This window comes from Panulirus ornatus, chromosome 30 (assembly GCF_036320965.1).
Source record: "Panulirus ornatus isolate Po-2019 chromosome 30, ASM3632096v1, whole genome shotgun sequence".
NCBI lineage: Eukaryota > Metazoa > Arthropoda > Malacostraca > Decapoda > Palinuridae > Panulirus > Panulirus ornatus.
Genome location: NC_092253.1, coordinates 10,619,260 through 10,691,348, shown reverse-complemented (window position 1 = coordinate 10,691,348; position 72,089 = coordinate 10,619,260). Strand labels below are relative to the sequence as shown.

Below are 72,089 nucleotides of genomic sequence, written 5' to 3'. Positions count from 1 at the left end.
GGGTGTCATCGGTCAGGTGGAGGATCAGGGCGCGGCAGGTGTGCCGGGCTTCCCCCCACAGTCCTTGAAGGAGGTGGTCCTGTGCTGGCTGGTCCTGGGAAAACAACGACTTCGCCTCCACCACCAAGCTGCCCACAACATTTGGAAATTGCCTGAAAGAAAAACAGAAAAAAAAAAAAGACAGAATTGGAAATTGCCTGAAAGCAAGCAAAAAAAAAAAAGACAGAAACCCAAGCCTTGAGCTCTGTTGTTCTCTAAGCATAACTCCTTTATGATAACCATTAAATCATCTCCTTTAACTGCGAGAATATACCTATACGTTCGTCGATGTGTATATGAGACTTATTTCATTTGGCTGATGAATACGAACTTGTTGTCACTAACATGACTTATTCAGTGGCTCATCGGGAAACCACCTCGTTACGGACAATGCTATTAGATGATATCAGAAGCGACATTACTTGTAACAAAGCCATGTAGAAGCGACATTACTTATCAGTGTAGACTACTTTACCTACTGACGTGTTGTAACAGTGGAGAATAGTGTGTTGTAGTGGCCAACACCAAGTGACACCCAGCCAAGTACCGTTCCACCACCTGGCCGACCACCACTGCCAGCTGGTGAACACCTTCAGCGACATTCCCAACTCTCTGCTCCTCTACATCACTCGCCATGGCAGCGAGAGTCAAAAAGACGAGCGCCGACCATCTCTGCATCCAGGACTAGAAATAAATGGATCTCATTTCATGTGTCAAGCACACAGAGAGGTCTGACAGTATAACAAAAAGGATCAGAGTATGATGGATAAATGTACTCTACTGCAGCATGGGTTTAAAGGGTTGTATTCTACTGCAGCATGGGTTTAAAGGGTTGTATTCTACTGCAGCATGGGTTTAAAGGGTTGTATTCTACTGCAACATTGGTTTAAAGGGTTGTATTGTACTGCAGCATGGGTTTAAAGGGTTGTATTCTACTCTCTCTAGCTGTGCATGTCCCCCTCCCTGGCTGTACATATCCCCTCCCTGGCTGTACACGTCCCCTCCCTGGCTGTACATGTCCCCTGCCTGGCTGTACATGTCCCCCTCCCTGGCTGTGCATGTCCCCCTCCCACTCCTTGGTTATACATGTCCTACTCCCTGGCTGTACATGTCCCCCTCCCTGGCTGTACATGTTCCACTCCATGTTTGTACATGCCTCACTCCCTGGCTGTATATACCTCCTCCCTGGTTGTACATGTCCCCTCCGTGTCTGTACATGTCCCATGCCTGGCTGTACATGTCCCCCTCCCTGGCTGTACACGTCCCCTCCCTGGCTGTACATGTCCCCTGCCTGGCTGTACATGTCCCCTCCCTGGCTGTGCATGTCCCCCTCCCACTCCTTGGTTATACATGTCCTACTCCCTGGCTGTACAGGTCCCCCTCCCTGGCTGTACATGTTCCACTCCATGTTTGTACATGCCCCACTCCCTGGCTGTATATACCTCCTCCCTGGTTGTACATGTCCCCTCCCTGTCTGTACATGTCCCATGCCTGGCTGTACATGTCCCCCTCCCTGGCTGTATATGTCCCCTCCCTGGCTATGCATGTCCCCCTCCCTGGCTGTGCAGGTCCCTCTCCCTGGCTGTATATGTCCCCCTCCATGGCTGTGCATGTCCCCCTCCCACTCCTTGGTTATACATGTCCCCCTCCCTGGCTGTACATGTCCCCCTCCCTGGCTGTATATTTCCCCCCCCCCATGGCTGTGCATGTCCCCCTCCCACTCCTTGGTTATACATGTCCCCCTCCCTGGCTGTACATGTCCCCCTCTCTGGCTGTACATGTTCCACTCCATGTTTGTACATGCCCTACTCCCTGGCTATATATACCTCCTCCCTGGTTGTACATGTCCCATTCCCTGATTGTACATGTCCCCCTCCCTGGCTGTACATGTCCCCCTCCCACTCCTTGGTTATACATGTCCTACTCCCTAGCTGTACATATCCCACTCCATACCTGTACATGCCTCACTACCTGGCTGTACATACTCTCCTCCCAGGTTGCACATATCCATGGTTGGATATGTACCCCTCCGTAGCTAAACATGTCCCACTCCCCTACCTCCCTGGCAGGTACAAATGGAACTTACGAATATTCATGGACGTCACACAAGCTTCGAAGGTTCTTACTCAAACCACGACAGACGTCATCACCGGTGTCAGTAACTCTTTCTTCTGAGGTCTTCATCATTTTGACTATCACTGTAACCTATTATCTGTTGACCAACTGATTGAACCGCAATCTACGTGGTGAAACTGACTGTTTCTTTATGAAATTACGAACTGGTTGAGGGCATTCAAAGACCAGGTTCTTTCCATGCTTAAGTCGTTCTTTCTCATTCTGTCCATATGGAGGGATATCTAATTCACCTGTATCTGTTCTAATGTGCATCTCTGTACTCCCTTTTTGTATACATTTTCAATAATATTCTGCATATTGATACTGTCATGAAGTGTTACCTTCATATGATCTGATCCTTTCTCTTTTCCGATGTTTATTCTGATCTTACAACACTTAGTCAATCAACTGAATTTGTCGGCGAAGCGAAAACCAAATACATTAAGTGTACGACGAACCAAAATATTTTCTTGTTCATATTACACATTGAGGAATCCACAATCAGATTGAGATCTTCATAAAAACTTGTGAAATTTAGCATTCTTTCAAAAAGGACTCAACATTTGTGGCGCATAAAATACTAAGTTGATTAATATATTCATATAACTCCGCGTTGTACAGTCAGGTTCGGTAAAACGCTATCAGCTGGCTATGTGTTCTGTTCGGAAACAACCGATAGACCCCGTTGCTCACCATTGTGAGACGAAGGGTATTCGAGGACTTAGTATTTCGAATAGTTGTTTCCTATTATACAGTCCCTTAGCCTAGCGGTTAGCATGCCTGCCTCTTGCACAAAGGGTCCCAGGTTCGATCCTGGCTGTTGGAGCTTTCTATGTTCTATGAAGGTGCGCGTTCATATACACTTTATTCGTATATATATATACATGTATATATATATATATATATATATATATATATAGAGAGAGAGAGAGAGAGAGAGAGAGAGATAGATAGATAGATAGGTATATATTGGCATTGATATTCGCAAGAATTCGTCATGCATGAACGCAACACTGATATTCTTTTCCTTCTTTGCCTAGACAGACAAGGGATATGATGCTGACCACGACACTGGATAGAATGTCCATTTCAGTACTAGTCTTCCTCCTTCTGAGTGATGGGAATGGACCATTTATGGATAAACATTCTAGTTCCAAAGACTTTGAATTTTACCTTCTGTACATTTTCTGATGTGTAGCGATGAACGCGATATCATACAAGAAAATTTTATACTGGATAGAAGACGAGAGCCACATGCATTGCAGAGGCAGAGGTGGACTTTGCATGAGATAACACAGTGGAACAGAGAATCATGCTGATGAAGACATTGCAAGTGCAGATGATCCTTGCTATGCAAAAGAGGTTGCAATGTCGTGTTGACACGGGTTACCTGAATAAGTGATGGGCAGCGTTGGGGATAATCTCCTTTGACTAAAAGACTGTGTAACTGATGAGTTCTTTAATGTCTACGAAGAACGTTACATCATAAATTACAAGAATTCAAAAGATGAAACATAGCCAATGTTGGTAGAAATGGATATCAAGTACAAGATACACACACAAGAATTACTGAAGAGGGTTTTTGGTTTTTCATGTAAGAATAAATTCGAAGACCATCTCTGTTTATGTCTCTAGTCTTTGACTTGTGGCTGTGATATTATTAGCATTTTGAAGAAGTCCTCAACTTTCTTCCGAGTGGCATGTTACTGCTGGTCACGACTTTGGTCTAATTCGAGTATCTTAAACTTGGTGCCTTTAAGATTACGTCTGTTTTGTTGACATGGTGGGAGAAAGTTTGACAGTCAAATGAGGAGAAAGTAGAACACTCCTCTAGAATTTAGAGCCTTTCATTCAAAATAACGTTTCATAGCACATAAATATCTTTAATAATTCTTATATGTCGGTATAAACACTGAAGTGACAGGACAACTATAGTGAATTCATATATAACCTAAAAGAAAATAATAAAACAGCTAATCATACGTCTGGCAGCATCGTTATGTGGCCCTCACGTTTCCTTGGATACTTTCTAGAGATGGTATAAGCGAAGACTTCTAAATCACTTTTGCGTTTTGGTAATTAGAGAGAAATGTACTCGATCACCACGAGAAAAATGAAAACATTACTTTCATTTTTTTTTTCTCGCTTCTTCCACCCGCACCTACGTAGATGAGTTCCTCACACAGTTTATATCAAAAAGGTAATTCATCCTTTTTCCTCAATAACTACTGAATTTGCCTGTGACTGGCACAGGACAGTTGAACGAGGAATACAATGAAAGCTTGTTTGAACACCCACCTGTCTCCCATAGTCACATAACCAGTGAACCTTATTGAGTACATGTTCATCCTTTTCTAATGGTACGTTTTGATATATTGGCTTAACCTTAATACCAATACCACATATAAAGATTAAGTTTACTATGAGGAAAAATATTAAACAAGTCTGTAGATGCACTTCTGCTACATTTCCATGTCAATCGCACTCAAGCTCCAGAATTAATGTGTTTGTATCTTTTTGTAAGCATTTCACTTCTATTACAGTCCATGTTGAATGAATCTTTTTCATTACAGATACACAAATGTTTTACAGGTGTGATGATGAGAACCATACGTATGTTTATGGTTCTTAACAACTTTCAATAGACTTAATGACACACACGGAAGCACATGTGTAGCTGTAATTCTCATATATTTCAAAGCGAGGCAAAATGTTCTTGATGTATATCTGGATTGGAACAAGACCACTGTTCCATGCTCGACTTGTGTCATATTAAAAGAAGAATTTTGCAGTTATGTTCGTTTTCTCCCGCACGTTGATATATATATATATATATATATATATATATATATATATATATATATATATATATATATATATATATATATATATATATATATATATATATATGTGTGTGTGTGTGTGTGTGTGTGTGTGTGTGTGTGTGTGTGTGTGTACGAGTAGGAAGAGAGGAAAGTGATTGGTTCCCAGTGAATGTCGGTTTGCGGCAGGGGTAAGTGATGTCTCCATGGTTGTGTAATTTGTTTATGGATGGGGTTGTCAGGGACGTGAATGCAAGAGTTTTGGAGAGAGGGGCAAATATGCAGACTGTTGGGGATGAGAGGGCTTGAGAAGTGAGTCAGTTGTTGTTCGCTGATGATACAGCGCTGTTGGCTGATTCGGGTGAGAAACTGCAAAAGTTGGTAACTGAGTTTGGTAAATTATGTGAAAGAAGAAAGCTGAGAGTAAATGCTAATAAGAGCAAGGTTATTAGGTACAGTAGGGTTGAGGGACAAGTCAATTGGGAAGTAAGTTTGAATGGAGAAAAACTGGAGGATATCTGAGAGTGGATTTGGCAGCGGATGGAACCATGGAAGCGGAAGTGAGTCAGAGGGTGGAGGAGGGGGCGAAGGTTCTGGGAGCGTTGAAGAATGTGTGGAGGGTGCGAACGTTATATCGAAAAGGAAAAATGGGTATGTTTGAAGGAATGGTGGTTCCAACAATGTTATATGGTAGTGAGGCATTGGCGATAGGTAGAGTTGCACGGAGGAGGGTGGATGTGTTGGAAATGAGATGCTTGAGGACAATATGTGGTGTGAGGTGGTTTGATCGAGTAAGTAATGAAAGGATAAGAGGGATGTGTGGTAATAAAAAGAGTGTGGTTGAGAGAGCAGAAGAGGGTGTTTTGAAATGGTTTGGTCACATGTGGAGAATGAGTGAGGAAAGATTGACCAAGAGGGTATATGTGTCAGAGGTGGAGAGAACGAGAAGAAGTGGGAAACCAAATTGGAGGTGGAAAGATGGAGTGAAAAAGATTTTAAGCGACCGGGGCCTGAACATACAGGAGGGTGAAAGGCGTGCAAGGAATAGAGTGAATTAGAACGATGTGGTATACCGGGGTCGACGTGCTGTCAGTGTATTGAACCAGGGCATATGAAGTATCTGGGGTAAACCATGAAAAGTTTTGTGGAGCCTGGATGTGGAAAGGGAGCTGTGGTTTCGGTGCATTACACATGATAGCTAGAGTCAGAGTGTGAACGAATGTGGCCTTTGTTGTCCTTTCCTAGCTCTACATTGAGCGCACGCGGGAGGTGGGGGGTGTCATTTCATGTGTGTTGAGTGGCGGCGAGAATGGATGAAGGCATCATGTATGAATATGTGCATGTCTGTATATGTATATGTATGTAAAGGTGAAATTTATAGGTATGTATGTGTGCGTGTGTGAGCCTTTATGTATATACATGTGTATGAGGGTGGGTTGGGCCATTCTTTCGTCTGTTTCCTTGCGCTACCTCGCTAACGCGGGAGAAAGCGACAAAGTATGATGAAATATATATATATATTATTTATATTTATTTTTTTTTTATTATACTTTGTCGCTGTCTCCCGCGTTTGCGAGGTAGCGCAAGGAAACAGACGAAAGAAATGGCCCAACCCCCCCATACACATGTATATACATACGTCCACACACGCAAATATACATACCTACACAGCTTTCCATGGTTTACCCCAGACGCTTCACATGCCCTGATTCAATACCCCGGTATACCACATCGCTCCAATTCACTCTATTCCTTGCCCTCCTTTCACCCTCCTGCATGTTCAGGCCCCGATCACACAAAATCTTTTTCACTCCATCTTTCCACCTCCAATTTGGTCTCCCTCTTCTCCTCGTTCCCTCCACCTCCAACACATATATCCTCTTGGTCAATCTTTCCTCACTCATTCTCTCCATGTGCCCAAATCACTTCAAAACACCCTCTTCTGCTCTCTCAACCACGCTCTTTTTATTTCCACACATCTCTCTTACCCTTACGTTACTCACTCGATCAAACCACCTCACACCACATATTGTCCTCAAACATTTCCAGGGAACACATTCACCCTCCTCCGTACAACCCTATAAATAGCCTATGCCTCGCAACCATATAACATTGCTGGGGCAACTATACCTTCAAGCATATCCACATACCCATTTGTTACATATCTATCTACCTATATATATATTTTTTTTTTTTCAAACTATTCGCCATTTCCCGCGTTAGCGAGGTAGCGTTAAGAACAGAGAACTGGACCACTGAGGGAATATCCTCACCTGGCCCCCTTCTCTGTTCCTTCTTTTGGAAAATTAAAAAAAGAAATTGAGAGGGAAGGATTTCCAGCCCCCCGCTCCCTCCCCTTTTAGTCGCCTTCTACGACACGCAGGGAATACGTGGGAAGTATTCTTTCTCCCCTATCCCCAGGGATACCTATATATATATATATATATATATATATATATATATATATATATATATATATATATATATATATATATATATATACATGAATATAGATAGATATAACTCATGAGTATGCACGTTGTTAAAAAAGATCTCGAGATTAAACAATACGGGCAGGTAATCAATTAACATCCATGGTAACATTTACTCAGGCTTTCATTAACACTGCAATCTATTGTTCCCATTTATTGTTCCCATACGTACATATTCTACTGCACATTAAACAACACTTAAATCTCTTGTTCCTCGACGAATAATTACTTCCTTAAACTTGAAAGTAGCAAATAAAAACAAATACACTACAGGCAATATGTAGGAACCCCATCAATGAAAGAGGAATGGAAATAACATATTTCAAATTCACACATGAACACACGCCAATATTCAATTTCGTGTCTCTGGAGCATAACCAATTTGATATTCATATCACCAGCAGACCTGCCACGCACCGCTTGCTACCTATGTGTACATCATGGTGCTGTCTTGCACTATAACATCACTTACTCTCACCATCTGGTTGCTTATCGTTGTTATGAACGTTTATTCGTCCTCAGGACTACGGTGGAGAGACCTTTATGAGGGTCGGCTGCTGGGTCTAGTAGAGACGGGTTATCAGCGCGAGGATGATACAGAGGATGAGACCTCCGCGTGCAGCGATGAGGTATTTATTGGACTGGCAATCAATATTCGCCACTGGCAATGTGGTGCTTCATTGCGTCTTGCACAGACACCAGCGATTACGTCGTAGGACAGGATTTTCAGTAGAAGAAGATAGGTGGAAGCTAACTGAGGTGGTGTTTTGATCACAAAAGTCTATATGCTCTTTTCTGGTGTGCTGAGATGGCAGATGTCATAAAGTAGATAATGTGATGTATATTATTGAAGGTTGTATAATCCCTCATTCATGTCCGTTTTCTTTGACTATTAGTTTAGATAAAAATCTAAAAATCTATACGTCTTTTTACCTAAATTCTGAGCTCAACTGTCACGAAAACTAGAGGAAACAATTGGTGAGATGAATATTCATGAAAGACTTTATTGTGTAGATTGTCAGGTTAGAGTTAATTATAGGTGTGGCTTGAGCGAGGCTGTATCATCGACAGTTGAGGAAAGAGTCCCTGCTACTGAGTGTAGCGCAGACTTGAAGTTGCATGAGCCACTAGACAGAAGTCCTAAGGTTCTTGAAATATGGTGTAACGGTTAGGAATACTGACCATGAAGCACGCATTGGCCACCCAAGGTCGAGCCTGCATAGGTTCACAACCTGGGCTCGGCAGTCGTTTCACAGTCCAACCAGCTGTTCATCCTCCACTTAGGAGCTTAAAGATAAAATGGGTACCTGGCTTAGGCTAGTGTATATATACATACATACATACATACATATATATATATATATATATATATATTATCCCTGGGGTTAGGGGAGAAAGAATGCTTCCCACGTATTCCCTGCGTGTCGTAGAAGGCGACTAAAAGGGGAGGGAGCGGGTTGCTGGAAATCCTCCCCTCTCGTTTTTTTCAATTTTCCAAAAGAAGGAACAGAGAAGGGGGCCAGGTGAGGATATTCTCTCAAAGGCCCAGTCCTCTGTTCTTAACGCTACCTCGCTATTGCGGGAAATGGCGAATAGTACGAAAGAAATATATATATATATATATATATATATATATATATATATATATATATATATATATATATATATATATATATATATTTTTTTTTTTTTTTTTAAACTATTCGCCATTTCCCGCGTTAGCGAGGTAGCGTTAAGAACAGAGAACTGGGCCACTGGGGGAATATCCTCACCTGGCCCCCCTCTCTGTTCCTTCATATATATATATGTATGTATGTATGTGTGTGTGTGTGTGTGTGTGTATGTGTGTGTGTGTGTGTGTGTGTGTATAGGAACATTAGATTCCCTGTAAAGTCTCTAAACATCTTTATGTCATAATCAGTGTTCACAGTCAGATAATTCAGCTTCTTCCATCATCAATGAGCAGCAATAGCTGTGCGAGACCCGTGTACAATCTAGCAGAATACGCTGTACATACGAAGCAAAAGTTGGATTGTAGAATGAACTTCAGTTTAATAGATATGGTCAAATTTGCAGTATATCTTATTGATTCATTCAGATGTGGAGAATGAGGATATTATATATCATAATGCCTGAGATACAAATATTCTGAGATGTAAATTTGAATAGAAATATATCGGAAGGAAATCAAATGGTATATGATTAGGTTAATGATATATTCCGGAAGTTCTGACAGCAATTATTAATCGACATGTAGATCTACATATCTAGCCTTGTATTTCAAATCACAACAGCTTCCTTCATTAGAAAAAGGAAAAAGGCAGGCTCGAGGGGCCTATAACTTAACTAACTTTTTCAGTAGAAGTTAAGTAAATCAAGACACTTTCTAGAAAACCAATTCAAAATCACAATCCACAGATTCTTGAATTCTAAAGTCACCAGATTGTACAATGAGTCCATTACTCCACGAATAATGAGTAACTGGGAGTTCTTGGGTTTAATTAATCTCGTATACCAGTTTTACATAAGTGACAATTTGGTTTATGGATATGCGTGGAAAGATTACTTTATGCCTCTGAGCTGTAAGCCCTCACAGGCATGCTAATGCACACCTGTACACTATAGATGGACATACGTTCTCTCTTATTTGGTCCTTTATTCCTGTATCTGAATAATCTGAATATTGCTGTACCAGCAATATCAAGCGCGTAAAATGAAAACAGTGAAGAAACCTGTTAATTCGAGTGATATAATGAAATGATAATACTATAAGACAATACACTAAAACAGGCACTGATTAAAACTTTGATAATAAAGGTGTTTATTCGTTATGTGATTCTTGCTATATGGCCTATGTCACATATTCCATTCAAACAAATGAGAGACGGGTAGGTAATATTGGAGTGCTGAGCTGGAGTTCAGCAGGGAAACTGTGGTTGTAGATTTGCACTGTGAGAGCGATCAAATTGTGATGCTGGAACGGGTTTTTTCATTACGAGAAGGAAGTGGCTAGGGGGAAGGTTAGATGCTGTAGCTGATGATGTTCTCCCCAAACAAAGCCGGAAAGGCGAGGCCACAGCCCAGCAGCAGAAGGTAGAAGGCGCCTTGTAGGTGAGCCAGACCCAGGCGCACCTTACGCTCACCTACCTGAAGTCACAGGGGAAATGTCTTGACGGAGGAGAGAAATCTGAATTGACAGTGTTGAAACGTGTATTCATAATTGATGGTGGAAGAATAATGCTCTAAAACTGTCAGAAGTAAAGAGTCTGGAATAAGTGATGATTATCCTAGTCATCTGGATTATATGATGATTATCCTAATCATCTGGATTATATGATGATTATCCTGATTATCTGGATTATATGATGATTACCTTAGTTATTTGGATTATATGATGATTATCCTAATTATCTGGATTATATGATGATTATCCTCATTATCTGGATTATATGATGATTATCCTAATTATCTGGATTATATGATGATTATCCTGATTATCTGGATTATATGATGATTACCTTAATTATCTGGAATAAATGATGATTATCTTAGTAATCTGGAATAAATGATGATTACCTTAGCTATCTGGAATATATGGATTATCCTAATTATCTGGATTATATTATCATTATCTTAATTATCTTGAATACAGTCCATATGACAGTCATCACATCTATGGTATAAGTTAAGGGGTCTCACGCTGGCGCTCGTGTGTGACAACACCTCACTATGACCCAGCCACCGTCCGTGGCTGACCGTGAGCAGGAAAGATCCGCAGGTGATGAGCATCATCCTGGGTGTGTCAATAGCCGGGCGTAGTGTACACACAGTCGCCTCCTCCTGCATTGTATGACCCCTCACCACTTGACCACTGACACGACCCTCCCCTGTCCCCCTTTCTACCCAACCCCTGCACTGCTCTTCCTTACCCCACGTCCCCTACACCCTCTTTAATGACCCCTTACTCCTCTAGTCCCATCCGCTCACTTCCCCATCTTCTCCTCCCATCCCTATCATTCTTGTACTGCCTCCTCACTGCCTCACACTTCCTTTCCTAGTACTCGCCATCCCCCAAGTCTGTTTTCTTCACCGGCTTTCCCTCCCCCGAGATCCGAACCCCTGCAAACCCCCCGCTCCACACACACACACACTTCCGATGCGATCCCCCAATCCTATTAGCATTGCCCTCCCCTTCCCTCTATTCAAGGTCTAAATGAGATATCTAATTTCATAAAAAAGCACAATAACTTTTCTAACTAGAAAGTAAACATGAAGAAAGAGAGAGAGACCTGAAGAGCAAATAACAATAGACATGATCCTGACACAAGATCACATACACACCGTCTCATAAACCACTGGACCCCACACCCCTTAAAGAGGTATATGTGTAAAGAAACGTAATACCGAAGACATTATGAGAGGAAATTCTTGTAATTATTCTAACAGTGTTAATCCCTAGAGTCATTACTCTAACAGTGTTAATCCCTAGAGTCATTACTCTAACAGTGTTAATCCCTAGAGTCATTACTCTAACAGTGTTAATCCCTAGAGTCATTACTCTAACAGTGTTAATCCCTAGAGTCATTACTCTAACAGTGTTAATCCCTCGAGTCATTACTCCTTCATGTCAATTACCTCAAAGATACTGGCGTCGATTTTTGTCTTATGTTCTTCCTTCTCCCTGTCTGTCCTTGCCCTCCTCATATGACTCGAAAAAATGTCCTCTGTCCAGTGATCTATGAGCCCTGCCTCTCTCAGGTGTTGCATCATTGTGCTGATCCGGTGGCGAAATGGGGCGCCTCTCCTGGGAGAACAGAATTATGCATAATGAATGAGAGAGAAGAGATATCAAAGGTAATTAGGAAGCTGTCATATGCCGTCTGTCACAAATGTATGAGAGTAAAGGCGCGGTTAATGATTTAAGCTCATTAAGGAAATAATTGGATTATCAGCTTATGACTATTTTTTCTTTTCTTTCAACTTATATTCCTTTGCATTGACTGATACACTGTTAATATGAACGTATATAAGCATTTTCATTATACAAAAAATCGTTTGGATTACTGTGTTAGCTAAAGAGTATATTCCTGCATCAGTTTTTGAACATATACACAACTTCCCAGTAAATCAATTCCTCATTTGTTGAATATCACAATTCTACACCACAAACTGAAAACACGTTGTTTTTTAAGGTGTAATTACAAATTCTTCCTTAAAGTGTTTTTTTTCCTTAGTGAACATACACTGTTAACTTTAATCATAAAAGCTCAGGCTGGCTATTTGGTAGCAAACCTCCTTTTAAAAACTGACCACCATCATTAAGATTTTCAACTCAACTGGATATTTGAGATTTAATATCTATACACAGATGAATGATAATCTGTTAGGATGATATTCATAATTTTGCCCATCATACAAGTTAATTGACATGTGACAATATGAAAATAAGACACTTGAAGTACTAAGTTCCTTCCCTTGAATATATCGTTATTATACTTGATCGCCGTTTCCCGGGACAGCGAGGGAGAGGAATGAAACAGACGAAGAACGACCCATCTACTCATATACACGTACATATGCATACACACCCATACACGTATATATACATACACATTACACAGATATATATACACATGTACATATTTATACTTGCTTGCCTTCAATCCAATCCCAGCGCCACCCCGCCCCACGGGAAACAGCATATATATACATATATACATATATATATATATATATATATATATATATATATATATATATATATATATATATATATATATATATATATATATTATTTCATTTATCATACTTTGTCGCTGTCTCCAGCGTTAGCGAGGTAACGCAAGGAAACAGAAGAAAGAATGGCCCAACCCACCCACATACGCATGCATATACATACACGTCCACACACGCACATATACATATATATACATACACAGACATATACATATATACACATGTACATAATTGATACTTGCTGCCTTCATTCATTCCCGTCGCCACCCCGCCACACATGAAATAACAACCCCCTCCCCTCGCATGCGCGCGAGGTAGCGCTAGGAAAAGACGATAAAGCCCGCATTCGTTCACACTCACTCTCTAGCTGTCATGAATAACGCACCGAAACCACATCTCCCTCTCCATATCCAGGCCCCACAAAACTTTCCATGGTTTGCTCCAGACGCTTCACATGCCCTGGTTCAATCCATTGACAGCACGTCGACCCAGTTGACTTGTCCCTCAACCCTACTGTTCCTAATAACCTTGCTCTTATTCACATTTACTCTCAACTTTCTTCTTTCACACATTTTGCCAAACTCAGTCACCAGCTGCTGCAGTTTCTCACCCGAATCAGCCACCAGCGCTGTATCATCAGCGAACAGCAACTGACTTGCATTCACCTCCCTAACAACCCCATCCATAAACAAATCAAACATATATGGAGACATCACACACCCCTGCTGCAAACCGACATTCACTGAGAACCAATGACTTTCCTCTCTTCTTACTTGTACACATGCATTAAATCCTCGATAAAAACTTTTCACTGCTTCTAGCAACTTGCCTCCCACACCATATATTCTTAATACCTTCCACAGAGCATCTCTATCAACTGTATCATATGCCTTCTCCAGATCCATAAATGCTACATACAAATCCATTTGCTTTTCTAAGTATTTCTCACATACATTCTTCAAAGCAAACACCTAATCCACATGAATACACTAAAGTAACGTAGTTTCCTCAGTGAAATCTATCACTTTTATAGTTAACAATCATTATGATCTAATGCTAATGTATTGCACATTCAGTCCCATGTGTGAGGCTGGAAGGAAAAATTGAGGTGTTGGTGACGGAAGATGAGGAGATACAGGGAGGAAAACACTCGACTGGCTCCCTCCCACATTATCTCCCTCCACCACAACGCGCGATATAACGAAGTGCCTGGTATGACGTGCAGACCTTCCCTTCTTTCGTCTAAGTTCATTACTTGAGCGACCCATTCTGTATCATGATCACTGTATCATGATCATATTATTATTACTATTATCATTATCACTATCATTATTATTACTATTATGATTATCACTATCATTATTATTACTATTATCATTATCACTATCATTATTATTACTATTATCATTATCACTATCATTATTATTACTATTATCATTATCACTATCATTATTATTACTATTATCATTATCACTATCATTATTATTACTATTATCATTATCACTATCATTATTATTACTATTATCATTATCACTATCATTATTATTACTATTATCATTATCACTATCATTATTATTACTATTATCATTATCACTATCATTATTATTACTATTATCATTATCACTATCATTATTATTACTATTATCATTATCACTATCATTATTATTACTATTATCATTATCACTATCATTATTATTACTATTATCATTATCACTATCATTATTATTACTATTATCATTATCACTATCATTATTATTACTATTATCATTATCACTATCATTATTATTACTATTATCATTATCACTATCATTATTATTACTATTATCATTATCACTATCATTATTATTACTATTATCATTATCACTATCATTATTATTACTATTATCATTATCACTATCATTATTATTACTATTATCATTATCACTATCATTATTATTACTATTATCATTATCACTATCATTATTATTACTATTATCATTATCACTATCATTATTATTACTATTATCATTATCACTATCATTATTATTACTATTATCATTATCACTATCATTATTATTACTATTATCATTATCACTATCATTATTATTACTATTATCATTATCACTATCATTATTATTACTATTATCATTATCACTATCATTATTATTACTATTATCATTATCACTATCATTATTATTACTATTATCATTATCACTATCATTATTATTACTATTATCATTATCACTATCATTATTATTACTATTATCATTATCACTATCATTATTATTACTATTATCATTATCACTATCATTATTATTACTATTATCATTATCACTATCATTATTATTACTATTATCATTATCACTATCATTATTATTACTATTATCATTATCACTATCATTATTATTACTATTATCATTATCACTATCATTATTATTACTATTATCATTATCACTATCATTATTATTACTATTATCATTATCACTATCATTATTATTACTATTATCATTATCACTATCATTATTATTACTATTATCATTATCACTATCATTATTATTACTATTATCATTATCACTATCATTATTATTACTATTATCATTATCACTATCATTATTATTACTATTATCATTATCACTATCATTATTATTACTATTATCATTATCACTATCATTATTATTACTATTATCATTATCACTATCATTATTATTACTATTATCATTATCACTATCATTATTATTACTATTATCATTATCACTATCATTATTATTACTATTATCATTATCACTATCATTATTATTACTATTATCATTATCACTATCATTATTATTACTATTATCATTATCACTATCATTATTATTACTATTATCATTATCACTATCATTATTATTACTATTATCATTATCACTATCATTATTATTACTATTATCATTATCACTATCATTATTATTACTATTATCATTATCACTATCATTATTATTACTATTATCATTATCACTATCATTATTATTACTATTATCATTATCACTATCATTATTATTACTATTATCATTATCACTATCATTATTATTACTATTATCATTATCACTATCATTATTATTACTATTATCATTATCACTATCATTATTATTACTATTATCATTATCACTATCATTATTATTACTATTATCATTATCACTATCATTATTATTACTATTATCATTATCACTATCATTATTATTACTATTATCATTATCACTATCATTATTATTACTATTATCATTATCACTATCATTATTATTACTATTATCATTATCACTATCATTATTATTACTATTATCATTATCACTATCATTATTATTACTATTATCATTATCACTATCATTATTATTACTATTATCATTATCACTATCATTATTATTACTATTATCATTATCACTATCATTATTATTACTATTATCATTATCACTATCATTATTATTACTATTATCATTATCACTATCATTATTATTACTATTATCATTATCACTATCATTATTATTACTATTATCATTATCACTATCATTATTATTACTATTATCATTATCACTATCATTATTATTACTATTATCATTATCACTATCATTATTATTACTATTATCATTATCACTATCATTATTATTACTATTATCATTATCACTATCATCCTATACCGAGGGAGTAAGGGTACACTGTCCTGCTGACGTGGATGGGCGTGTAGCCTCGGCTGTCAGTCATGCTGACGGCCACCACCGCCATGCCAGGGCTCTTGTATGTGATGTGGGAGTAGCTACCCTTCAACACTCTCCGGAACTGCTCGTCCATGTTGGCATACTGTGGATGCAGAAGAATTCATGGTCAGGAGGTGTGATATCCTAACAGGTCAGTATGAGAACATTCTCTTCAATGAACGAGTGCAGGAGTTAGGTATTGGTCTAATATCGATGTGGGAGAGAGGTAATTATCTTAGCTGGCCAGGTGAGACTACATGGATGATGGATGATTGACCAGGTCGAGAAACCTTCTCAGGAATGAGGAGAATCCATGCAAGGCGTGACCTGTGTTACCTGGCGAATACTATGAGCAAAGATATGTGGGATGCACGTTGATGGTTTCCATCCCTTTGGACGATTCTCTCTCTATAAATGTGCAACGTCTTTCATATACAAATGACGATGGTGGTTATAAGGTCCAACAATCACTGACTTTTGAAAATCATATTGACATACGATCCTGTATAACGACTTTACTGCAAATGAAGACATTGCATTAAGTTCTACATCATATCTTGCCTGCATCCCCTCGTAGATTTTCTGTACATCAGACGAGGGATGGTGCTTGTAATACAACATTGTGGCATCGTTCGTGAAGCTTGTCCCCCAGCCCCAGCCGTCACGGGCCAGCAGGTCTTGGAAGCTGTTGATGGCAGGCATCTTGTCCTGAACAGTGAGGTGCGCCACCAGGGAGGAGCGGTAGGTGTTGGTGAGGATCACACAAGCCAACATCCACAGCCCCACTAACACCTGCAGGTAGACCCAGGTGTGCGTCAGGGTCAGGAACGCTAATCGCTACAACGCCACATCAAAGAACCAATTTCAACTTCTTGTCTTCTCGACCTCTGACACATCTATTCTCTTTATCAATCTCTTCTCACTCATTCTCTCCATACGGCCCAGCCATTTCAACACACCGTCTTAAGCTCTCGCAGCCATACTCATCTTGTTACCACACCTTCTTCTTACCCTATCATTACTCAGTCAACTCTCCCAACACCACAGCTTGTCATCAAACATTTCATTTCCAACACATTTACCCTTCTTCTGTATCTATGCCTTGTATGTAAACAACACTATCAGGGCTACTATACCGTTCATTATATCAATTTTCACCTTTCCAGATTATTACCTTTCTTTCCACAATGCTCCTAGAACTTCAACGTTCTCACCCACTTAATAAATGAACTCAATCTCCACATTGCATTTGCTGCCACTTCCTCCACGGTTTCTCCATCCAGTTTTACACCCAAACCAAATTGTTTCTTCGCACTGCTAAACCTAATAATCTTGCTTTATACTTTACCTTGAATCTCAACTTTCTCCTTTCATTACCAGCGCCGTGTCATCAGCAAACAACAGCTGCCTCACCTTTCTAAGACCATTGCATCATAAACTCTGCCGCATAAACACCTTCACCTGGAACCATTCACTCTCCTCTCCGCTTCCTCGCACAACCTCCCTACTCTCTTTAAGAACTCACCACTGCTTCTGATACCATTTAGCCCAAATATATATTCGTAACACCTTCCACAAAGCATCTCTATCAACCTTATCATATCCTTTTTCCAGATCCGCTATGGCCACATAAATCCTTCTGCTTCTCTAAGTATTTCTCACCCATATCCTTCAAAGCAAACATCTGATCGTCTACCGCTCATGAAACCACATTTTTCCTCCTCAGTCTTGCTGCGTGCATGCCACTACCCTCACTGTCACTACTGTATCTATAGAGACGAATCTTTAGGACATAGGACAAAATCGCTTGGTGACTTGTGTCCGTATATATATATTTATATATATATATATATATATATATATATATATATATATATATATATATATATATATATATATATATATATATATATATATATCGCTTGGGATAGGGGAGACAGAATACTTCCCACGTATTCCTTGCATGTCGTAGAAGGCGACTGAAAGGGGAGAGAGTGGGGGCTGAAAATCCTCCTCTCTTGTTTCTAATTTTCTACAAGAAGAAACAGACAAGGGGGCCAAGTGAGGATATTGCCTTGAAAGCTCAGTCCTCTAATCTTAATGCTACCTCGCTGATGTAAGAAATGGCGAATACGTATGAAAAAAAAAGAAAAAAATCTCTCTCTCTCTCTCTCTCTCTCTCTCTCTCTCTATATATATATATATATATATATATATATATATATATATATATATATATATATATATATATATATATATATATATATATACACATCACAAGAACACGAAAAGACGTTACTATATACATCGCTTACCCGGCCAAAAGGATAAACAGTTGGGGTGGAGGAGAATTCCTCCATCAAGACACTCCAGCCGTAGAGGAAGACATAACTGACTTCGGTCTTCTGACCACCAGTCATCAACGACCAAACCCTCTGCATCAGCCACAGTGCGACGCACCACACAAGGAAACTGACGAACAGGATCAACCAGACCTCTCCTGGGAAATGTCACCAGAGAAGGTTAATCAAAGAGGATGTCCCTAAAATGAAAATGATTGGCTAGTTTGTCATATAATTTAACTTTAAAAACAATTATCAAATCTTTAATTTGCAGTCCAATTAGATATTTCCGAGAATGTCTTAGTGATAATTGAAGAAATGATACGGTCAATAATGTTAAGGGAGCACAGAATTGACTGTCTCCATTGACCTGGACGTACAATGAGTAATTATGTTATTCTTAAGACACAGTGACGTATCCGAGATCCATACTCTAAGACAGTGGTTCTGTTTGTTTGTTTATCTCCTCACACACTAAGGAAGTTGCCAGACGTATGATCCCCCCCCCCCCCTTCCCGGGTGCGTGGTTGTGGGTACTTAGAGAAAGTTTCTTGAAGCGTGCTAAGCAAACCCCTATACACCGTTGCTGATAATCCACACAATATCTTGGACAGGATCGTAATTGGTGGTTGCCAGGGCGATATATTTTCATGAAAACATTTCGTTGGGTAGGCTGTTTAGCCCTGGAGTAGGGAAGTATGAACAAGGAAAATGAGGTTTCAGGCCATGCAGGAGATGGGGCTCTAAGACGTGGAGGGGTGAGCAGTGGTTGGGGTGTTTGGAGGAGGAGAGGGTAATCGAAGCAGCGGAGGGCAGACCTGGGAAGGGTGTGGGTTCATGGGAGCAGAGAGCCACTGTAGGAATTGAAGGTCTTGTGAGGAGAAGGTCGTGTAGAGATGTGGGGTGGTTGGGTGTGTGCTAGGAGAGGTGGATGGCAGTGCTAGGAGTGAGGGCTGTTGGGGAGGCGAGGCTCTGAGGTGGTTGGGTGTCTAGGCAGAGGAGGTGCTGTGCAGGAGGTAGGGGCCTCGGTGGAGTGGAGGCCCGGACAGAGGGTTCAGGTCTAACATGGAGGAAGTGTCTGTATGGATTATGACCCGGTACTGAAGCACCCAGAATGATCGAAGCTTCGAAGTCCGAGAGATCGAAGCTTCGAAGCCCGAGAGATCGAAGCTTCGAAGCTTGGTTCCAGGCTGGTTGAAGACGCTGGTATATCTAACATTCACCGATTAAGTTCAGATCTTATTCAAATTAGAAGTAGTTCTCGTGCTGTAGGATGGTTGTATCTTCAATGCTTCTGTCTTACAATTAGTGCTGACTTGACCCATTAAATCCCTGTACTTACCACTAAATCTTTTTTTGTAGGGATTTACTTCCATTTTCTTTGAAACCTTGAAATCCCCGTTGTCAAAAGTGGTATCATACAACACGTTTACTTATGACCTGTTTGCGGTGTGCAGTTTACTCAGCTGTTCATCTTCCCTTCGGAAATAGGTAGAAAGCATTGATACCTGGCTTAGGCTAACATATGTATATATATATATATATATATATATAGAGAGAGAGAGAGAGAGAGAGAGAGAGAGAGAGAGAGAGAGAGAGAGAGAGAGAGAGAGAGAGAGAGAGAGAGAGAGAGAGAGAAAGAGAGAGCATGAATAGTATGGCCATGATTAAGGCATCCAGGTACCCGTGCCATCTCAGCTAACATAAAGAAAAATTGAAATATCTTCTTTCCTACAAACAAGTTCCGGTTTGGCCTATACATTCTTAGACCTTTTCATTCGGAGAAGACTAGACAAGACTCTCAAAAGAGGCAGAACATTAGTACAGGGGATCCCAGGAATATATGATGAAGTATTCTCACCCACATATGTTTACAGTCGGATATTTTTATATATGACAAACATTGCCCCTTGAGGTTCTTGTTATTCAAGGTGTTCTTAACTGCACGAAACATTACCAAGGTAAATAGATCAAGGATTAGTGTATCAAATAGTGTCCTTAGACGTCGTTCAGAATTACTTAGTGACGAATATGTGCTGTTTAATGTTGGGAGAGAGAGAGAGAGAGACACAGGATTGCTGGATAAAATTCCAAGTTAGATAACTGTCATTCTCTCTCTCTCTCTCTCTCTCTCTCTCTCTCTCTCTCTCTCTCTCTCTCTCTCTCTCTCTCTCTCTCTCTCTCTCTCTCTCTCTCTCTCTCTCTCTCTCCGAGGACCTAATCATGCAGCAGCGTTGCCACTGACATCGATCAGAGAGCCACAGAGTACAAGTGGGTAACATTGACCTATGAATGGCCTGAAGATCGCCAGGTACTGTGGTTGAAGACCTGGCTTCAGGGAGAACAGAGCCAGGCCATCCTGGGTGTACAGGATGGAGTAATCCACGACGTGTATCCTGGTCGAGGTGAGGTCGATATTGAGGCTGAAGTCTGCCTGCTGGTGTTGGAGGGTGCCTATAATGCCCGTCCAGTTGCCGTTGGGCAGGTCCACACCCCACTGACCATCCCATGGCTCCCGCACCTCGTACCTGTGGAAAGATGCGACCATGTTACGCGCTCTGGGATATATTAGATCACATACACACACACACACACACACACACACACACACACATATATATATATATATATACATATATATATATATATATATATATATATATATATATATATATATATATATATATATATATATATATATATATATATATATATATATATATATATATATATATTCATAAAACCTATGAATTGGAGCTTTTGAATTTCCATTGGCTAGTTGTATGCAAGAGAGGTGAATGAGTGGGCACTGGCATGCACAGATTAGGGAGGAACACTGTGGTTTCTCTCGGGCTCGGTAGAGGATGTGTGGACTTAGTGTTTGCTTTGAAGACTGTGGGTGAAACGTAGAGAAACATAGGGACTTGAATGTGGCCTTTATAGAACCAGAGAAAGCATATGGTAAGGCTCGTAAAGATGCTTCTTGTGAAATAAGCGACAAAAATATGGTGTAGGAGGAGAGCTATTAGAAGTAGTGAGTAGATTTTGTGGAGAGAGGTAGGCGAATATGCGAGAGCAGGTAGAGAGGAGAGGGATTGGTTTCAGGACAATGTGGGTCTTCGGTAAGGGTGTGTGATGTCACCAGGGCTGTTTGATTTGTTTATGGATGGGATGGTACCTGAGGGAGGTAAACGGAAGAGTTATTCAGAGAGGAGCAAGTAGGCGCTCTTGTGAGGGTGGAGAAGTCTGGGAGGTGAGTCAATTGCTGTTTTGCTAATGACTTGGCGCATGTGCCAGATCTGAGTGAGAAACTGCGGAAATTGATGTCTGAGTTTGGGGAGTACGTGAAAGGAGGAAGTTTAGGCTAAATGGGAATAAAAGCAAGATCAATTGGTTTAGCAGTGCAAACAGACAGTTTAGTTGGGGGTGTGATCTTAAAAAAAGACTTGGATGAAGTGAAGTGTTTTTGATACCTGAGAGTGGTCCAACGTTGAGTCACAGCGTAGTTAAGAGGGACGAAAGTTCTGGGACCATTAACTAATGTGTGGAAAGATACATTACTATCTGGAAGGCCGGTAATGGATATGTTGGAAGGTCAAATAGTCTCGACGGTGTTGCATATATGCAAAATTTCATGAGCTGTAGGTGGACATATACGAAAGTGGGTGAGTTTGTTGGAATTGAAATGTTTGAGGACAAAAGATGCTGTAAGGAGAGTTGATCAAGTAAGTAATGAGAAGGTAAGAGAGAATTGAAGAGGGTGTGTTGAAATGGTTTGGATATATAGCGAGAATGAATGAGGGGAAGTTTAAAAAAGGATCTATGAGTCAGAAGAGGAGGGGACAACTAGAAGGGGGAGACCAAATTGGATCTGAAAGGATGAAGTACATAAGATTATGAGTGTTCGCAGTCTGATGATGCTGGAAGGGGAGAAAAAGATCCGAACGGGAGAAAGTGAATTAAAGCGATGTTGTGCACAGGGGACGACATGTTGTCAGTGGTCTAAGCCAGGGTGTATGAAGATACCGGGAGAAAGTATATGGGATATGGGTCCTGGTTATGCATAAGGGAGCGAAGTTTGGTGCATTACACACGACAGCCAGAGAATAGATATTAGCGAATATGGCCTTTCCTTCGTCTGATCTGGCGCTACCTCGCTCATCCATGAGGGAAACGGTACACGAGCAAGGAAGAAAGGGAAAAAAGAAAAGATATATATATATATATATATATATATATATATATATATATATATATATATATATATATATATATATATATATATATATATATATATATATATCACTCCTGGGGATAGGGAAGGAAGAATACTTCGCACGTTTTCTCTGCGTGTCGTAAAAGGCGACTAAAGGGAGAGAGTGGGGGATCCCGTCTGTATTAATTCATAAGAGAGCAGAGAAGGGCCAAGTGAGGATATTCCTCTAGGTCTGTCTCTGTCTTACGCACCTCGCTAACGGGAAATGGCGAATATGTACAAAGAAAAAAAATATATATATAATATAAGAGAGAGAGGAGAGAGAGAGGAGAGAGAGAGAGAGAGAGAGAGAGAGAGAGAGAGAGAGAGAGAGAGAGATAGTCCATACAGAAGTTACCGGGCTCCTCCTTCGTCAGGTTACACCTCTAGGTGAAATCATCTTCACTGAGGGAAAAGTACAGTCACGTTGAGAAAACTCTTTCCCTTCAGTAATATACCATTTCCCCGATACTAATTGCACTGCAGCCTGTATGGGTATATCTTACGTGAAGTTGGCCTGGCCCTTGAAGCTGTTCATCATTCTAATGTCCACGGAGTCCAGCAGTGTGTATGTCGTCCCCAGGTCCTCACTGTTCCGTGTGAAGCTCGAGAGCGGGAAGAAGGGCATGGCTACGACATCGAACTGATGTCCCATGAAGTCCTCTCGTTGTCCTGAAACCCTTTATTTCGTCTTAAAGTCTTTCTTCGGTTAGAGCAGTGTGTTGATGGATGCCTGAAACTTGCGATACACATGAAGCAACACTCGCACTTCGATGAGAGTCATGAAAAGGGGAATGATACTTTCATTCTATGCTATGAGAGATTTATTTGTGTTTGTTTTGAACACACTGTCAAACACACTCATTGTCCCGTTCGAACGTATGGCTTTGGATTAAGCGGGGCTGGGTTTGTTTTTAATGTTCATTTGGAGTTGTTGCTATGATTTAGTGACATTGGTGAGTTTTGTTTTTAAATGAATGATCTATCTGTCTATTCATCTATTTATCTATCTATCTATCTATTTATCTGTCTAATCTATCTATTTATCTATCTATCTATCCATCTATCTATCTATTGTAACCAGTTCCCACACAAATGGTAAGGGGTTCGAATCTCTGCTGTTGAAAGGCATAATGTGATTTTTATACATTAATCATTTCATTTCATCTTGCAGTATTCTTCCTTGTGTTTCTCTCCCCCTCACCATGCAACTCGTATTCCTGGTAATTTCCCATAAGTTACCCTATGTCTTGTCTTCTTAACCCTCATCCCATTTCTACAATATTCCGTTTTCTACGGTTATATCTCATTAGTAATTTCTCTAACGATCCAGTAATTTCTGCCATCGGCAAATCTTTATGTTCTAATCTTTATATTTCCGCGTTTGTGTTCGACTGAATGTACGAATGTTTAGTATGTATACGTAGCTTTACAATCTACAACGGAGATGATATTATAGATGCGGTACCACAGTTCTTCACATACCTAGGAAGATGTTGTCTGTGATGTGACCACCAGCTATTGGGCGCCACTGACGAATTTCCCGGACGTCCGCCTTACCCTTGCTACAGTAGAGACACCGTCCGTACACTCGCACCTCTTCATTCCACGCTGAAGAATAGCAACACATGGTTTTGAATATCAACGACACACACACACACACACACACACACACACACACACACACACACACACACACACACAAACGTACATTATATATATATCAAACTTATTCACCGCTTCCAGCGTTAGCAAGCTAACACCAGGAGCAGACACAGAAAGGCCGTGTTTCCATATATTCGTTCTCTAGATGTCATATGTTCTGCGTCAAAAACACAGCCACCTATCCACAACTAGGCCCCATATACTTCATTTGCCCTGGTTCAGTCCGCTGTTAGCATATCGAGCCCTGTATACCACTTCGTTCGATATCAATCTATCCGTGCACGTCTTTCACCCTCCTGCATGTTCAGGCCCCGATCGCTCAAAGCATTTTTCACTCCATCCTTCCACCTCCAATTTGTCTCTCTTCTTTTCCTCTCCACGTCTGGCACATATGTATTTTTGTCAACCTTTACTCACTCATTCTCTCCATGTGACCAAACCATTTCAACACACCCTCTTCTGCTCTCTCAACCACACTCTTTCTATTGCCACACATCTCTCTAACCCTTTCATTATTTACTTGATCAAACTACCTCACACCACATATTGTCCTCAAACATTTCATTTCCAACACATCCACCCTCCTCCGCACAACCCTATCTATATCCTATACATCGCATACATACAAGATCGTTGGGACTACTAAAACTTGAAAGATACCCTAACGAACTCTTTCCCCACATTCCCCATTGCTTCCGGAACCTTTGCCCCCTTAACCACCCTATGACTCACTTTGGTTTCCCTTTCCATTTACTGCTATGCCCACTTCCATGTATTTGACACAACATATCACTTGTTCCAGATTTTTGTTATTCAAAATCATATCCCAACTAACCTTTCCCTCTCCCTGGTCAAGACTTGATAATCTTACTTTTATTCACATTTACTCTCAATTTCCTTCTTTTATATACTCTCCTAAACTTAGCCACCAACTTTTGCAGTTTCTCACTCGAATATATCCTCAACTGCTGTATCATCAGCAAATAACAGTTGACTCACTTCCCATACACTCACACTCTAAGAACTGCATACTCGTCCCTCTCTCCAAGCAACCTGCATTTACGTCCCTCATCACCGCATCCATGAACAAACTCAACAGCCATGGAGACATCGTATACCCCTACTGCAGACCAACTTTCGCCTGCACCACTCACTCACTTCTCTTCCTACTCGTATTCTTTATTGAAACTTTTGACATGTTTCCACTAGCTTTCCTTCCATTAGGCTTGACTATCAATCCCATTGTAGGTTTTCTCCATAACCATATGTGCCACGTACAAATCCTTCAATACCAGTCAGCCGCGTTGCAACGTATCATCTTCATAAGGCTTTCACCACCTCGTCTCCTCTCACGAAGCCATTCTCCTTGACTTTCTCACCCTGCATACAACCCTGACCCCAAACATCTCAATGTTCCTCTCTATCATCAAATATGGTCAACAATCTTTCAAAATACTTACTCCATCTCCTCCTCACTTCATCGCTAATTGTCACTACTTCTCTATTGCCCCTTTCACCAATGTTCCCATTTGTTCTCTCGTTTTTGGCACCCTAGTAATTTCCTTCTAAAACTTATTATTCTTTCTGAAGTTTGCTTATACTCACCCACCCCAACTCTCATTTGCCTTCTTTTTTCATTCCTGCACCCTTCTCTTGACCTCCTACCGCTTTCTCTTATACATCTCCCAATCATTTGCACTCCTTCACTGTAAGTATCGTCCCTCTATTTCTGTTTTGTCTTTCATTAGCAGATTTGATTCATTTCACTACCCATTATCCTTTTCAATTTGCCCACTTCCCACCTCCCGCGTGCCATAGACATCTCTCGCACATGCCCCTAATCCATGCATTCCTCACCCACTCCTTTAGCCTCTTTTATTTTCACTTTTTACCATTTTACACTCAATCACTACCGATATTTCACCACACGGGACTCTTTTCCGAGTTCATTTAGTCTCCCTACATTCTTCTTACCCACGATCTTTCCTCTATTCAGAAATCTTTACAAATCTTCACCGTAACGTCCACAAGGTATGATCAGACATTCCACCAGCTTTTCCTTTCAGCACATTCACATCCAAAAGTTTCCCTTCTGCACGCCTATCTATTAGTACGAGATTCAATAGTGCCCGCTGACCATCTCTCCTACTCACATATGTATGCTTGTGTGTGTGTGTCCATCTTTAACCAGGTGTTCCCAATCACTGGTCATTTTTCCTCACACAGCTCAAAAAGCTGTGCAATGTTTATATTCATCATGACTCATCTAAATTCTCATGACTGAGTATATGACATCAATTTTCACCCATTTCTCGCAATTCACTTTCATTTTTGCCCACGTCAGTCTAGAGCTGACTTACTCACACTCTTTCACACACGCCCATAACTCCTGCTTCAGCAGTAGTGCTACTCGTTCCTTAGCTCTTGCCCTCTCCCTAGCCCCTGACTTTACTCCCAAGACATTTCCAAATCATTCTTCTCCTTTATCCTTGAGCTTCGTTTCACTTAGAGGTAATATCTAGGTTTTCCCTCAAACTCACTACATATCTCTCTCCTTTCTTCTCATTTTGGTTACATCTACACACTTTTAAAATCCCAATCTGAGTCTTCGATGATGAGTACTCCCACCTTGGCTCCTTCTGTTCCATCTTTTAGAAATAAAAATACAAGGAGGGAGGGATTTAGTTTCCAACCCCCACTCTAGCCGCCTTTAGAAGCCTTCTACGACACGCAAGGAATACTTTCTCCCCTAACCCAGGGATGAAATATAAGACAATAACAACACATTGAAAATACAGCCCATGAGGGCAAAACTTTTCAGTCCTAACTACATCATAATGAACACCTACATACTGTACCTCCCCGTGACACATGTTTCTCCAGATAAGCTCCCCACCTGTAGAACCTGACAAGGTTACCCTAACATCCATCTCTGTGGAGATTTCACTTCTCACAACACCACTAGGCTCAGCAGCTACAACTTAAGCAGTGATCTAAACTCCCTCCACATGTATCAATGAAAGATAGTATACAGTGCCCTTAACCTGTTCCTATAAATGATTACTTACTTTACAATGTAGTTGTTGATTTGGCAACATATGATGGGAAGCAACGGTTGGAAATAAGAGACTATGTCAACAGTAGCAATACCTTCGTACGAGTGACCGACCACATGCACAAATGTATCGTTGCTGGACAGACACTAACCTTTCGTGAATGGTTTCCTCCTTAGCGTCTCGTTCCTCAAGTGTTCCTTGTGTAGATGAGGAGCAATGTACAGGATGTGTTTGGTGTTGCGCAGACTAGGATGTTGTAGAAAAGCCTCCATCTCTTGTCTCCCTCCCAGTACTATAATGTGTGTGTCTGGCCATAGCCATAGTTCAGACGTCTCAAAAAGCCTGTGTGGTAATAGATTGGGTCAGTTGAACCGTCAGTACAGACCCAACTCATATCCCTCTGTCAACTTTAATTCTTTTAAGATATTTTACGTGATGTTTTCTTATCTGGCAAATTATCATGAAGTTCTAAGTAACTTATCGAAGTTATTTCTTACTATTTTCCTAAAGTATGATATACCAACATTAAACAAAGGCTTAGAATACAAAGACGATAAGCCCAAGAAAAGGAATATTTATTCCAATCTTTCACAAGTTTGACTTTCCTGTTAATTCCTCCCTGATTCTTGCAAAAAAAGAGTGTTCTTTGGATTGTCATGAGTTAGTATCCACTCCTCCCTAAAGTGTGTAAGTAAGAATTATTCGTAAGAATCTGAAATCTATCTAAGCATACCCTGTATGAGGACACTATGTGACCCTTTGATTCATATTGATCATTCCTAGGAAATCATAATTGTCAGGAACCTTTTTGCTTATAGAAATTGTGTCGATACAACCATTCAAAATCCTTTTTGCTTATAGAAATTGTGTCGATACAACCATTCAAAATCCTTTTTGCTTATAGAAATTGTGTCGATACAACCATTCAAAATCCTTTTTGCTTATAGAAATTGTGTCGATACAACCATTCAGAATCCTTTTTGCTTATAGAAATTGTGTCGATACAACCATTCAAAATCCAGTTCACAAGGTATAGCTTGGGAGTATGTGGGTATATGCAATATATTCTATGCTTTTATTAATGTAGATCATATCCAGATCATTTGTGACATGCTAATAAACAATACAATGAGAAATACTAAAACATGAGAACAAAGAACTGTATCAAAAACACTACGATGGGTTTTGTGGCTTGAATAATAGCACTAACATGTTAGTAATAGTGATAGATAATAATAGTAATAGTAATAGTGATGAAAGGAAACCTGAAAAGACAGACTTTATATAAAAAGATATAAAGCTATTGTCCAGTGTCTTTCTTGAACAGTTTCCATTGTGAACACCAGGAACCATGAAGTGCCGAGGTCTTACACACCTCCATAGGTTATGGTGATCGTATTCGTTTTGATCTACAGTTTGCTGTGCAGGTGAATCATGAACGTAAAGTTGAATATCATCCCAGTGGCCCGTCCACGAATATCTGGATCTTCATGAATACGTGTGTGTGTGTGTGTGTGTGTGTGTGTGTGTGTGTGTGTCACATCACCTGGTGGCCAGGGTGAGTGTGTGTGTGTGTGTGTGTGTGTGTGAGTGTCACATCACCTGGTGGCCAGGGTGTGTGTGTGTGTGTGTGTCACATCACCTGGTGGCCAGGGTGAGTGTGTGTGTGTGTGTGTGTGTGTGTGTGTGTGTGTGTGTGTGTGTGTGTGTGTGTGTGTGTGTGAGTGTCACATCACCTGGTGGCCAGGGTGTGTGTGTGTGTGTGTGTGTGTGTGTCACATCACCTGGTGGCCATGGTGTGTGTGTGTGTGTGTGTGTGTGTGTGTCACATCACCTGGTGGCCAGGGTGTCATCGGTCAGGTGGAGGATCAGGGCGCGGCAGGTGTGCCGGGCTTCCCCCCACAGTCCTTGAAGGAGGTGGTCCTGTGCTGGCTGGTCCTGGGTAAACAACGACTCCGCCTCCACCACCAAGCTGCCCACGTCATCATCACATAACTGCCTGGGGGGAAACATGAAACACAACCTGACGTTCTGTCTTCTGTTACTCCCTCATTTCACATGAGCTCTGTTCTGTTACTCCCTTATTTCACATGAGCTCTGTTCTGTTACTCCCTTATTTCACATGAGCTCTGTTCTGTTACTCCCTTATTTCACATGAGCTCTGTTCTGTTACTCCATCATTTCACATGAGCTCTGTTCTGTTACTCCCTCATTTCACATGAGCTCTGTTCTGTTACTCCCTTATTTCACATGAGCTCTGTTCTGTTACTCCATCATTTCACATGAGCTCCATTACTATAATCACTCATTGAAGAAGTAAGGAAGGAAATCAGTATAGAATATTTCTAAATCTAAATCAAAAAAAGGATCTAGTCAATGATCATTAAGGTGGAAGTTAGTTTGCAATGATGTTCTCGTTCCACTGGAGTCATCAAGATCCAGTAACACACAAGGAACTGGGTATTATCACACTAGTTTACCTGCTGATGTGTTGTAACAGCTGGGAATGTTGTGTTGTGGCAGCCAACACCAAGTGACACTCAGCCAAGTACTGCTCCACCACCTGGCCCACCACCACAGCCAGGTGGTGAGCACCTTCAGTAACAGTACCAGCTGTCTGTGCCGCTGTGTCACTCGCCGTGCAAGCAAGTAATGAGAGAACCAAGGCTGAACATCGCTGCATCGTGAACTGGAAATGAATCAAACTCTTGCCTTACTTCCGGGACGTATTGAGATGTCTGACTGTGTGGTAAGGGACTTGGAAGGTGTAGGACAGACGTGTATTGGAGAAGACTGCAATGCCAGGGTTGACTGCAAGATTCTTGTAGGAACAAGGTATAAGATATTCATAGGCTGAACACACACACACACACACACACACACACACACTCACACATACACACACTTATATATATATATATATATATATATATATATATATATATATATATATATATATATATATATATATATATATATATATATATATATATATATATATATTTTTTTTTTTTTTTTTTTTTTTTTTTTGCTTTGTCGCTGTCTCCCGCGTTTGCGAGGTAGCGCAAGGAAACAGACGAAAGAAATGGCCCAACCCCCTCCCATACACATGTACATACACGTCCACACACGCAAATATACATACCTACACAGCTTTCCATGGTTTACCCCAGACGCTTCACATGCCTTGATTCAATCCACTGACAGCACGTCAACCCCTGTATACCACATCGCTCCAATTCACTCTATTCCTTGCCCTCCTTTCACCCTCCTGCATGTTCAGGCCCCGATCACACAAAATCTTTTTCACTCCATCTTTCCACCTCCAATTTGGTCTCCCTCTTCTCCTCGTTCCCTCCACCTCCGACACATATATCCTCTTGGTCAATCTTTCCTCACTCATTCTCTCCATGTGCCCAAACCATTTCAAAACACCCTCTTCTGCTCTCTCAACCACGCTCTTTTTATTTCCACACATCTCTCTTACCCTTACGTTACTTACTCGATATATATATCTATATATATATATATATATATATATATATATATATATATATATATATATATACATATATTCATACTTGATCGCTGCTTCTCGTATGAGCGAGGTAGCTCCAGAAACAGACGAAGAAAAGCCACATCCATCAAACTCATTCTCTAGCAGTTATTTGCAATGCCACTGCCCCGCAGACCTTTTCATGGTTTACCACAGACGTTTTACATGCCCTGGTTCAGTCCATTGACAGCAAATTGATCTCAGTATATCACATCGTTCCAATTCGCTCTCTTCCGTGCACGCCTTTCGCTCTCTTGCATGTTCAGGCCCCGACCGCTCAAAATCCTTTTTACTCCACCCTTTCATCTCTTGATCTCCCGCTTCTCCTTACTCCCTGCACCTCTGACATATATATCCTCTTTTTCAACCTTTTTTCGCTCATTTTCTCCATATTCTCAAAACCATTTCAACGCACCTTCTCTGCTTTCTCAACCACACTTTTTTATTACCACACATCTCTACTTCCCTACATTACTCCTATACAGACTATCATATCCCTTTTCCTAAAACATTTCATTTCATCACAATCCCCACCATACAAATTAAACAACCATGACTATTCACACACTCCTGCACAAATATATTCATGGAACAATCCACTTTCTCTTTCCATACACGTACCATTGCCTTATCCCGAAAATGACTTCATCCCTTCCGCAACCTTATTCTCATGGTTACCACGACGTTTCATCTGTTCATCCATGAGCAATTGGCTCCATGTATTCCATTCGTTCCAAGTCTTTCCTTACGCCTTTTCCTCTCTTGCAATGTACAGCCCGCATAATTACCTGCTGACAACTCTGCTAACTCAATAACGTATCTTATGTATTATCTCCTCTTTTTAAACCCTCAGTATTCCCAACTTCCAGTCTTTTCAGCATGACATCTGCCACTAACGCTGTTCATCACAGTTTTCCACTCACACTCCCAGTAGACTTCTAACTGTCCACTTACTTCCAAGCTCTTCGCATTTAATCACCCATCATCTACCCATCCATAATTAATCAAAACTGTGATCACACTCCAACACCAACCTTCCATAAACCTTCTTTCTTCTAAAGTCACTTTAAATTTTCATTATATAGCTTTCACTGCTTCTAGAGTATCCTTTCAGATATATTCTTAAGATCTTCCCAATGCACTTATCACTCTATTTATACTTTTCCAGATTCTAGCGCCACATATTTAATAATCGATTTTCTAAGTATTTCGACATATCATCTTCAAAGAACACTTGATCACATATCACTACTATCTCTGAAACACTATCTCTTCCTCAATTATGTTCTGTACATGCCTTTACCTCTAGTAATATCGCATATAATTCTCCGATCAGGAATTTACTCAACAAAGCTTTTTCATTAAATTTCGTCAGTCCACCTTTTCCCCGTTTGACTTGTTCATGGCACTAGTCTAAGCACTCGCCAATCATCTACACTTCCCAACCAATAACATTAGTCACCCATTTAAAAATCCCACATGGCAAACCATCCATTTGTGCCGCGCCTGCTTCTCATCCTGTGAATTTTTCCACCTGTTCATGAAAAGTACAAACAAAAAACAATTTCTAACTATATTCGCGCCCAACATCCCACCAAAATCACTTATCCCAAAATCTACACTTATTTTTTTAAAAGCAAGATAAAGATAATACCCCTTCAAGCACACCACTCCTCGTAATCTCACCTCTCGTCCTGTTAGCATGGCCCCCTGACCCCTTCACTGAGTTCCATTTGGCCGACTTACGCAAGTTATTATCCATCCTTCCACTGTTATAATGGGTACCTAAAAGAAGGATGGTGTATACACACACCAACTCATGAAATTGCCATTTATTGTTTCAACCCTTGTACAATCTCTTGAACTCCCCAAATTCTCTATCACACCACTACACACACCCCCCCAATACCCCAAAACCCTCACTATCCGCACAACAACACTACTTCACACCACACACACCACCTAATCGCCAAACATCCCACAAATACCAAGCAGCCATCACCATCCTCTTGCATGTCAATCATGACATTGAAATACTTACCATTCCTTAGATTTCCCTTACATAATTCTTCACTTTTGATTGTAACACTAAACTCTGTGATAAATTCCTACGAGATGGTCACTTTTCCAGGGTCTCACGTACTTCACCATCTTTTTCACTCAATTGTTAATGAGGATTCTATAATTTTAGCTTTGGACTCCACAAGTTACGTCAGAACCGAACAGCTGACCCTCTAGCTTGAAACAGGTTACATTACATAAAAAGTGAACTCTTTTAAAAAATGCGAAGCAATAAGCTTAGGGATCAAGTAATGGCCGAGAACTCCTGCCTCCTACTTAAGTGGATATTTTTTTAAACGAACTGAGGTATTCAATAGAATTCCTCCTTTTCAGCAACAATCCACACAGAGTAATTCAATTTCCACTCAAACTAGTCATTACTTGTAAATGTATTATTAAGTTTGGCATTTAAATTCACCCACACAAATCCCCACCTGAGATCATTTTCAATAAAACACTGAAGTACCACAATACTAAAACAGCCTCCAAGCACTTTCAAGTTCTTATTTTGTTCCTAATTCTCGTATGCAAATTATATGTTTGACATACGATGTTTTTAACAAGTGCTGGAGGATGGTTTTATAAGTCTTTAAAAATTATTCACCAAAAGCCATTTTGCTATCGTTATGGGAAAAAAATAAGAGACAAATGTTAACAACTTGCTAATGAAGAAATACCAGAGAAGAGCAGAATTTTGGGGGATTAAAAAGGAATGGATAAATCTGTTATGAACAGAAAGACATTAACAGAAACTATTTTATTTAGCAGCCTTCTAACACTGTACGTCTTCCGTAATGCACTTCACGGTTGCAAATTCTTGATCGATAGAAAACATATCACGTGGGGCCAAAGCAACCTGTCAAGGTGTAGTTGGGGAGCCACACAACACACCACACAAGGGCGTTTGGTTCACCATTTCTTGTTCGTAAACTTTCAGTCGCTGGAGTATCCATTCAGTATCCGTATTCAAGGAACAAAGGATTCCAATGTTCATGGAAAGAAAAATCAAAAACGAAGGAATGAGATTATAAATATATATTTCCCGGGACATTTTAACGCACGAATATTACAATTTCTACTTAATATTTGCAAATCCAAAATCTTTCTAATATCGCCACTCGTACGGTGGCCTTTATAATAGTCCTAAATAAAACGAGATGGTTCCCTCATACGCCACAAAACAAAGGATAATCCTGGTGTAATTTTGGTTCAGGGGCTATACTGCCTTGAGTTGAGAGGGCGGCCGAGGCGACACGCATGGGTGTTCGAACTCCTGTGTCGGCAATTCCACAACCTGCCCCAAGAAATTCTCCATCCTCCAGTGATTCACAACAAAAATGGTTACCCGGAAAGAGCTCCTGGAGAGAGTTGGTGGATGATGAACATACAACAACATAGAAAAATAAACAAGATCACATTAAACCAAGATAAGCGGATGGTAGCAAATGGGACTGTACAAAATCATCCCCTATGATAGCACAAATTTGGTAATCCCACACAGACCACATCCAAACACAAACACGCAAGAACAACAATTACAAAAGATACCTTCAACATATCCTGAATGGAAAATTCAATGGGAAAGTAAAGGTAGAATAAACGTGACCTTTGTCAATATCATCTCAAAATAATCCCTTTTACGTTTTGTTAGAAACGTAACCAGTGTAATTAACCACTAAGTGGAAATAGTTCTGCGCAATCTCACAACTTAAGATTTTTTCCGAAACAACAAATTCGCCTAATTTGAATTTCCAATAGACAGTTGAATCTTGTTGTAAACCATCCTTTCTGAACTATATCATCTCTCAAAGAAATCTTGAGAATTATATACGAATCAAACGTAACTTCCAACTATATCAGATGGATTCAATGAACACTCTGCCAAAACAACAATACACAACATATCAATGATTGAAATAAGCACAATCCGCGCTCCATTCCGAAGTACTGAAGCTTTAATGGATGAGATTTTAGTATCCCAATAAAGATTAACGAAAAAGATACTTGAAAGAGTATTAACAACTGAAAGAGATATGTCCCACGTATCCAAAAATTCCAGAGTAAAATTCAATTTTTCAAGAAACATTAGATTACAGTGTGGGTTAAAAGATTTTTTTCCCTAGATTCCAGCTAGCGAAAGTCACAACTCAAAATCTAAGTCCCTTCGGTTGCAGTCACCTAACCATACACATAACAACATCCCCAAACCAAATAACACATGTCCAACAAGCAGAACAACCGTTAAGGTTGAAGTCTTACCCCGTTGATATCTCTATCTCCTAGGGTTTACAACCACGTTTAACCCCACTTATATGAATGCTCCATTTATTAAAGGTACAAGTGCTCTGACGGGAAAAACCATTGCATCTAGTCTTCATAAGAAGGCCGTTAAATTACACTCCCAACACAATCATCTTTCCAAAACATTATTCCCCGTTACAAAGTGGAAAGAAGGAATACTAGAACGCATAAAGATAACAACTCAAATTAAAACTACCTCAGTCGGGTCAAAAGAAATATGAAAAGATGTCCACACAAACAAAGTTGTAACATTTCCCAAGCTGACAATCCATTAGAAACACACAAACCAACAGAAAAGAGACCCTTCTAAATTCATAATGGACTCGATAAACATTTAAACTTCTCCTCTAAATGACTGCTATGAGGTCGAACTTCCAGTCAGAATAAAATTCATTCGACATGATAACTATCTGAAGGGTCGATTCAAACAAAACTATGTTCAAAGTTGTAACAAATGCAATATGGGTTGGGGGTCACACTAAACAAACACACAGGGTCGGGTGGGATAGTCCTTTCTTGAAATACGGTAAGCACTTTTCAAAATTGATAATACTAATATTCTATAAAGATATATCCAAAGATTACATTCAATCTAAGGAAAGGCCAACTCCCGATCAGAATTCATATCCGGGATAATGAAACACGAAATCAAGCAGTGTAAAAACATCATAGGGGGGAAAACAAGATGGAATAAAAGTCAAGTATATACATCGAAGAGACGAAGCTAGGACGCCATTTGGCGTCCTAGTTATATCATCTGTATGAGTCAGCCAATCAGAGATCGTCCAGGTATGTTGGAATGGGTCAGCTAAATAATGCATCGACACGTTCAGGCATACAGTCAAGTACGTGGGGGACACTTTGAATATTTGTCGTCCTTTATTATCATATGGTGATAAAGCAGTACCGTGGTATAAACCCCATACGTGTTTCACTTCCCTTTCCAAAAGATATGTTTGCATTGCCATTATGTGACAACGACGGTGTTATCGAAGTTTGATCATGGAGTAACAATGTCTTAATATAACCTCAAGAATTCAACCTGATATATTCAAAGGACCTTGACGAATCACCCTGGATCTATCATACCTCTTTATACTCTCGTATATTAAAGTTCTTATCTATCACAAATAGAATCCAACTTTGTCCCAATTGCTAGTAGATAAACTTTGAATGTTTTCACTTTTTTGAGCTAATATGGGTTGATGAGTATGCACCTCATTAAGAAATTCATGAGATGATCACTATGCCCAAGTAATGTATCAAGATCTATAATGATAATATTCCTAGACTTCTGAATAATCTAGTTTTGGTATCTTCCTATTCTTGATCCAGATCCTCCAAGTACAACGGTGCAACACGTACGAACACACGTTATTCAGCATCACCAAGGATATAATGTGAGTGATTCGGTGTTGCAACATAAGACCGAACAAGGATGCAACAATAAGAGGGATGTATGCTCTCGTACCGATACTCACAATGGTGTTTGCAGAGGATGACACATTCAGAATTTGTTTCATTACCAAACCAGCCATCCGTCGCATGGTACGAAGACGGACATTATAAAGCGCTTCTCTTTCACGAAAGCTTATTGTTATATTATCTGTATAATGAATGTTATGTGCCTTCAAGACTAGAATGAATAGGGTTTCATGTCTTACATTTAGCGTGAAGCAAGACTAGAGTGAATAGAGTTTCATGTCTTACATTTAGCGTGAAGCAAGACTAGAGTGAATAAAGTTTCATGTCTTACATTTAGCGTGAAGCAAGACTAGAGTGAATAGAGTTTCATGTCTTACATTTAGCGTGAAGCAAGACTAGAGTGAATAGGGTTTCATGTCTTACATTTAGCGTGAAGCAAGACTAGAGTGAATAGAGTTTCATGTCTTACATTTAGCGTGAAGCAAGACTAGAGTGAATAAAGTTTCATGTCTTACATTTAGCGTGAGGCAAGACTAGAGTGAATAGGGTTTCATGTCTTACATTTAGCGTGAAGCAAGACTAGAGTGAATAGAGTTTCATGTCTTACATTTAGCGTGAGGCAAGACTAGAGTGAATAGAGTTTCATGTCTTACATTTAGCGTGAAGCAAGACTAGAGTGAATAGAGTTTCATGTCTTACATTTAGCGTGAGGGTAGACTAGAGTGAATAAAGTTTCATGTCTTACATTTAGCGTGAGGGTAGATACCAGGTTCTGGGACAGACAGGTTCACGGTGTGAGGTGCAACAAAGGAATGAGCCACGCGCCTTTCGTGCTGTGGTATATATTGGCGGGACAGCCAAAACTGGCAACTGAATGTGAGGTTTCGTTAGTCATCTGTATAACTACCAACGTCTAACTAATAAGTTATGATCTCCAAGAGATACGGTCAGCTGGAAGCTGTACTGCTGAATGAGCCACAAAAATCTATCCACATTTTTCTGTCGTGTTAACAGATGTTTATGGATGTTTTGATATGTCATTAAGAATCTTGTAGCCACGGGTCAGATTGGATTTCTGAGTAGGTATATACATTTGTCATTACACCATCGACATGTTCATAACATCTATCGAAGCCTCGATAGATCACCGTCCATACTACCCCACTAAGATGAAGTTGGGGTCCACGTATAAACACTAGATTTCTGATTTGTGTGTCTTTTAATCTCCGTTTGCCCAAAACGCCCTACCCAGGGTTCGAATCCAACCAGTAGCGTTTGCTTTTTCTTCTTTAAGTTAGTTTAGGAGGCACGAGCTGCTGAGGTCTTAATCAAGGCCATCTCATTAATGCTATATAGATATATATACCCTAGCCTGAATCAGCTACCCATTTCATCGACCAACCCCTGAGGGTGGATGAACAGCTACTTTGACTGTGGACCCACTGCCGTAACCAGGATTCGAACCTATGCGTTCGACCTTGGGTGGCCCGCGAATGCGTCGCGGTCAGGAACGCTGATATAAACATTGATGGATTGATACCTAATTGTAACGAACTACAATTTATAGATCGTATGAGGAGAAAAAAATAGATATTGCTAGTGTCGTGAGAGCTGAGCTTACTGAAAAGACCTCACTTGCTCCACCCAGAGGGGTGCATTGTGCTGGTGGAGGTAAGGGAGAGGTACAGGGGGAGAAGAGATGACCATCGTAATGAGGGAAAACCATAGGTTAAGAAAATAATGGAAGAAACTCCATTCAGACAACACATAATGGGAGGAAAATAACTGCAGAAAAGAAAAACAGTTAGTTAATTGTGTTAGTGTTATCCTCCACTGAGCGTTAACGATCCAAAACAAACATACGATGATAACAATGAAGGAATAAACAGAATGGTATACTGTGCTCTGGGTGTTTCGCTACCTCATACCACGCCTCACTCGCTCCGCGTGGCAACATCGCACAGCTTGAGTAACAAGGTGGGTGATTGTTAGAGTGGTTAATGCTTGTTTCGATCCGTACTGATATGCGAAGGCATAATCCTCAGTATGAATACTACAGGTGTTGGACTTTCTGTAATGGCTAAAGATATCTGGGAAAAAATAAATTAATGAGTTTCTGAAGAAAGAATGTGAGAGAAGGGGAAGAAAGAGAGAAAGAGAAGTTGTTCAACGCATCTTGCCATCTGTTGTTAGAATTACTGACACAATCCTGCCTCACTATCTTACTTGTATGGGTTGCAGGCCTTATGACCTTCCTCATAGATTGCTGGCCATTAAACCTAACCTAACCTAACCTATCCTAACCTAATCTAAACTAACCTATCCTAACCTAATCTAAACCTAACCTAACCTAATCTAACTTAACCTAAACTAACCTAGCCTTACCTAACCTAACCTATCCTAACCTAATCTAAACCTAACCTAACCTAACCTAACTTAACCTAAACTAACCTAGCCTTACCTAACCTAACCTAACCTAACCTAACCTAACCAAACCTAACCTAACTTAACCTTACTCGCACAACACCTTACCAGGTAAATCACAAAGAATGTCGTTAACAAATGGCATTGCGGGCAAGAACTGTTGCCTTGAGAGAGTCTGGCCAGGCTGAGTGAGGCCATAGCAAACTGTACCAGGCATATCGAACCCTACAGTGCGACGCTGGTCGGAAAACTTCCTGATCAACTTAGATGTGGCAGACGGAGAAAGACTAACCCAAACTGATGATCAAAGACTCGAGGGTGAGGCGCCACGAACTCCACTTACAAACACGACATACATCCTCTTGAATTGTGAGGAGACGGACTCACGAGGTCGAGATGCACCACACAACGCCAGCTATCAAAGGGAAGGTAGATGATCACCATGGTAATGCCAGCCTCCAGTTCTCTCATCAAGTATGCAAGTGAAGCTTTAGAATTTCGGAGGGAGGTAATCTTATGTTGGTGGCCTAACACTAGATCTGCCAGTGGGAATGTCTTCGACCTGGCCATGTCATATGCAACGTCTTGGGGACGTATTCACCTACACGTCGTGGGTGAACTAGTGACATACTAAAGAGAGATTCAACGCCGAAATAGTATATAGAGATTTTAAAGGTGGTGGACCCTACTTTAGAGGTGTTGGACCCTACTTTAGAAGTGTTGGACTCTACTTTAGAAGTGGCGGACCCTACTTTAGAAGTGGCGGACCCTACTTTAGAAGTGGTGGACCCTACTTTAGAAGTGGTGGAACCTACTGTGAGTGGCTATACTCCTCCATATTCCCAGCACATAATATCTATACAGGTATAGATAATGTTATACAATTAAGCATGAGATATAGCTCCATATGAAGATGTACAGTGAACTGTTATGTCTGTATTCATTCATGACAGTCACATAATCCTATCAAAACACCACACAATAAGAGTAGAATCACTTTATAGAAGCATAATTACTTCAATCAATTATTTCCTGATTATCTTTTTACACTGCTATCATAATTCCCCGATCCACATGTCAGACGGTGGCGTGATGAACAGCCCCACATACCACTTCTGGAGTGGCCTGGTGACGGGTTCGACGTCGTCGTCGACCCTAGGCAGAACGTGTGGGGGAACCATCGTGTGAGACGGACGAATACCCCAACACCACAGCCGATCCTCCATCACACAAGACAACAACACATTATGTACACCACTGTAACCTCTCGTCCAGAGAGACTGCTAGAGGCAATGAGACAAGAAAGAAACACATTCTGTATACCACTGTAACCTCCCGTCCAGACAGACTGCTCGAGGCAATGATAGAAGAAAGAAATAACAGTCAGCTGATATACAATGAAGAGACGTAGTTAGGACGCCATTTGGTAAACATGTGATTGTCCAAGACAGACAACGAACGTATCATAAACTTATTATTTGGACAAGAAGGGGAATTGCTTACAAATCTTATCAAATAATGATGATAGGATCAAGTATCAAGGCAGCAAGTGACTGTACACCTCTCACTACACCCATCACCTGAGCTGCTTAATAGAAGTAGTAAATTTTCTTTGATCCTCAATAAAGTATTACAGACAAATCATGATAGTGTTATCCTTTTCAATATGGTTCATATATTTTAAAGACTGTCACTGAAACATATATATTTTTTTTTGTTTCTCATAAACGTATATCCAGCAATCATTCTCGTATCATCTTATACAATTCATAATCATGTTCAACTCTCTCTCTCTCTCTCTCTCTCTCTCTCTCTCTCTCTCTCTCTCTCTCTCTCTCTCTCTCTCTCTCTCTCTCTCTCTCTCTCTCTCTCTCTCTCTCTCGTGCCTCCAAAATGCCTTCGGTAAAGTCCCCCCCTAGAATGAAATGACGCTTGAAGTCAGACACTTTGAAATCACTGGTTGGTGTCATAGGGAAAGGGTGGACAGGAGCTTGGGGACGTGACGTAACGAGAAGCAAAGAGTCGTAACGAGAAGTAAACCATCACTGTGGTCACCCGTTACTAACATGACCCCCCAATTCCAGGACACAGTCCTGAGACCTGTGCTTTTCATCATTAATATCAGCGACTTTGATGTAACGCTGAAGAGCTTCGCGTCCAAATTTGCAGATGACACAAAAGTAGATGATGTTGTATATTAGCTAAGATGATGGGCTGATAAGACAAGAGGATCTAGCTAAAATGGTTCAATGGTCTAGAAAATGGCAGATGCCATTTAACGTCAATAGATATGTCAGTTGTTTCAAGTGGTAAACCTGGACAAGACAGTCGATCATGAACTGATGGGCCGAAAGATGAGGGAACTCCGCTTGTGTGTGAGAGATCTGGAAGTCACTGTCTCTAAGAACTTCACCTTCCTAGTATTGCAATGAAGCTGACAGTAAAAAAAAGAAATCATTTGAGGATTTATCAATAGAAACTTGAGCATGCAAGAGCAATCGCGAGACTTTAACATTTTCCCCATTCTTTTTTTCTCTCTTCATGTCATTCCTTATCTCTTCCGTACTTCCATTATCAACAATGTCTAAATACATCGTTTCTGTGGCTTTTTTTTTGGGCCAACTCTTTAGCCACGTCTTTGGAAGGAATCCCCACATGTGAAGTCCATGCAAATTACATATTGTACTTGATTCCCTACAATGCTATTACCACCAGTTTGCTTGTGTGAACAACACGAAATATCGCCTGGATTTTTACTCTGCAAGGACTCCAGTGCACTTGTGCTGTCAACAAAGATATAAACATCTTAACAATTCTCTGCCAGCAACCTGAAGACCTTCACAAACTGCATGTAGTTCAGCCATCGTGAATGAGGTGTTGTCACTCATTCTTTTATTTATCATCTTCACTACCTGTATCATCTGCCAAACTCTCGTTACTTACATAATCCCTCATGAAAACCCACCCCGGCCCTCACTGACCACTAAATCCGTCACACGTATGTACAGACCATCTGTATACTCTAGAAAAACATTTCTAGAGAATAATAGTCAATTTCTATGCTTTTTAGTCATAATCAATTAGAAAATAATACTTTTTTCCCAGGAACAAAATAGAAAGAACAAATTTTTTACACAGTGTAACTGGATGCCAGTCATCGTTTTTCAACTCAAGCTGTTCAAAGATCTGCAATGCGTCCCTTCCTGCCACAAATTTAAACCTTAGATAAGTTTGTAATGAAATCGTGTTTATCAGCCTCCACTCTCCAGCATAATACAGCATGATGCCCTTCCTTTAAACTTACCATTACACGAGTCAGTCTATATATCTTCACCTCTCCTAATGGATTTTAGAGTAGCACATACAGCAAGATCCAATATTTTATGTCCAGCACTTGGTACATTTCACTCCATTTTCATGAATTCAATTTTATTCTTTCATGGGCAGCCTAGATCAGTTTCATGACTTCATTTTGCATGACCAAGTATTGTGATACCCTCCTCACTGTACAGTATGAGAACAGGTGGTGTATTGTCCATGGATGAACATATCGTGTTAATATACACTATTCTTAAGATAGAAATACCTGAGCTAGAGCCATTTCCTCTCCATGCCAAAGCCCGTAGTGATCTGAGACGACCTTAACATGCATTCTCCAGATAATGCACCTCACTTCCTCTGCAGCTGGAAGGACGTATATCCAGTGTGCATTCCAAGATACTTATACATATCAACTTTTTCTAACCTAAATTCATTTAGAGATCCATTTTTGAACATTTCTGACCTGATATCTAGGTCTTTCCTCACTAACTACAAAATCTATCCTACCACAAAGTACACTCAGGACATTAACGGTTTACTAAAGTTTTCTTTTAGAATCTTATTTTCGTCCAGTAGTTTTTATTTATCATCTTTTTTCCCCTCCAGCCACTTCTGGTTATAGTTATCTGAAGTTTGCTCCAAAATCTTGTTTCCTCCTTAGAACTCTTGAATAATTATACCTGAATTTCTTTAGATTCTTGTTTTTCTGGCGCATTTTCTGTTTAATGTTGTCTAAAGTTTCCCTTAGAATCTAATTTTCCTCCTCCAATTTCCTTTCAGTGTTATCTCAACTTTCCTTTAATTCTTCCTTTCCTCCCACAATGTAGGTTTAGTATTATATAAAAATTCCAGTAGAATTTTGCTTCCCTCCTGATAATTCCTATACAATCTTGTTTTCCCTCTAGAATTTCCTATGCAGTATTGTTTCCCTCCTAAAATGCCTCTTGAGTGTTATCTAAAGTTTTCTTTTAGAATCTGCTTTCCCTTCTGAAATTTCTTTCGCACAATATCTGTTTAGTTTTACCAAAAATGTTTCGTTTAAAATCTTTATCCCTCTCTTATGTCAAAGTAACTCCTCCTCACGTAAGAAATAATTAAGTAATTATTTATACATAATGTTGATCAATAAAGACGCCGTTGAGGTAGCGCAAAATGTTCATAACTCACAGGAAATAACAAAAGAACATCTCAAGCTTTTGTCCATTTTCCAAGAGCTCTTCAGGGAGCTGATGTCTTGGACAGTGAGTGCTATCTAATGCCGTGATCCCCAAGAGCGAGGTAACTCTTGGAGCAGGTGAAGAAATAGCCTCATTCGCTCACATTCGCTCCTTAGCTGCCATGTGTAATGTGCCGAAACCAACAGCAGCTTCTCTACAGACAGGATCCACGGACCTTTCCATGGTTTCCCACGATAAACTCATATGCCTCGATTCTGTTCATAGACAGCAAGTCGACCCTTGTGTACTATATGGCTTTGATTCACTCTATCCCGCGTACGCCCTGCACTCTTGTGCATGTTCAGGCCACAAGCACGCAAAACCTTTTTTTTCAATCTATCCTTCTATCTTTATTTCAGTTTCTTTCTACTCCTTCTCTCCTCCTGTTCTTACCTACATATACTGTTTGCTCAACCTTTCCTCACTGGTTTTTCCCATACATGCAAGCAATTTCAGGACACCGTCTTCAACTTTCCTCATTCATACTCATTGTATCACCATTCCTTTCCCTATCACCACACATCTCTCCATATCACCACACCTCTCCCTTACCTTATCATTTCCAAATCATATGTCCTCACATCGTATATTGTCCTCAAGCAAGTCCAGCACATTCACCCTCTCTACCCTATATCGTCATGTAGAACTCACACCTCAGATTCATACAACTCACTGTCGGTGACGACTATGCGTCCAGACTTGCTGATCTTCGACCTCCTCGATAGTGACCGTTCTTTCCACACGTTTCTCACTGTACTCAGGACCTTCAACCCGTCACCCATCCTATGACTCACTTCACCTCCCATGTGCCATAGCTGGAATATCCACCCCCACGTATCTATAACACTTCAGTTCTTCTAAATATTCTCCATTCAGACTCATATTTCAATCAACCTGTCTCTCTTTGTACACCTAATAACCTTGTTTTGATTTACATTTACACCCAATTTTCTCCCGGAAGCCAAAAGTGATTTCTGTAGTTTCATGGGCGAAATTGCCACCATCACCGTGTTATCAGCAAACAATAGAGGACTCGTTTCTCATGTCGTCCATCCCTAATAGACTGCAGATTATAAGACGATTGCATTCACCTCCCTCACCATCTCACTCATAAACAGATTAGATATCCACACACACACACACACACACACACACACACACACCTGCTAGACACCTACCTTCACATGGAACTACTCAGCTCCTCTCTTCCTTTTTAAACATTCGCTTGATGAGAAATCCTCACCGCTTCTAGCAGCTTCCCTCTCCCGTGTCATATTTTTGTGATACCATCCACGAAGCATCTCAATCAAACACAAACCACATTTTCTCCAGAACTATAAATGGTATGTTCAAATCCTTCTTTTCCTCTAAGTTTTCCTCTTCCATATACTTCAAAGAGATCACCTGATCCACATCACCTACACGGTTCCGAAAGCCACTTTAACCTTCCTCAGTTTGAAACTCTGTGGATATTACCACCCTCTCAATCACTACTCTCCCGTACAGCTGACCAGGCACACTCTATATGAGCACTCACTTTCGACCACTATAAATTGATATCATTCTACAGTACAGGTGTTCTACCAATTCTCACTTACCTCATTATGAGTCATACATACATTCAAAATCATACTTAATCAATTGACAACACAGTCACCTCCTACCTTGAGAAATATATCGTCAATGCCATCCACTTATGCTGCCTTGCCACACTTCAGCTAACGCAAAAGTTTCACCACCTCCCCTCTTTTCAACATTACACTTACCAAGACTACCTCATATCGCATACCTCCCTAACCCACACACATTACATCTGCCACCCTATCACCGAACATATTCAACAAGCCTTCAAGTTGTTCTCTTCTGTCTTCTCTTTCCTTCATCTCTTTCTCTTACCGCTTTCATATTTGCCCTCTTCACAGATGTACCTATTTCTTTTCTTGTTTTTCATGTGCCATTAAATTCCTTCCAAACATTTTCTAATTTATCTTAAAGTTTGCTGCTACTCGCTCACTCCATCTCTCATATACCTCTTTCTTAGCCCTTGCACCTTCGTTTTGACCTCCTTCCGCTTTAATCTGTAAGTATCCCAATCACTGAAACTCATTGCATCCAGTTAACGGTCATACACTTCCACATTGTGTTTCAGTAACAATGTAACTTCATCGGTCAGATTCCCACTACTATCGCACACACCCACCTCCGACCTTCCGCATGCTATCTTCCTCCAACCTTCCGCATGCTACCTTCCTCCAACCTTCCACATGCTACCTTCCTCCAATCTTCCACATGCTACCTTCCTCCAACCTTCCGCATGCTACCTTCCTCCAATCTTCCACATGCTATCTTCCTCCAATCTTCCACATGCTACTTTCCTCCAACTTTCCGCATGCTACCTTCCTCCAATCTTCCACATGCTATCTTCCTCCAATCTTCCACATGCTACCTTCCTCCAACCTTCCACATGCTACCTTCCTCCAACTTCCGCATGCTACTTTCCTCCAACTTTCCGCATGCTACTTTCCTCCAACCTTCCACATGCTACCTTCCTCCAACCTTCCGCATGCCACACACTTCCCTAAGTTCCTCTTTCTTTTTGACCAGTCCTTGTTCAGCACGCAGCTCCACAAGGTGTTAACCATATTCAGTCATATGTGCGGTTACCCCACGTCTTCTCATTATGCCCTTAGCTCATACATTACCTACTCTCTTATGCAAATCACCCACCACTAATACCAGATCCTTCGCATCGAAGACTTGCTGACACACTCACTTAACTCCTCCTAAGACGTTCTCCTTCTCTTCCTCTCTCTCCTCTCGCTTCCTGGTGAATAAGCACTGATGATCCCCCGCCTCTGGTAATCCATTCTCATTTTTATCCAATGAGTTCTGAGGATCACTTCTTTCCACTGCCTCACACATTCGCAGAAGTGTGTTAGCTACGACCTTCCATTGCTCTCGCCTTCATACTAACTCATGACTTTACCCTCAAGATATTTCTAAAGAATTCTTTCCTCTTCCTCTTGAATTTTGTTTCATTTACTTCATTCATCAATGTATAAAAACTTCAGTAATTCCTTAGCTGGAAAGAACATAACCATTTCATCACGTAGATCTGACACAAATTCTGGTGTATATAAACTGAAAATCCAGTGGAAGGATCGTATTGAACTCATGGTAAGATGAATACGTTCGTAAACGCTGGAGAAGATTTCTCCAGCGAATATAAAAGTGGCGTTTATCCCACAGAGAGAAAATGTATTATAACGTCTCCAACAACCAGGTTATGGCTGCTGGGCTTTATATACGTGGTTCGATTGCCATCATCACCCTGTTTGATATTTGCATAACAGGTGATATTTGCATAATACAGGAATTCTTATTCAACTTTATTCATCTTATATTTTCTTCAGGGACCAGACAATTTTCACTCTGAGGTACCCTGGTGTCTCTACACAGAGAGGAAAAAACCTAAGGCGATTTGGCGGTATTGTTGACTCTTACTATCTGTTTATGTTAAGTGTATGTTAGTGACCCTTAGAGTCTCGGTGTGAGGAGACCCGTGGGTAAACCAAGATTCTGCTGAGCGTTTCGAGAATTAGAGTGAGAAAGGCGATCATATGTCCCACTGCTAGGACGACAAACATTCCCTGGAAGATAGGGATGATATTAATGATGGAAACAGGAGGTGGAAAATAGATATATGACTTCCATATTTGTCAAGTGGTGCCTCAGTGTCTCAAGGAACACTGCTTGTGTGGATGACGGACATTTATTACCCATAGATTTTTCAGAGAGAGATAAGTGTTCATGGAAGTCTTCTTTGGGGTCTGAAGACACGTTGTCGTGTTAGGGACGGATTTCGACATCCATCGCTCGAACAAGCCCGCCTCTACTAAAGTCATAACCCTGTGAAGCAAATAGATCATCGGATGTAATGTGGAAAAAGTGCGCGCACGCACACACACACACACACACACACACACACACACACACACAAACACATACGAATATAATGCATATGAACGCACTTTCACAGAATACATAATACCCTCTAATAGCCAGGACTCGAACCCAGGACCTTTTGCGTGGTATTCGAGAAGGCTAACAGCTAAGCGATAATCGCCCCTAATAGGGAGATGACTACAATTTGTCTCATATCCAAGAGCAACGGAATCTACACCGGTCAAATCCCATCAAGCTTACATTACCAGTAGTTGGCATTTTACAGAACGCAACTGTACAAACACGGAGGTATTTGAACAAGAACATAGTGCATATGAACGTGCACTTTCCTAGACCACATTATACCCTCCAACAGCCAGGATTCGAACCCAAGATCTTTTGTGTTGGATTCGGTAAGGCGAACAGTTGGGCCATGATAGCGTTTGTACACTTAGGTTCTGTAAAAGGTTAACTGCTGGTAATGTGAGCCTGATGGGAATTGACTGGTGTAGACCCCGTTGCTCATTGATGTAACACGAAGGGTATTCGATTACTTAGTGATCCAATAGTCATTTCCCCATTCAAGGGCGATCATAGCCTAGTTGTTAGCCTTCCAGTATAACATGCAAAAGGTCCAAGCTGTTGAAGGGTATTACGTGATATATATATTATTTGATTCATTTATTATACTTTGTCGATGTCTCCCGCGTTAGCGAGGTAGCGCAAGGTAGCAGGCGAAAGAATGGCCCAACCCACCCACATACACATGTATATACATACACGTCCACACACGCACATATACATACCTATACATCTCAACGTATACATACATATACATACACAGACATATACATATATACACAGGTACTTAATTCATACTTGCTGCCTTTATTCATTCCCTTCGCCACCCCGCCACACATGACACCCCCATCCCCCCGCACACGCGCGAGGTAGCGCCAGGAAAAGACAACAAAGGCCACATTCGTTCACACACACACTCTAGTAATCATGTATAATGCATCGAAACCACAGCTATATATATATATATATATATATATATATATATATATATATATATATATATATATATATATATATATATATATATATATATATATATATATATATTATCCCTGGGGATAGGGGATTAAGAATACTTCCCACGTATTCCCTGCGTGTCGTAGAAGGCGACTAAAAGGGGAGGGAGCGGGTGGCTGGAAATCCTCCCCTCTCGTTTCTTTTTAATTTTCCAAAAGAAGGAACAGAGAAGGGGGCCAGGTGAGGATTTTCCCTCTAAGGCCCAGACCTCTGTTCTTAACGCTACCTCGCTAACGCGGGAAATGGCGAATAGTTTAAAAGAAAAGAAAGAATATATATATATATATATATATATATATATATATATATATATATATATATATATATATATATATATATATATATATATATATATATATATATATATATATGGGTGTGTGTGTGTGAGTGTGTGTGTGTATAAAGAGACGGAGAGATGTGGTGCACGAGTCAAGAATACCTCATATCAGTACCAGTTATTGATGATGGGAGTGAGTGGGCTGTGCTTTCGCAGTGCTATAGCCAGTGGTTCGCTCAGGTACCTCTCTCTAGAAAGGTAGAAGTCACACCGACCTGCAAATACAGAATTCTGTTGATAGTCATACTAGGTCCATATAGTCATACCAGGTCCCTATAGTCATACCAGGTCCATATAGTCATACCAGGTCCATATAGTCATACCAGGTCCATATAGTCATACCAGGTCCATATAGTCATACTAGGTCCATATAGTCATACCAGGTCCATATAGTCATACCAGGTCCATATAGTCATACCAGGTCCATATAGTCATACTAGGTCCACATAGTCATACCAGGTCCATATAGTCATACCAGGTGCATATAGTCATACCAGGTCCATATAGTCATACCAGGTCCACATAGTCATACTAGGTCCATATAGTCATACCAGGTCCATATAGTCATACCAGGTCCATATAGTCATACCAGGTCCATATAGTCATACCAGGTCCATATAGTCATACCAGGTCCATATAGTCATACCAGGTCCATATAGTCATACCAGGTCCATATAGTCATACCAGGTCCATATAGTCATACCAGGTCCATATAGTCATACCAGGTCCATATAGTCATACCAGGTCCATATAGTCATACCAGGTCCATATAGTCATACCAGGTCCATATAGTCATACCAGGTCCATATAGTCATACCAGGTCCATATAGTCATACCAGGTCCCTACGTAAGAGTCTTCCTAGAGATAACATACGTAAGTACAGGTTCAACATTTTCCCCAACTTATCCATTCTAAATAAACAGAAATAATACTCAAAAAAAATCTCCTGAGTGTACGGGATTTATGAATTATCAAAAAGGATTTCTCTTTCTTTTTCTTCCTCTTTTTTCTTTTTCTTTCTCTTTCTCTTAACTTTTCTTTTTCTTTTTTCTTCTTTTACTTATCTTACCTGTGCGAGAGAAGTCTCGAGCCAGTAGATTTCGCACGACCATTTCCAGTTCGACGAGGACGTGGTCGCCCGACCTCACCAGTGTGTCCAGGACGGTGGGGAACTCAGGGTAGAGTTTGTATATCAGGCGGCCAGCACTCTCCAGGCCGATCACGTCACGGAATAAGGCAGAATCCACAGACTTAGAAAATAAAGAATCGATGATGATGTTTTTGAAGACTTCAATGTAAAGTAGTGAATGATATGATTTGCCATTGTCATTCATTCATGCATTCATTAGTGTGCGTGCTTTTTGTGTTTCTATGCATATTGTTTCTGGATGGTCTTCGTATCTTAGACAATACTACGTTCATACAACATTTTATATACCAGTACACTGTATTCACAACGGCAGAAACCACACAAGAAACACAGCGACACATGAAATATATCTAGTGCAACCCAGATGCCAACAATGTACAAGACAGAGTTACATGTAATACAAGACTTCATCTCTAGGAATAAGATCGCAAAGTTAAGCTCGTCATTTACTAGAGAAACAGAAACAAAAAATTACAAGCACCCTCATATGAGCAACGAGCTGTACAAAAAAAAACAAAGACACATAACAAGAATCCAACGTAGTTTATGAATTCAAATGTCAGCAAGGAGACTGTGAGCTGCTTATCAACATGACTTATATATATATATATATATATATATATATATATATATATATATATATATATATATATATATATATATATATATATATATATATATATATATATTATGTCTAAGGTATCAGATATATCTTGTTCTTATATTTCAAGATAGCCCCTTCAGTTAATCACCAAATCTATTACGTATATTATTAATGTGAATTATACTGTACACATATCTATGAATAAAGTATCCAAAAAAACAATGTATTTCCTTTTGAAAATGGAATGAAATAAGTGAAAAAGAGAAAGAAAAAACAGTATAATAGAATAGCCAGGAATATGTGGAGTAGCGGAGTAAACATTTATATTCAGTTTGTGTCTGTGAATGTTTACACACCTCGCTCATGTGTGACGCGTCTGGCAAACATTTGTCGCAAGACAATATCAAATCTGGGTTAAACCGACCGAGTGAAACTATATCTTTGTAGGTCAGGTGTTCAGTGAGAGTCAGACTTGTGCTCTCAGACCACAGCTCCCTAATGTAACCAAGTTGTTAGTTGAAGTGGTTCATTCTCAAATCTCGATGGGCTTTCGTTGGACAACGAGCCCTCAACCATTTGGAACTCATCCAGGCTGTAGATCACTGTTCTAGTTATATTTACGTAGGTTTAATGACTGTACCGTCATCATCATCCCAAATAGGAAGGTTTTAAGTGTATTTTTCATGGGATTAGCTTTACTGCTGCTATATGTAATGGTCATACACAAATGATGAGTAGCGACGACGGACTGGGATCCTATGTTTGCGTGTATAAACGCCAAAATTGTTTTGGGAGAGAGTGATTTTGTTTTTACCTTTGCGTTTGACTGAGTTACTACAGGTTGGGAGAGAGTGATTTTGTTTTTACCTTCGTGTTTGACTGAGTTACTACAGGTTGGGAGAGAGTGATTTTGTTTCTTCCTTTGCGTTTGAGTGAGTTACAGGTTGGGAGAGAGTGATCTTGTTTTTACCTTCGTGTTTGACTGAGTTACTACAGGTTGGTTGGTTTTGTCGGCTAGGTTCAACGACCTATCAACTGTTAGGTCGTTAGGGCCATTATCGCCAAGCTTACGGCCACCAACAGGGATAATCTTGAACACCTTCTCCAAGTGTCATGGACAATCGAAGACCACTTACACCCCTCGCTAGGCACGTAACACCATGCCTGAGTCGTGGTTCGTCTTTGACCACAATGTCGTTGAATCTTTTCTGTGTAAACAAGGAATGTTGTCTGGGTCTCTGACATACTCTTTATCTTACAAAAATGTTATTCCGTCTTTTACGAGTATATTGACTGTATTGTACCTGTCTTATACAAAAAGAAAAGATTGAGAAAATGGGCTTACGATGCCGAAAATGCCTACTTGACTGGAAAAATATTTCAAAATTCCAATTTTTCATTCTTTCTTTCTTTCAAACTATTCGCCATATCCCGCATCAGCGAGGTAGCGTTAAGAACAGAGGACTGGGCTTTTACCTGACCCAATTCTCTGTTCCTTGTTTTGGAAAATTAAAAAAAACGAGAGGGGAGGATTTCCAGCCCCCCGCTCCCTCCCCTTTTATTTTTTTTTTCCAATTTTTCATATAGATACATAAAGATCTTATTTACTTAATTACGAATAGATTGAACTGTGATATACAAAGAGAAAATAATAGAGAAATTAAGCTTTTAATGCCTATAATTCATAGCCTACCAGACTGGAAAAATATTTCAAAATTCCTTTTTCTTATATAGAAACGTTATTTACAATGAATACATTGACTGTGATGTGCACAGAGAAAGAGAATAGAGAGAGATCAGGATGGAGGATCAATTTCAAGATTCTTCTTGGACTACCATGACATCTAAACAGATTCTCACCCATCACTTGGATGTTCATAAGTTATCATGTATGAACAGATTCTCGCCCATCACCAGGATGTTCATATGTTATCATGTATGTACAGTTCTCGCCCATCACCAGGATGTTCATATGTTATCATGTATGTACAGTTCTCGCCCATCACCGGGATGTTCATATGTTATCATGTATGAACAGATTCTCGCCCATCACCAGGATGTTCATATGTTATCATGTATGTACAGTTCTCGCCCATCACCAGGATGTTCATATGTTATCATGTATGTACAGTTCTCGCCCATCACCGGGATGTTCATATGTTATCATGTATGAACAGATTCTCGCCCATCACCAGGATGTTCATATGTTATCATGTATGTACAGTTCTCGCCCATCACCAGGATGTTCATATGTTATCATGTATGAACAGTTCTTGCCCATCACCAGGATGTTCATAGGGTATCATGTATGAACAGATTCTCGCCCATCACCGGGATGTTCATAGATTTTCATGCATGAACGGATTCTTCTCCACCATGAGTGAATCAACAGAGAAATTTCTAATCAAGTTGTTTGTTTTGCTTATATTGTGTGATATTCACATATACGTCATCACTGAATCTCCTTCAATGTGAAAAAGCAAATGACTAGTATGCTATCAGAACTGGTCTACTGTGAACCTCACTATTCATTTCCCCTCCTGTTATTTTTTTCTGGTGACAAATAACACTTCGAGAACAAGGATTCTAACACTGACCAGACAAAAGGATGTTAATGACCTGGTCACAATATCTTTATGTTTATACAATTAAGTTCGTGTAGATATGTTAATGACCTGGTCACAATATCTTTATGTTTATACAATTAAATTCGTGTAGATATGTTAATGACTTGGTCATAATATCTTAATATTTATACAATTGAATTCGTGTAGATATGTTAATGACCTGGTCATAATATCTTAATATTTATACAATTAAGTTCGTGTAGATATGTTAATGCCCTGGTCACAATATCTTTATGTTTATACAATTAAATTCGTGTAGATATGTTAATGACTTGGTCATAATATCTTAATATTTATACAATTGAATTCGTGTAGATATGTTAATGACCTGGTCATAATATCTTAATATTTATACAATTAAATTCGTGTAGATATGTTAATGACTTGGTCATAATATCTTAATATTTATACAATTAAATTCGTGTAGATATGTTAATGACTTTGTCATAATATCTTAATATTTATACAATCAAATTCGTGTAGATATGTTAATGACTTGGTCATAATATCTTAATATTTATACAATTAAATTCATGTAGATATGTTAATGACCTGGTCACAATATCTTAATATTTATACAATTAAATTCGTGTAGATATGTTAATGACTTGGTCACAATATCTTAATATTTATACAATTAAATTCGTGTAGATATGTTAATGACCTGGTCACAAAATCTTAATATTTATACAACTAAATTCTTGTAGATATGTTAATGACCTGGTCATAATATCTTAATATTTATACAATTAAATTCATGTAGATATGTTAATGACTTGGTCATAGAATCTTAATATTTATACAATTAAATTCGTGTAGATATGTTAATGACTTGGTCATAATATCTTAATATTTATACAATTAAATTCGTGTAGACATCTATGGACAGAATCATCCCCAGTGTTTCTTCAACCAAAACGAAATACTTAAGACATACGCGAATTCCTTGTACGCTGGCAGAATTCTCCTGCCACACCATGATGACGGACGGGTGTTCCAGGATGCTCTGGAAGCTCTGGAAAGGTTGAGCGATGTACCTCACGGCCAGGAGGGACATGAGCGTACCGGCGTAGCTGCGTATCAGTATCTGCGTCATCATCATCCACACTGCCATCATCATCCGCTCCCACCACCAGTGTGATGGTACCTCGACATCTGTGCCGGGTATGATGGTACTGTACGCTTGGCAACACACACACACACACACACACACACACACACACACACAGACACACACACACACACATACAGACACACATACACACACACACACACACATACATAGAGACACATATGAAAAAGAATAAAGAAAACTCACTGTAAAGAAAACTCAGAGTAAAGAAAACTCACTGTTATGACTGAAAGTATGTAAGTAGGAAGACACTGTAACAGTGATGATAACTAGAGGATATGACAGTGAAAGATGGTTGTATAGAACCTGCATACACGTGCCCTACTGTGATCTTTTTGCACCTAATCCTAAACCAACGTTAAGTGTTTGGATCTCGCTGAACTTTAGCGTAGCATCAGTAATTCTACTTCCTCGTCTTCAATGAGTATGATTTCTACACATCATTTGGGTTTGATATGCAGCGTTTATCTCAAAAGCCATTGGACAGATAGGAGTACAGCCTCCTCGTTGATATTCTCGCCCAAAAGGAGTCCATCATTTCCCTGCTCCTGCGCGGAGCGCGGCTTAGAAGCTTCAGAAGCCCCCAGAAATGGAGCCCTTGATTCTATGATGCTAGCATTAACTTGCTATGTAGATGTCTTGATCTTGTAATGCATTTTTGAAGGTTTAGTAACAAGGGTGCATAAATGTGCTTTTTCTTACTATGTTTTTTCTTTATTTATCAATGTTAATGCATAATGTATGATATAGGTGAATAGTTTGTCAGAAATAATGAATGTTATTAACCCATTATTCAAGACACGTCAACCAACATATAGTAATACCATTGGTGTCCAAAGTTTGGTAAACGGGAAGGTGACAGCGCAGATGGATGTCCTGGAGTGTCATTGTTTTCATGTTCACTACAAACTCCTCTACAGCCTTACCTTGTTGTAAGAGAACACGGATGAACCCAAATGCCTCCTGCGGCATGGTTGACCCATCAACCACCTGGGCTAAGACGCAGAAGACGCGAAGAACACCAGCACCATCGCCGCCAGCAGCGCCATCAGGATGGACAGCCACACTAGAGGGTCGAGGGGCAGCAGGAAGCCCCAGGGGTCCACCTCTGGCCGCCCTTGCCGACCCAAGATCCGGCAGCTGATTATCGACAGTGGTGACGTAAAGTCCACCACCTCAGCTCGAGCAGCGGTGGCGACAATAGGCCCAAGACCGATGGCAGCCTCCTGTGTGGGTCCGAGAGAAAGGGATCCATTGTAGAAGAGTATTGGATCCTTCTCGTGACGGGGAAACAATTGAGAAATGAAGGAAATGCAAAGAACAGTATGATTCTAAGGACTTATACTTACTATATGGTTCAGGAATAGTTGTCTGTCGAATAGAAAGTACGAAATGTCCTGTATCTTCAATAGTAAATGAATCTTATATATCTTGATCGAGTACACATGTTTTGCTACTTCACTTATATTGTTGTCAGTGCATGACACACTTTGCTTGCTGTGCAACCTCACTGACTGCCTTGCTCACCCTACTCATCATACTGGGCGATGAGATGCTGGAGTATAGCGTGTCCGACAGCATTGTCCTACCTCGTCTTTGCCTCTAAGACTGAGATCTGTGATCCACACGAGTATTTCACTGCTTGTCATCATATCCTCCTTGCTGATCCAAGAGCCATTATACTAATTGCAGTTTACACACTCACCGCATTCATCAGAACCTGGGGTTCTCTGACCCTTGAGCCACTGAGGGTATGTGTCCGACCACCATACCCAGTGTGTTCCACCAGGAGGCAGGTAATGTGCTGAACGCTCAGGTTCCACCTACCTTTCTGCCCATCATACACACTGTGCCTGACAAGGATCATCTGCCCCACTAGCCATCCAAATAGACTTCATCTCTTTCTCATCTTCACCACTTTGGTGTGGTAGACAACGCATTTTATTTGACATTCCACCGTAGCTTAGTCTTTTCTCCTAATCTACCATTCAGTCCTCGGACCAGTCGTCTAGTCTGGTGGCGAGCCACGTCCACCATGTACCTACATGGTCACCATAATTAGTTATATCCTACCATGAGCCTTTCTCTTGCTTGGTTCTCCAACTCACTCACCTCCCTGCTCACCAGACCCACCATGCCAGACCAAGATCCGTCTTCCTTCTTGATGCCCCACTCCCTGTCAGGAGACCTGACGTAGGTGTACCTGGTGAGGGAAAAGGTCAATTACTTTTTTCATTTACACTTAAGGCAATTTCTTTTCAGTGCTTATGGAATGAAAGCAATGGTGCTTACACTTCCCTTTCTCATCTAGAACTTGCCAGTTAGTTGGTGTTGCCATCCAAGATTGGATGTATGATATCATATATATATATATATATATATATATATATATATATATATATATATATATATATATATATATATATATATATATATATATATATATATATATATATATATATATATATATATATATATATATATATATATATATATATATATATATATATATATATATATATATATATCTGAAGATGAAATCGCAGTTCAGTAAGGAGTTCAGACAATCTTAACTAACATGTAGTCTTTCCGTACATGCAGCGCAACGTATTTCACGGAGACAGTCCACCTCATCAAGTGTAAACAATTCATGAATTTTTTACATCCTAACACCACCACACAGATTCCGTCTTCTTAGTGCCTTGCCAAATAATACACCGGCCTGACTAGTAAAAGAAGAGTAGGGTTTTCCGTGTGGTTAAGGGGGTTTGTGTAGGGGAGGTTAGCTTGGGTAACAAGATGTGTGTTCAACTATTTTCTGATGTCATCGTTTCTTGATAATTCTCTCGTAATGATTTGGTTGACTGTAGGATGTGCTTTACAGTTACCTATGGACAAATTAAAGTTCTTAGTATTAGTGATTAAGACATTCAATGACGTTTCGAGTACCATAATCAGGTGAGGGTACAATGTGACTGGGTTATTAAAGTCTATAGGGTGATCGTTTTCATGACAGTTTTTAGCGATCGCATTTCGGTGGTCATCCCTGCGTACTTAATGACGGTACCTGTAGCATCTCTCAGTTGCTGTTTTACCTTCCTGTCCAATGTATACATTTTTACATGCCTTACATATGACGGAACAAACACTCCAAAATTTCGGATAATTTGGCCTAGAAAACATTTTCTCTTTCCACTTATTCTTCAGCGCTCCCAGAACCTCCGCCCCCTCCCCCACCCTATGACAAACTTCTGCTTCCATGGTTCCATTCGCTACCACGTCCACATCCAGATTTCTAAAACACTTTGCATCCTCCATTTTTTTTCCATTCAGATTTACACCCCAACAGACTTGTCCCTCAACCCTGTTGAACCTAATAACCTTGCTTTTACTTGCCCTGGCCCTCAACTTTCTCCTTTTACAAATTCTTCCAGACTTAGTCACCAACTTCTGCAGTTTCTCAATCGAATCTTCCGCCATTACTGTATGATCAGCAAACAACAACTGACTCACTTCCCAGGCACTCTCATCCCCCCACAGACTGCATACTCGCCCCTCACTCCAAGACACATTTATCTTCCTCCCCACCCCATCCATAAACATATTAAACAACCAGTGTGACTACACACACTCCTGCTTCAGGCCAATCTTCACTTAGAGCCATTCACTCTCCTTTCTTCCTACTCGTACACATGCCTTACACCCTTGATAAAAGCTTTCCTCCCACAACGTATATTCTTAAGACCTTCCACAAAGCATCTCTGTCAACCCTATCAAATGTCTTTTCCAGATCCATAAACCCCATATATAAGTCCATGTTACATATTCTTTAAGGTAAACGCCTAATCCGCACATCCTCTGCCACTTCTGAAGCCATTCTGCTCCTCCCCAATCCAATGCTTTGTACATGCTTTCACCCTCTTAAACAATACCTTCCCATACAACTTACCAGGTGTACTCAACAAACTTATGACTCTGTAGCTTGAACACTCACCTTTATCCCCTTTGCCTTTGTGCAATGGCACTATGCACGCATTACACCAATCTCCAGACACTTCACCATAATTCATGCGTATAGTGAATATCTTTATCTGCCAGTCAACAACACCGTCACCCCTTTTCTTTATATATTCAACAGCAATATGATTGTACTTTAGCAGTTATTAAACAGGCTTAATCAATCAATAATTTCCATAGAACGTATTAGCAAAAGTGGCTACGTATTTCCCATTATTTTTGGAATCCAAATCTATGACTCATCTTTACATAGAATACTATATCTCTTTTTACACAATGGGGATCGTCTGTTCACTGGCATTTACCTTCGTCAACTTCCTCATGAACACGTCATGAGATGGACCTAAAGTCTCTCATCAAACACTTACGTGAAGTTCATCCTCCTGGCGAAGAAGTCGGCCACGTTGGCCATCGGCCCTATGAAGCTGAGCCTCTTTCCTCCTGGTGCCTCGGAGTCGTCCACCATCACAGCTCTCTGAGTCGGAAATACTTCCGTTGTCAGTCGCAGGGACGGGCGGTGAGGGAACCTGCAGATCCACAGCATTTTCATAGGACGTATTGATATCATATGATCTTCAAGTGACTTCACGCCTAAGTATGGACAGATATACACCATCCATATGGATATTTCCATGCAAATTAATTGACATCATCAGGGAGGCATAATTTCTGTATCCTAAAGATATGAATTTTAAGTATTCCAAAAGTGCTCAGATCTTCATGTTTCATTTTCCTTGTGGCTACTAGTGCATATATCCATACAACACAGAAAAGAAAGAAAGACTCAGACAGACACGAAATTAAATAGGTCATATAGACTTGCTTGAGGAGGTTCAAAGGAATGCAACCAGACTGGTGCATGGACTGAGCAGAATACGTTGTGATGAGAAGATCAAAGCCAGTGAGACAGGAGAGGGAGACACCGTTATCAATCGTGAATTCTTACGAGGCCACAGTAATATGGACGTAGAACAGATCCTTGTAGGCGGAGGAACATCGAAAGCAAGAGGACATAAGAGATAGATAGGCAAGGAGAGGGTTAATGATGTATGTTATTATGTATTTCTTCCTCTACTGAGCAGTGAACGTGTGGGACAAGCTTAACGAAGATGAAATGAGTGTGAAATGATAATCATAAGTTCACAAACTGGGATGACAGAAATGGGAGGTTGAGAGATGTTGATTTTCTCCCATCTTGGGCTAGTGAGCAACAGTTTTGTATATCAATTGTGCCTCATCTCTCTCTCTCTCTCTCTCTCTCTCTCTCTCTCTCTCTCTCTCTCTCTCTCTCTCTCTCTCTCTCTCTCTCTCTCTCTCTCTCTCTCTCTCTCTCTCCCGTAATATGTTTCCTATATAATGCAGAGCTGTGAAAGGATTATCGAATAATTCCTTAGCTGCGTTCTTCTTGCATGGCTTATGAGTCTACATAGAATTATCAACACAGGAGGCCTTCATCAGCATACTGGTGGTTAGGTTTTTGTAGAATCTAGGTGAGGTTAGGTTGTGTAAAGTGAGCATATTCTCCAGAAAGAGTATCAATAAGTTTAGTCTGTCTTTTTTTCTTACGTTTGAAAATAAATTTTATCAAGAAATATCAACGTACCAAGTGTTTCAACATTTTCTATGTAGTGTTTTCATATTGATGAAAAGTTTCGCTTCCTCTGAATACAAACCTTCTTTACTTACTCCATTCACGTGTCTTCATTCAAGATATTTCTATTTGAAAGCTAATGTTTAGAAACAAGGAAAGAAGTCCTTGCCTACAACAAGGGAAATCCTTACCTACAACAAGGGAAGTCCTTACCTACAACGAGGGAAGTCCTTAGCTACAACAAGGGAAGTCCTTACCTACAACAAGGGAAGTCCTTACCTACAACAAGGGAAGTCCTTACCTACAACAAGGGAAGTCCTTACCTCCAACAAGGGATGTCCTTACCTCCAACAAGGGATGTCCTTACCAACAACAAGGGAAGTCCTTACCTCCAACAAGGAAAATCCTAACCTCCAACAAGGGAAGTCCTTACCCACAACAAGGGAAGTCCTTACCTCCAACAAGGAAAATCCTTACCTCCAACAAGGGAAGTCCTTACCTACAACAAGGGAAGTCCTTACCTACAACAAGGGAAGTCCTTACCTACAACAAGGGAAGTCCTTACCTACAACAAGGGAAGTCCTTACCTACAACAAGGAAAATCCTTACCTCCAACAAGGGAAGTCCTTACCTACAACAAGGGAAGTCCTTACCTACAACAAGGGAAGTCCTTACCTCCAACAAGGAAAATCCTTACCTCCAACAAGGGAAGTCCTTACCTACAACAAGGGAAGTCCTTACCTACAACAAGGGAAGTCCTTACCTACAACAAGGGAAGTCCTTACCTACAACAAGGGAAGTCGCTCCCCAGATAGTCTCAGAACCCACTTCAGACGCCACATCGTTGTATAACATTGCATTTTGGTCTGTCAGACGCAGGGCGCCTCACTGAACGAAGACGTTGTCTTCTTATATCGAGACTTTACTGGCTTGTCCTTTGAATCAATGTGTGAGAACACGGCGCTAAAGGTGAGCCTCTCATGTTATGGTAAAGTTCCGTGCACAGACACTTACCGTGAGAACTTGTCATGGAAGAGTGGAAGGTGGGTGGTGAAGACGAGGCCCAGGTGGGGCGTCCACCAGGCAATCCGTAGCTCCTGGGAATCTCTTCGGCTGTACGGCAGGTGCATGAAGACCCCACACCTGTGTCGAAGGAGAATCTCTACACATGTCTGCTTGTTCTAAGATAACTTGCAATCCCTCTCATACTAGTCAGGATTATGTGATTATGTGATTATGTGATTATGTGATTATGTGATTACATGATCCTTTTCCTCAGTGAGACTGTGTTTAGGTACTACATTACTTCGTGGGCTCAGATGTGTCGTCCACAATGAGCAGCAGGGCGTTCATCATCGAGAAAGTCGCACGGAGGTCCTGAAGATCTCGTAAGGGTAGGTGGGTGATGGCCAGGAGCTTCGCCAATCTCACCATGAGACCGCTGTATGACGCCCACTCGGCGAAGGAGGTGAGGAAGGCTGGGTCGTCGCTCACCACCACCACCGTCACGCACCACGACACCTGTCGCAGCTGTAACCATCACCATGATAGGATGGAGAGTAGATCAACTCAGCATTAGTATGAGTAACCTACTCGTGTCAACATGATTGGTGGGAGTTGCCAACGGGGCTGGAGGACCCAAGTGCTTCAACCTAGTCAGACATGAGGTGATGACTGACCAGTCACATGTAAACTGACCATCAGTTGTCACAGTAATGGTCACTAAATCCCGTTTTCTGCCATGATGATCAACTTTCCATCATTGAGGGTAAAATGATCCTGACCTTCACCCCAGCCTAAGCAGGGGTGTGAGTGACCTACCAAGTGGAAGGAGAACTCGCCACCCGCCTCAAATCACAATATACGAATTACGTATCGTTTTTTAATCAGCAATACGTGAGGGACCATATCCATCTCACTCGTAATGGTAGAGTATTTCATATCCCTCAGCAACAGTTGGAGAGTAAGCTACCTACCTCAGCAGTAATGTAAGAATGACGCACCTATTGAATGGGCATATAACAAACTACAATGAAAAAATACAAAAGGAACACAGACAGCAACAGACTAATTGGTCCTTTCGAAGCTGTTTATGATGCAAAAAGGAAAAAAAAATACGGTCAGAAACAGAGGGACACAATAACCCACTGACCTCACCAGAGCCATGAGACATGGCCGCTTATCTCTCAGTCTGAACCACAACCCAAGGATGACCTTACCCTTCGAACTTCGTCAGCCGCCTGGGAGAACTCTACCTCCGTCACGTTAACCACGCCACCGTCCGCTACCAGGTCGAACACACCCACACCCCACGGAGCCAGACGCAGAACCATCTAAGAGAGAGGGAGGAAACCCGTGTATGTGTGTGTGTCATTAAACTCAAGCGTCACTCACTGAGGAAGACGACACAGGTGAACACATTCGAGAGGTCTTACCTCAGGCACGGAGGTGGCTAACGTATAGCCATTCGTGATGAGGAAGACGGAGCAGCGGGGCTGTGCGACGTGCTCCAGAACTGCCTCCAACGCCCCGCTGGCCACTGTTGACGTGGCTTGATCAACAGACGGGAAATAATCAAGTTAGAATTAGTTAGAAGATGTGTGCGTGTGTGTGTGTGTGTGGGTGTGTGTGTGTGTGTGTAAATACAGAAAGGATTACTAAATTCAGGCAACATTTCGGCTCAAACTGCGCAATTAAAGCATTACAATCATAACATAACAGGATAGTCATGGTTTATGGAATTCAAACAGCCATTCAGATATTACAGAACTGGAAAGTTGTAATAGCAATTTGCCATCTAATCATATCAGAACTTATGATTAAGATGGAGCTAAATATATCTATGATGAGGACAAGCACATGATTGACGTACATCTATATGGTCAAAGTAGCAGATGTACACTAATGAGCAGTAAGCGCTATCCCTATGATAACACTAATGAGCAGTATGCGCTATCCCTATAATAATACAAATGAGCAGTAAGCGCTATCCCTATGATTACACTAATGAGCAGTAAGTTCTATCTCTATGATAACACTAATGAGCAGTAAGCATTGAAGGCAAAAGAATTGTTGTTGATAGTGATGAAGATGGAGTCGTCTGCATACTTCCAGCTGTGGTTTGTGTCCCTCAAACACTCACATTCTACTGGACGCTTCGCAGTGACCTTATAATGTTCTTCTTGTGAGGTAACCAGACTAATACAGTATATTCCAACTTAGGTTAGGTTAGGTTAGGTTAGGTTAGGTTAGGTTAGGTTCTTCTTGTGAGGTAACCAGACTAATACAGTATATTTCAACTTAGGTTGAATGTATGTTAGTATATTTTCCTGGGCATCTCAGTCCCTGTGTACCTGAGGACAATTTTGACGATGAACAAAATGTTGTTTGCCTCCTTTATGATCCTTTGTACATAACATATTGATGACCAGTTCAGATTAATGTCAGCTCCAGGGTCATTATCCTTGTACAACTCTTATAACTTCCTTCACCTAGTAAAGTACTAACAACTAGTTCATTTAAGTGCCTCCCCATCATCACAAGTTGTTATATTCAAAGGTTTTCTTGAATCATCTATCCAGCCCCAGCAGCATCAAACCAACGTATCTTTGCAACATTTTGCAATTACTGTTATTTGGCACATTTTTTTTAGCTTGAACATGATCATCAAACATACAAGACCCATAGTTGTTTGTCACTTTATCTACATAGATCAGAAATAGTTGTAGCCCTAGCATTAAGCCTGAGGGATCACACTTACTACCATTTCTTAGCTTGAGTTGGTTCAACTTGACAGTGTTCTGTGTCGCTTTCCAGTTGAAACCTTCTCATTCCACTCAGATAACCCTTCGTCTAACCTCAGCTGGGATATCTGGCTTCATCAATCTTCAATGGACATCTACCAGTCCAGGAATACATAATCCACGTCTAACTGCATCATCAATGACAACACTTTTTTTCTCACAGATATGAAAGAAAATCATCACACGAGAGCTTTTCCTTGTGATTCACATATTTTCCGAACAATGTAAATTGGGTCAGTCAAAAACATATGGATCTATCCATTTTCTTTCTTTATCATCCTGCAGGTCATCATGGCCTCATGTGACATTTGGCTGAGGGCCGTATTTCTGTTGGTTTTGTGATAATGGTACGATATTGGCTACTTTTCCATGGGAACAATGGCATTGAATATGAAGAGATCATGATACAAGTATACCATCGCTTTGACGAGGACCTTCGTGCGCTATCTGAGGACAGAGGCAAGGATATGCCTTCAAGGTCAGAAGCCTCTTGCAGATAGTCCTCTTTTTACCTTCTATGTGTACAACAAATAAATAGACGTAAGTAGAAAAAAAATATGAACTCAGTTTACCGTTTCATATGTTTGTGGAGCTGTTGTCAAACACTATGAGTCTTTGAACGAGACGGATAACAGATCGAGCACAAGAGAGAGTCGATGTGAGGGATGACAGTCCAGTGTACAGGTACATCTCCACATACCTTTAAGGTGAGGCAGGTGGAAGGCAGCGTGTATAACAGGAGCCGCTTGGAACAACAGCAGAAATGTAAGAGCTGTCTCCATCTCCGTCAGCAGCCACCTGTTGAAGATGTAGTGAGATGTGATCAAATGCTTCGATTCTATTTTCATGCAATGATCATTATCATCGAATCCGAACTCTAGATATTCATGTTAACTTTTGTTGGGTTGTATGAAATATCTTAGAAAATACTTTCTGAACGCGAAAAATCTCAAGCAATATTTTCAGTTGTATTTCAACAAGAGCGGGAGTAACTCTTTCGTTTGCTCAGTGTGAAGAATTCTACTTTACATTAACTAGTCTTGCTAGCTTTCTAGGAGATTGAATGCCCCTGCTAGCTACTAGCTACTTGTAGACCCTTGCTACTGATTTACTTGATATTTAAGCTAAAGTTATTTCACATAAATCATTTCCTAAACTTTCTAAAAGAAATATACTGGAACCTAAGCACCGAGCTATTAACATGGCTCTTTTCCAGTCTATCTAAAGATCTGAATGTAACCCTTATCCATAACATATCGTGAGTAATAACCATATTCATGACACTGTGGATAATGGGTCTAAATCAGTGGTATTTCCTACGCGGCCCGCGGGCCGCAAGTGGCCCGCGCATTCTCCTCCGGCTTGAGAGACGAGAAGAAACGATAAGTGAACAACAGAAACTGTCAGTTAAAAGTGCAGGAGGAAAACTGAATATCAAACTACGTCATATATAGTACAAATTTTAATGAATATCTTTATATATCAAGTTATCATTTTATACAATAATTCTACACGTGTATATCTTTACAGTCTTTTGTGGCCGATCGTAATTATCTATTGTCCTGGTCTGACCTCACTAAATTTCTAGTGGACACCAGTAGTTTAAATGATGTAATTATGTTTATCAGCCGTACATAAAACCTGAATTAATAATTGCAAGTAAAAACTTGTGCTAATAAGTACATAACATATTTCCCAGCTTCATTATAAAGAAAATGGGTAAAAAGATCATTTCTTACGTAGATATTTTGTCTCATGAATCATTTTCATATTCTGATCATATCCTTAATCCAGTGATCATACCACGTATAATACAACGAGGGACACCGGGTTTAAAAGTCAAATTTCGGTTGGCCGGTCATGTTTATCACACATGAAGCAGCTATTTACTAAAGGTTACTACAAATATCTTTGCATAAGTAATCACTCGATTGCATGAATGCATAGTAAGCTGCAGTGACTTCGAGTCATGAAGGAATAATCTCCTTAGCATAGTTGGCAATGAATATGGTAGGATTGAAGGTGATTTTCTTAGAATGATTAACCAATATATTATAAAAAAGAGAATGAGAAAAGAAAGGAATTCTAGATGGAAAGAGAAGTATATAAACCAGATAGTTGCACTTAAGAAAGTGATGGAGAAATTTTAAGAAAGGAATGACGAGAGAGTTTATGGGTTTAGAAAAGATATATCATATCACTATACATAGTGATAGCCAATACGCCCCAGTGGGCACGATAGATATATAGACTCGAGCATCTTGACATGGAAAAAGAATGAGCTTCAGCAGCTTACTAAACAACTCCATTTGACTGTATCCCCAACTTAGTAACCCAGCAACGTGGCCAGAAACCTTCACTGGGATACCGAACCAGCAGATACCAGAAATACTAAATTGTCCTTTTTCACTCTATCCTCTCCAGCAATATCTCAACAATACTTCCCTCAGTAAAGGTGGGTCAGACGCAGATATGGAGCTCATATCAAGGAGATGTGCCTTTTGCTATTGCTGGCATGGACGTTTATACGTAGGAAGACATCTGTACATGTCAGTCACGCTCAGGCGAGACGCAGGGAGCTGAGAATCAAAGGAAGGTAAGTGGTGGCTGTCAGACACTGAATGGGTACGCTTCATAGTTTTCTTTTGGCCAAGATCTCCCGGGTAACTGAGGCCCTGAGCAAGACCATATCATAAATATGTATATATATATATATATATATATATATATATATATATATATATATACATATATATATATATATATATATATATATATATATATATATATATATATATATATATATATATATATATATCCTTGCATGAGCCAGATACTCATTTTATCGACTAACTCCTAGGGGCGTGGGTGAACTGCTAGGTTGACTGTGGATCGACTGCTGCAAACAGGATTCGAACCTCTGTGGCGGCCCGTGAAGGTTGGACTGTGGATCGACTGCTGCAAGCAGGATTCGAACCTCTGTGGTCGACTCTGGGCGGCCCGTGAATGCGTCACGGTAAGGAGCGCTGACCGATACACCACGGAAATTCACGGAAGTTTATCTCTCGTTTGCTTTCTTATTGTGATCATATATAAGAACACTATAGAAATTCAAAAAAAAAAAAGCAATTTATCAAAAAGAATGATTTGATAAATCTACAATAATACTGAGGTGTACGTGCCCTGAGGATTTTACCAGTTCTTTTATTACAGAGAGAGATGTAGGTACAATGCCAAGCTGTATTTCTGTATGTTTTATTAAAGTATTAGCATACACAGTTTCCGTAAAGACAGGGATGTCTCTCCACACCCCTGTACTACCCGCTAGCCGGCACCACTGGCTATCGAGAGTACACATTACTGCTGGACTTATGTCCAAGTCCAGTCATGTGGGATGCCTTACCTCGGCATGGAAGCATCGTGAGGCATCAGGCGCTTACCATGCACATGACATACTAGTGTAACAGATTACATATAAGAATACATAACCAGTACAAGATGGTGTCCTTAAGTGCAGAAGAATCTACGATAAATCAAATCTATGTCCAAGTTGTAACTCGAAACATCATGGAGTCTAGCAGTAGTGAGTAGGTGGCGCCTAGTGACAGGTGAGGGTGATCCATCGTCCAAGGATAGCACTGTCGCCTGGGTATCAGGGGAAGTTAGTGATAGCGAGGGTGAGGGCCAGCGCTGCCTCTTGTGTCATACAAAGGATCGCACAGCTCACCTCGTGGGTCTTGGTTCTTTTAACTTTGGTGCCATCTGGCTCACAATCTCTCTCTCTCTCTCTACACTCTACAGCTTTTGTATCGTATATTCCTCCTCATCCTTCTCCTCCTCCTTCTCCTTCTCTCCCTCTTCCTCCTCCTGCTCCTTCTCCTCCTCCTCCTCCTTCTCCTTCTCCTCCTCTTCCCCCTCCTCCTCGTTCTCCCGCTTCCAGGTCCTTCCTCCAACTATCTACAAGTCTCCGACCATGTGGCTTCCTGCCACGAAGTATATTACTTTCTTCATACCCACGTGATGAAATTCCTCTATGTAAAGGATTTCAATGGAGACCACATGGATTGGTTAGGGTCTATCTAGAAAGAACCCCATGGATCCAAGGCCTTTCCTTTCACCCTTCTCAAAGATCTGGAATTGATAATAATCAAACACGAGTACTCCAACATCACAACCATTCCTCCAGCACACCCGACATTTCTTACTTCTTAAATGTTTCACTACAAGGTAGTCTTCCTTCCCCATAGGGGCCTCCAACCGCAACCTGATTTCTTTATTGTCTAACTGGGTACGTCCACCCTCAACGTCCCCTTCAAAACACCAACTTTGGAGTTCTGGGAGAGTTCAGCTGTTATCCCTTTATGGCTTCTTTACTAACTTTTCCTGGGATGGGCACTGCTTTGCTGGCGAGGTTGCCTCGTACTGTGCTGACCGTATAGCGGAGGCTATTTCAGCTGGTATGGAGTCTTACATCCTATATCCTAATCATTTTTTTTCTGTCCAAACATGTTTGAATGCTTTTGCTCTGATGCCTGTCCCTTCAGATTGCATCGGGCCATGCTACTCTTCCCTTCTCTGACACCCTCTGCTTTCATATCTGCTTAGAGTTACTAAAAGATTAATCACACCTTCAGAAAGTGAAAGTGTGCCGCCTTGACTTCCTCTGATAGATCTTTTTCGTCCTTTACGAACAACATCTTCCACGAACTTTTGCAAAACAGACTTCCTCCCTCTCCAGCTAATAAATCCATTCCCATTCCTGCCTTGCTTTCCTCTTATTTAGCTTTGGGTGATCCTGTTTCTAAGCTTCCGTGTCTTCTTCTCCCACTGATCCTATGCCATGGCTCTCTCAATGTTCTCTCACCACCAGCTGGACTAGGCATACTTCCCAGATGGCAGACCTATTGTGATCGAGAGAAGTGTGTGTCTGATCCAGCTGCGGTCCTCGTTCGTTTCTTTTGCCTCTGTCTCAAACACCCAATCTTTTACCTTCCCCTTTGGAGGTAACCTTGGTGCAGTCCCATTCCGTCCTAGCCCCTCCAACTATCACCTCATTGCTTTCACTCTCCCTGTCTCCAAAATCTTTGAAGCTACTTAATTCTCACTTCCTCGAACACTTAGAATCCCATTTCCTTCTTTCACACCACCAGTATGGAATTCACAGTGCTAAGTCTACTGGTGATCATCTCTCTCTCCTCTGCGCCTCACCTCTGGTCTTCCTCTCTCAGGGATTTTTGGTGAAATGTTGCAGCGCTCGACGTCTGAAAAGCCGATCACAGGGTGTGTCATAGGTCTTCACTCTCCAACCCTCCTTCTTTTTGGTTTTCTGCTTCTCTCTGTTCCCTTACACGTGGCTCCCTCGCCGGCCATTTCATTGCTGTCGTCGTGTGATGGATCAACTCCCTCCCTCCCTCTTCTGCTCTATGTTCTGTCGTGTGCTTCCTTTTCTCCATCAATGATCTTCTCTTTTCTACCTCTAACCCTATTAACACTTATCCTGATGATTCCACTTTCCACACTTCAACCCACCTTTGTTTCCTTCTGCCTCCCTCTATGATTCGTTTTCTTTCTCGTATTGGGGACATTTCTCTCTCATTCGGACCTGCGTAGCATCTCAGAATATGGAATAAGTAATATAGTTAAAGCAGTGTAAAACACAATTCCTCCTGATATCTCCGTCTAAGAGTCAGTCATTCGACATACACCTACCGATCTCTGATTAATCTTCACTTTCTTTTATCCTTTTTTTTTCCCACTCTGATCCTGAATGGCGTATGACTTGGGTATAATTTTGTCCGTGCTCTGACGGTCGTTATACACAAGAAGACAGTTATACTGTAAAGAAAACCTACCATCTACACGATGTGTCATAGAAGTAATAATTGTACATTAGATAGAAAAGACATGTGAGGCTTTTTCTTTGGCTCTCAAATTTCATTGTGGGGATGATTTCTCTCAAAAGCTGTGCCATCACGAGAATTGTAATGACCACATGTAATGACTGTCACTCAGTTGTACAATATGGATGTACACATTTCTTTAAAGGAGTAACTTATCTCTAACGAAAACAAGACATCTGATTTGGGATAGTGTGTTACTGTGATTTCCATAGGAACACAAGATGTCTGGGAGTGTACTTGAAACACTTGACTCTTCACTCTAGGTTCATGGTTTGAAATGTATATGATTTTGGTGGGAGAAACACCTACGAGCCACGAACGATACACAGCTTTAAGAAGGTCAAGGAAATCTTATATCTACTCGGTTGTGCATTTCTTCAAACTAACAGTCATTTAGAAAAACTATGAATATATATATATATATATATATATATATATATATATATATATATATATATATATATATATATATATATATATATATATATATGGGAGCGGGGGGCTGGAAATCCTCCCCTCTCAATTTTTTTTAATTTTCCAAAAGAAGGAACAGAGAAGGGGGCCAGGTGAGGATATTCCCTCAATGGCCCAGTCCTCAGTTCTTAACGCTACCTCGCTAACGCGGGAAATGGCGAATAGTTTGAAAAAAAAAAAAAAAGTCACTATTCTATATAACTTTTGACGATGGGTAGTAGAATATGCTTTTCTCACAGGGGAAGTCTGCCTTCACGCAAGACCTGGGCAAATATTCCATTGGCATGATCGTGGGATGAGACATGCCGATGTGGCAGAACTCAGCGTCGCCTCGATTCCATTGTGGTTCCCCGTAACCAGGTCTGCTACTACGAGGTCTCGAGTCGACGTTGCCCTCCTCCTTCCAGCGTCTTATCCACCTACACACAGTAGTCACGCTGGCGCCCGTCACTTCGGCAATAGCGCGGGACGACAAGCCACCGACCCACAGCCACACAAACCTGGCGCGATCTGACAACTGTGTAGGACGTGAGAGGCGTAGTGACTTCTTCATGATTTTTCTCTGAAATTAATCACGAACAAACTTAGTGCCACGTCTCTTATTTTTTTCTGTCTCACTATTACATTCGTTCAAGGATAAACTCTGTCATGACAGTGATAGAATTACCCTAGTATCGTCACTTTACCAACAGGTTACATTTGATGGTGCTTGATGCAGGAATCCATCTGTTTTCCTATAGTATATATATATATATATATATATATATATATATATATATATATATATATATATATATATATATATATATATATATATATTGGAAAGGACCACAATTCTACGCGTGATCAAGATATTCCTGTGAGTCCACGTGGAAAATG

The 72,089-nt window shown here is 40.2% G+C and overlaps 2 protein-coding genes across 2 annotated transcripts; both read right to left on the bottom strand.

Moving 5' to 3' along the window:
* Positions 1–16,840: 16,840 nt before the first annotated feature.
* Positions 16,841–25,135, bottom strand: LOC139758257 (probable glutamate receptor). Its single transcript, XM_071679467.1, has 6 exons — positions 24,991–25,135; positions 24,012–24,177; positions 21,537–21,778; positions 19,224–19,408; positions 17,407–17,745; positions 16,841–17,011 (listed from the first exon to the last, which is right to left on the bottom strand). The coding sequence occupies exons 1-6, from the start codon at positions 25,133–25,135 to the stop codon at positions 16,841–16,843; spliced, it is 1,248 nt and encodes a 415-aa protein (XP_071535568.1).
* Positions 25,136–55,325: 30,190 nt separating this feature from the next.
* On the bottom strand, positions 55,326–63,514 carry LOC139758565 (glutamate receptor ionotropic, delta-2-like). Its single transcript, XM_071680088.1, has 7 exons — positions 63,253–63,514; positions 62,340–62,563; positions 62,048–62,176; positions 59,811–59,969; positions 57,538–57,628; positions 56,352–56,651; positions 55,326–55,448 (listed from the first exon to the last, which is right to left on the bottom strand). The coding sequence occupies exons 1-6, from the start codon at positions 63,364–63,366 to the stop codon at positions 56,421–56,423; spliced, it is 948 nt and encodes a 315-aa protein (XP_071536189.1). The 5' UTR covers positions 63,367–63,514; the 3' UTR covers positions 55,326–55,448; positions 56,352–56,420.
* Between the last annotated feature and the right edge of the window lie 8,575 nt (positions 63,515–72,089).

Coding starts and splice junctions, on each gene's coding strand:
- LOC139758257 (XM_071679467.1), bottom strand. CDS start 25,135: ATGTGTTGCTATTCTTCAGCGTGGAATGAAGAGGTGCGAGTGTACGGA. Junction 24,178..24,990: donor CACAGACAACATCTTCCTAG/GTATGTGAAGAA, acceptor AAAGGGTTTCAG/GACAACGAGAGGACTTCATG. Junction 17,012..17,406: donor TAAAGTCGTTATACAGGATC/GTATGTCAATAT, acceptor CTGCATCCACAG/TATGCCAACATGGACGAGCA.
- LOC139758565 (XM_071680088.1), bottom strand. CDS start 63,366: ATGGTTCTGCGTCTGGCTCCGTGGGGTGTGGGTGTGTTCGACCTGGTA. Junction 62,564..63,252: donor CGGCTGACGAAGTTCGAAGG/GTAAGGTCATCC, acceptor TGATGGTTACAG/CTGCGACAGGTGTCGTGGTG. Junction 59,970..62,047: donor TTCCATGACAAGTTCTCACG/GTAAGTGTCTGT, acceptor GTGGATCTGCAG/GTTCCCTCACCGCCCGTCCC.